At 35.7% G+C, this 72,089-nt stretch overlaps 6 protein-coding genes across 7 annotated transcripts in view; 1 reads left to right on the top strand and 5 right to left on the bottom strand.

Moving 5' to 3' along the window:
• Positions 1–212: 212 nt before the first annotated feature.
• Positions 213–3,304, top strand: LOC109154532 (adrenodoxin-like protein 2, mitochondrial). The gene is made up of 8 exons (XM_019302297.1): positions 213–419; positions 507–576; positions 769–854; positions 1,650–1,714; positions 2,169–2,275; positions 2,542–2,591; positions 2,719–2,801; positions 2,879–3,304. Exons 1-8 carry the CDS (start codon positions 342–344, stop codon positions 2,991–2,993), a joined length of 654 nt encoding a protein of 217 aa, XP_019157842.1. The 5' UTR covers positions 213–341; the 3' UTR covers positions 2,994–3,304.
• Positions 3,305–3,989: 685 nt separating this feature from the next.
• LOC109154533 lies at positions 3,990–4,734 on the bottom strand. Its single transcript, XM_019302298.1, has 2 exons — positions 4,348–4,734; positions 3,990–4,276 (listed from the first exon to the last, which is right to left on the bottom strand). The coding sequence occupies exons 1-2, from the start codon at positions 4,643–4,645 to the stop codon at positions 4,005–4,007; spliced, it is 570 nt and encodes a 189-aa protein (XP_019157843.1). The 5' UTR covers positions 4,646–4,734; the 3' UTR covers positions 3,990–4,004.
• Positions 4,735–8,360: 3,626 nt separating this feature from the next.
• Positions 8,361–10,333, bottom strand: LOC109154531 (B3 domain-containing protein At3g19184). Its single transcript, XM_019302296.1, has 6 exons — positions 9,941–10,333; positions 9,745–9,843; positions 9,424–9,458; positions 9,167–9,326; positions 8,699–8,905; positions 8,361–8,561 (listed from the first exon to the last, which is right to left on the bottom strand). Exons 1-6 carry the CDS (start codon positions 10,073–10,075, stop codon positions 8,514–8,516), a joined length of 684 nt encoding a protein of 227 aa, XP_019157841.1. The 5' UTR covers positions 10,076–10,333; the 3' UTR covers positions 8,361–8,513.
• Positions 10,334–12,324: 1,991 nt separating this feature from the next.
• On the bottom strand, positions 12,325–15,532 carry LOC109154529 (nuclear transcription factor Y subunit A-1-like). Of its 2 annotated transcripts, none has more exons than XM_019302294.1 (7): positions 15,362–15,532; positions 14,342–14,611; positions 13,753–13,868; positions 13,574–13,642; positions 12,775–12,936; positions 12,546–12,663; positions 12,325–12,509 (listed from the first exon to the last, which is right to left on the bottom strand). In XM_019302294.1, exons 2-7 carry the CDS (start codon positions 14,580–14,582, stop codon positions 12,415–12,417), a joined length of 801 nt encoding a protein of 266 aa, XP_019157839.1. In that variant the 5' UTR covers positions 14,583–14,611; positions 15,362–15,532; the 3' UTR covers positions 12,325–12,414. The 2 variants fall into 2 exon arrangements, with proteins under 2 accessions (XP_019157839.1, XP_019157840.1); XM_019302295.1 differs by having other exon boundaries at positions 14,342–14,616.
• A 42,641-nt stretch (positions 15,533–58,173) lies between these two features.
• On the bottom strand, positions 58,174–58,548 carry LOC109154386. Its single transcript, XM_019302189.1, has one exon. It carries the CDS (start codon positions 58,546–58,548, stop codon positions 58,174–58,176), a length of 375 nt encoding a protein of 124 aa, XP_019157734.1.
• Positions 58,549–71,425: 12,877 nt separating this feature from the next.
• Positions 71,426–72,089, bottom strand: part of LOC109154553 (heterogeneous nuclear ribonucleoprotein F-like) — a 3,689-nt gene continuing 3,025 nt past the window's right edge. The window contains exon 3 of the mRNA XM_019302326.1: positions 71,426–71,920. Within this exon, the coding sequence (XP_019157871.1) occupies positions 71,605–71,920 (316 nt within the window). The 3' untranslated portion in view covers positions 71,426–71,604. The remainder of the gene's footprint in view (positions 71,921–72,089) is intronic.

Below are 72,089 nucleotides of genomic sequence, written 5' to 3' on the forward strand. Positions count from 1 at the left end.
CATTTATATATATTTAAATTTTTATTTATGGCTTAAATAATTTTTTTTCTGAAGTCCAATAATTGACCCACGCCCCGCAACTTTAAACTTATTATTAATTATTATGTATTTGATTCTAATTCTAATTTCGTTTCTAACTTGAAGTAAGCCGAACGCCCCCAAAGAATTTTGGTAAACCCGGTCTGCTTTCAACCGTTAACCCACCCGATTTTGTCCGTGTCTTCTCGGCGGGTCTCCCTAATCCTCCTAATTCCTTCACACAAAAATTAGGGTTTTCCTGAGGTTTTACACTTCTACGCGATCCAACCGTGCAAAAGCCCTTTGCTTTCTCTCCGATTCAAATGGTCCTTTCGAACATTCACCGGCTTGCCCACCGCCTTTCTCTTCACTCTGTCGCCGGGAAGCTCTCACTCCTCTCTGTATGGATTCCAATCTCTCTTACACTCCCTTTCTGTGCACGTCTATTTCTCTTTCGTTGGCTGACTAAATTGCTGATCTAATTTCAGGTTTGTAGGGGTTATAGTACGGAAAAATGCTGCATACCTAATCTCCTAATTGATTCTAATTCTTCAAATGGTGTGTGAAAGTCGGCCTTCTCTCAGTTTTGGCAAAACAAATTAAAAAAAAAAATGTTTTGGCTTATACTCTGTTTCCTTTTTCTGGGGGGTTTTGTATTTGAAGAAATTTTGGGTTTGTTTAGTTTCATTGGGATTTCTTTTTCATTATTAAAAAGGTCTCATGTCTTTTTCATTTTTGTTGTGTTTATAGAATATAGGTCAGCAAGAGAGTGTTACAGACTACTTGGCTTAAGTAGGAATGCAACTAGATTGCTGACGAAGGGACCTTCTCATTGGGTATGACTATGAATGCTTAAGCCACAGAGATTATAACTCTGGTGATTTTGGTGTTTTAGATTGTGATTGTGGTTTGATCTAAGTGAATTTAGCTTGATAAGTTTATCATATTTCATGGAAGCCAAAAAAAGCTCCTATTCTCCTATTATTTTGCAATGAGGTTATTGGAAATAATTTACTACTTGAATGCATTTCTTCATTTCTGTTCAAATTCTCAGGCATTTTGAATTGCAACAACAATATAAATGAAAGCATAAGATGATAAAGACACCTCGTAATTAGGCACAAATAGTTGGATTGTATAATATTATGATCCTTATTATGTGTGATCTTATACCATTTCTACTCTCTATAATCCTACAGCCCTCCCCTTGGAATCTTGCAAATTTTCCTTTTCTTTCGTTTTCCCTTTTTTAGTTAGCACAAAGTTGGAGTTGATTCTAGGACCATACAAGATTATATATTTATATGATGATGTGACATTATGGCCCGAATGGTAATAAAAAGAACCCAGACTTTCTTTGTTGCTATTTTCCACTCTGTATGTAACTAAATTATATATTTCTGTCATGGTTGGGTGCTCTGTAGTTTTTTTTTTCCTTCTCTGATTAAATATTGTCTTCTATTCCTCCCCTTGGTTTTCTTTTCTTTGAAAGTGCCAAATGGGGTAGGTGAACATTACATTCATTCATTACTTGATGGAGTAGTTTGGTGCTAATAGTGAAATGACTGATTTCAAAGGAACAATTTCAATATTCTTGTTTTGAATAACCTATATTTCATTTTATATTCCAGAGGCATGAGCATTTTTGTACATCAGCAGGCAATAATGATCCAGGCAATGGAAGTCAGAAAGAGAAGTATGTTTACATGTTGCTTCTGTATGCGATCTGTGTTCTTACTTTTTTATTAATAAGGAGCTGTTAATATTTAGTCCTTGTACTTATTATGGCAACTTCCCTTCTTTACTTAATAATTGATTGTTAGAACTTAGTCCTTTCAGTTTATAAGTAATTGGACCAACATCATATCCTTCTTTAGGTGTTTCAACAATGGATGCATAATCATTAAAATCCTCTGTAATATACATGCACTGCACATTTAGTCAAAGAACTTGTCTATGATTGGTAACCGTACTTGTTCTCTAGAGTAACTCAATTAAGCCCATGATATCAATGCAAAGTCCTAAGGAGCCATCTCTCTTCTTCACAAAGAACATAGGAGCTCCTCAAGTTGACCCGCTTGGCTAATGAATCTTACCACCTATAATTCTTAAAGCTAGACTCAAGCTTGTATCTTGTTTGCAATTTGCAGAATTTCTGTAACATTTGTAGACAAGGATGGAGAAGAGCAGCAGATAAAGGTCCCCGTTGGGATGTCTATGTTAGAAGCTGCACATGAAAATGACATTGAACTTGAAGGTAAGCTCTTGTGCTTTCTCTTTAGTGAGTTCTTCATTTAGGATTGTATTATCCTCTTGCTTTCAAACTTGGAAAAAATGAAAAGAGAATTGTAGTTGATTTCTCTAATATACTTGAATTTGTTGGACATATTTGTTGGTTCTGAAATCTGAACATCATACCTTGTAAATTCACTGCAAAAACAGGATTCCCGATATGTTTTAAATATCTTTTTCAATCCATGGTTCTATTTCTAATATTGGAATGTCTACATTGATGTTATCCAGGAGCTTGTGAAGGGTCACTTGCCTGTTCCACATGTCATCTAATAGTTATGGTATATAGACCTCATTGTTTCCCTTTCTTCTTCAAGGGGCAGAAATTTCTCAAAATTATTTGCGGATTTCATGCAATTAGACTGTTTTTTGCATGTCTTTTATTTATCTTTTGGCCTGCTTTGATAGGATATGGAGTACTACAACAAATTAGAAGATCCAGAAGACGAGGAGAATGACATGTTGGACCTTGCTTTTGGCCTCACAGAGACGTAGGTTCTTCATCTCTATAGTGCTAAAAAAGCTTTTTAATACCAAAGCTAATCAGATTGTTTATTTTTGTTTGTAGTTCACGCCTCGGTTGTCAGATCATAGCAAAACCGGAACTCAATGGAATTCGCTTAGCTATCCCTGCAGCCACCAGAAATTTTGCTGTTGATGGATTCAAGCCAAAACCTCATTAATGTATACACATCCATGCTTAAGATGAGAGTAATTATTGGGGGTAATGGGTTCTCTTCCAAGGACCAGAATCAGCCATTTTTCTAGGACCTAACTCCTAAGTGGTTAATAGATGTTTAACCTTATAATACTTGTAGTAAATCTCATTGAGCAACATATTTCACAGTTACAGGTCTGGCAAAGTGAGTAAATTTGCCATTTTTGCTTCGATTTACTCTCAAATAATATCTGCTATTTATCAAACAATGGACAATTGTCCACCGATTTTTGTAATAATTTTCAATACCAGATTTGAATGAATGATTTTGTAATGGCATTATTTATTTCTCTTTTCCCTGTTTACTTGTATCAAATTTCACCTATACAGCCAGTTAAGCTGCACATGCAAGCCTTTAGCATAGTCAGTGTTGTAAAAATCAGCCTAGATAATCTTGGGTTGAGAGAATTTCAAGCTTAGTCGCCTTTAAGTCAGCTAGTCGACTAGGCACTCAACTCGACTAGGCATTATTTATTTCTCTTTTTCTTGATTAATTGTAACAAATTTCACATTTACAACCAGTTGAGCTGTGCACATGCGGGCCTTTAGCATAGTCAGTATTGTAAAAATCAACCTAGACAATCCTGGGCTGAGGGAATTTCAAGCCTAGGTCATTGCCTGTCCCGCCACAAGATGCTGGAAAACTACCTCTTTTAAAAAAAAAAAAAAAATATTTCTCAGCCAATTAGCGCCTAGCACCTTCTGCAACATTGAGCAATGAGCCTAGTATCCACAAAGTTAGAGTTGTTATTTAGTCTTTTTTGGGGTGCTGGCAAAGTGGCAAGGATTTCTGCCATATTCTTATTAGTTATTGATTTTCCACTTACCTATTTCACTATTTGTATTTCATCACAATCTGTGCAGAGGAATATGCAACTGAAATCTCAACAGTAACTTTGTAAAGCAGAATATGTATAACATTTGACATGGAAATGAGTGTTATGATGTTTCTATAAGACAAGACAATAGTACATTTTCAAATGGTGAAGCTTCCATATTGATATACATACCCAACCTGAAATGGCGAAGAAGCTTGTTGAGTTTCTAAAACAGAAGTGATTTCTGGAGCAATATCCTCCGGCCCATCAACGGCGGGCTTAATCACCGCCAGGAAGAAGACATTATACAAAATGGTAAACAGAAAGAGAAGAATGGCCAAATTAACCAAGTCAGACGACGTAATTTCTTTTGCTTCTGGAACTGGGACTTGCGTCATTCGACTCGGACCACCATTTATATCTGAAGCTGCTGCAATTAAATCAACTCATTTTTTTTTTTTAAATAATTGAATAAATAGCGAAACAGATAAGAGGGTTTACCTCTAATATTAGGAGGAGGGTCGGGCTTTTTCTGAGAAAGAGATTGAAGCTGTTCATCAAGCTTTCTCAGAGCCTCTCGGGCCTTATCCGGGTCAACTTCATAATCCGAATCTTTCTCCGCCGCTCTCAGCCTCCTCACTCCTTGTCCTCTTCTTCTTCTACTTTTCTTGAGTGCTTCCCATCTTCCCACCCCAAACGCAGATACTGAAGCTTTGTGGGTGTTGAAGAAGAGGAAAGGAGGAGAAAAAAAGGGGTGTTTCTTATGAGATATGCAGTGATGAAGATGGAGAAGAAGCATTTCAAGTTTCCAAGTTTCCAAGCTCAGCACAGAATGGAGTGGTGTGTCTGTCACTCTAGCAGTTATCTTCAATTCTTCATCAACACATGAAATATCCTGTGTTGGGCCGGATTTGTTATTTTACTTACTGCAAAGGTTCATTTGGGCCTATTTATAAAATCAAAGCAAAATTCAATTGTTATATATACCATGGAGTCATGGACCACTGGACCAGGATTTAAAGGTGGACACGGTTTCAAAATTGTTCATAATTATAAATATATAGTTCAAAAATTATGAACATAGAGTTGTGAACATATAGTTCTATAATTGTAAATATGAAGTTCAAAAATTATGAATATATAGCTTTATAATTATGAAATAGGGTTCTGTAATTGTGAATATAGAGTTTAATAATTATGAATATGAAGTTCAAAAATTATGAATATATAGCTTTATAATTATGAATATATAGTTTAGTAATTATGAACATTGAACTGTGTCCACCTAGCAAGGTGGACACGGTTCCACAACATAACGATTGTCATTTTGCATTATAGACCTTAATTCAAAATTTATGTATTGACAATCAACATATTATGTGATTTCAGTTAATAAATACCTTAAATTTATTTATATATATACAATTTGTTAATTGCAGACACATTATCTGAATGTCATTTTAGATCAAAGTCTACAATGGAAAGTGGATCTTGTCACCTTGGTCAGGTTAGTCGGTCAAGTCCACCCATAAATAGCGTAATAATAATAGTTCTTTTGAAAACAACCAAAGAAATATTATTGTTGTTGTTGTTGTTGTTGTTGTTGTTGTTGTTGTAACTCTTGTATAAGTCAAATTCAACACTCTCCTATTTGTTGTAATATTGTTTGTGCCCGTTGGCCTTTAGCTCTTAACGGGTGATTGCAGGATTGGATTACAATGTAAAGATAAAAGTGAAGTGAATGTAGAACAATAAACAAGGAGAACCAAGACAAAGAATTCTTATTCAACCATATGTGTATCTTACATACAACCACAACACATCTATATATAATATACAAATATAACGAAAGACATGCATAATGCAGCCATTAATCACCTAACCGTTACATAATCAATACTAATAATGACCATACTAAATATATTATTTATAACACTTGATATTTTGACAAACATTTCAGCAATCGATTTTCAATATAATATTATACCAGTTATCGCTTCAACTTGATATGATTCTATGGAGGGGGTAATATATTTGAAACCTAATTACACCAAAAAGTTAGTTAAAAGAATAAATTTGGTTTAAATCTAGCTTGTTATTGGATTTTGAATCTAAGAATCTTAGAAATTAATACTCTGTATTTATAATAACTTAATAAGTAATATAACTTAAACAAAAATAGAACACAATTATTATGTGAAAATTTAAAAGGGAAAAGATTTTATTTTTTTTTTAATTAAAATAAGTCAAATGATTTCTATATATTTTGATGTAATAGTACATGTACATAGTTAAGCTTTCTTGAAAATCATTCATGGAGGTTCTAACTTGGTGAAGAAGATAACGATAATGGGAGATAGGAGAGCTAAGGGTTGTAGTCCGTGAGAGAACGAGAGTGACATTGTTCAAGTGTAGTGATTTGTTATATAATGTAGAGATTCTCTTCTCCCTTTATCTTCTTCTCTTTTTATGGACTTGGATCTAAATAGAGTTAATTAGATTGTATTTCACTATATTAGGTCAATCTTCTTGAGCTAGTAGATTTACTTAAAACTTTGAGTTAATTGAGTTTTGATGGTCTGAAAATATTAACTCCAAGCACTTATGAATTACTTCAATACCTTCTTAGGACATCCTCATCAGCTTGATTTTTTGGTGAATTTTGTCATAGTCATGTAGGAGAAAGAGGGTAGAGGGAGGAGGAAGAAAAGGAAGGAAAAAAAAAACAAAAAAAAAAACCCAGTTTGTTCATGTGCCCAGCGGGCGCCTGCATCTCCAACACGCGAAGAAAAGAAGAATGCTTTGTTTCCATTTCTCAATCAGTGGACCCCACAAAAGTTTTGCACTTTCATGAAAAAAATACACCAAAAAAATCCACATGTCCTATTTGTGCAAAAACTGCACACTTAATTTTTACTATTCTAAAAATACAAAAAATGCATTAGTGTAGATGCTCTTAAAAACTAATATATGACACATTATGATATTCCAAAATTCTTCCTACATATACCCCATTTAGTTTCACTATTAGTATGTAAAATCTCATAAATCAAGCAACAATGCTCTCCTTAAAGCCACTTTATCATTAAGTTTGATTCACAAGACAGAAAAAATACTTGAGTATATTAAGAATAGTCTCATATTTCTAATGCAAAATGCCCTAAGAAGAGAATAATAAGGGAATTGGATCGTAGGAATGTAGGATTCATGACAAACATTAGCAAATAGAAGTATTAACGCTAGCTAAACAAAAGTGGTTGCCTATTGCAGTTGTAAAGGAGATGGGGAAGAGAGAATAAGTCACTTCTAAGAATTGATTGTAGAAATTTGTTGAGTAAGAGCTTAGAGCAATCTTAATAGACATGAATTTAGGGCTCTTAACGAACCGAACATAAATAAATGGAGGTTGTTCGTGTTTGTTTGTTAAGGTTTTTTAAAATCCTGTTCATGTTCGTTTGTTAAGTGTTCATTAGTGTTTGTTAATGTTCGCGAACACGGTGTTCACGAACGTGTTCGTTAACATTAACGAACACGGACATGTTCATTAATATTTGTGAACATATTCGTTCACGTTCATAAACATGTTTGTGAATGCTTAATAACCAAATATATAAACATGTTCATGATCACAATTCGTTCGTGAACAAAAAATAATATATGTTCACGAAAAATAACCAAACAAGTAACACAACTACAAAGAGAATACAAACAAATATTAAACGAACACAAACGAGCTTGTTCACGAACATTATTAAACGAACACTAAATGAGCTTGTTCACGAACATTATTAAATGAACACAAATGAGCTTGTTCACGATTTCTTAGCAAACGAGCTTACAACTGTTCAGACTCTGTTCGTTTATAAACCGAGCTCTAAATTTTGTTTGTTAGTGTTCGTTTACCTTAATAAACGAACATAAACGAACGCTTACCGAACACAAACACGGACACGTGTTTAAACGCTTACCGAACGCGAACACGAGTAATTTATGAAAAACTCTGTTCGCTAACACCCCTAGATATGATTTTCTGAAGTTTTTGTAATAACACAAATTACTCGTGTTCGTGTTCTATAAGCGTTCGAACACCTTATTATTTCGGTAAGCGTTCGATTATGTTCGTTTACAAAGAAATAAATATGTTGACTACCTTACAAACTTGAAACAAGATTGAATTTAGAGCATTACATCTTGAGAAGATCCTCCAAGTAGCATTTGGAGTTTCAAACTCCATAAGATTCTCCAAGATTTGCTATCATTGTTGGTTGAGGGTGAATGGATAAGTTACCTTATAAGATCTTCATTTAATCATAAGCAAGTTCATAGTCTTAAAATTTCCAACCAAAATGTAAAAAAGTTATTAAAAAAACAAACCTGTTAAAACTCATTGTGTAAGGGGGCAAAGAACTCTTATCAATCACTTTCCTTTTAATCAAACACTTCCCCATTGGTAAGGCTCCATTTCTCACCTTCCATCCTAAACCCCGAATCCCAAAACTAAAAACACACTCGCAATAAATAAATAGATTTCTTTCTACAACAAAAGGTAAAGTACATTCAAAGTTCAAGCGAGTTCCCTTGTTTCCAAAACAAACTAATATCATTACAAACGGGGATACGCTCCCTGCACTCGAGCCTTAACATTTGGTTCCTACTGCTACACAACACTACTCTGCACCATTTTCTTCTGCTTCATTTACCCTAATGATGTAAACCTGGAGATTCAAAGTGAAGTTAACCATGAAAGCCTAAATCGTCAAACTTATATGCAAAAAGTAAAAACCCACCAACTATCAATCCCAGAGAAAGATAGAAAGAAGAAAAAGATTAGGAGGGATTCAGATTTACTTACCTTAAACCTGGTTGGTTCAATCAACTGAAAAACCAGTGCATCACCATCAACCAGTTCATGGTCTAGAGCGAAACCCCTCCATCCACCACTCAGCCCCGTCTTCATAGCCAGGTATTTCGTATCACTTTCATCGCCATTTTCATCTACCAGAGTGATCATCTCATCGTGCTTTGGAAGATTAGCCTTGCAGAACTGAACAGGTAGTCCCTGTGAAGTATTTAGTGAATAAAACTCAATATCTTATTGATTCCATGCATAGGCTTTTATACAAGAATTATACTGAAATAAATGGAAACCTTGTAGTTACGGTAACAACCACAGATACTAGCTCAAATAAAAAAACAAACCAACCAACACTAACATTAATCTTTATCAGTCCCTATAACACACACAGACAAAACATTTAATAAGAGTATGATAATTTTTTGAATTATGATGATCAAAGATCATATCTTGTTAAGAATTTACCAGCCAAAAGCCACCTGTGACATGTGACTGAAGCATAGGTTTAATAAAGCTTGGGAATTGATTATCCAACCCTGCTTCCAACTCTTCTGCTCTTTGTATAGCATCTAATCTATCTCCATCAGCCGCATAAACCCGGGTTAACAAGTCTCTTCTTCCATAACTATAAACCAAAATAATCCCAAAGAAAATTAAATTAATTAAACCACAACAAAATTAAAAAGGATCATCAGATAGAACAAGACCAACTAGCCAACTACCTTCTCCTTCCAATTCGCAAAGTCTCAAGTCCAATCTGCCAACATTATTCAAGATCTCAGGCCAAAACAAATCATTAAATCAATCTTTTCTTCTTCATTTCAGTTTTAGTTTTAATCAACTAAAAACCTAATAATTGGATTGCAGATTTATGCTTATATATTATATGTTCAACACGCCATCACACGTAAAGTGACATGTGTTTGGATACCAAATTCAAACATATGCCTCATTTTAACTAAAAGTCGGGAGTTAATAGTTAGATTGCAGATTTATGTTTATATATTATATGCTCAACAACAACAAAATCAAAGAAAGCTAACTTCTTTATAATTAGGAGCAGGCTTATCGGCGACGCGGCTGGACCTTCTCACGGCGGTGAGCTCCACCGGCAGCTTAGCCCGCGGCTTCGTCTTCTTCATCTGGAAAAATGGCGAAAGACTGCAACTTTAAGAAGTGGGTACAAGTAAAAGGAAAAATTAAATGTGAATGAAAATGGATGGACACAAATACAAGTACCGGGGAGGGTTTGGGGGAGGTTCGGAGAGCTTGAGCGAGCTTGTTGAGGTTGAGTTCTTCCATCCTCTTCTTGTTTTCTTCCAGGCGTTTCTGCCGGCTTTCCTCGTACGCCAAAACCTTATTCGACATCACCATTTTGTTTTCTGGGATTCGCGGAGCGATGAAAAGCAGAGAGAATACCCGGAGGCGGATGAGAGAGCAGAACTTGGGGAAGATGAAAATGGTGGCGTCTCCACAGTCTATTGTCGGATTATAAGGTGGGCTCCACTTTTGAGGATTTGAATTTCAAAAACTTTCCATAATAAGTTTCTGGATTAGGTCACCCTTGACAGTTTACAGGATTGAAGAGAAGATAGTGGAGCAAATACTCCACTTGGCATTCATTATACATGAATCTGAACCCTATTACTATTACTATTAGATTAACTGAGAAATTTAATTAATTGTTTCAGCTATACATGAATCTGAAGTTCTCAACCCTATTAGATCAACAGAGAAAATAATTAATGTTTACGCGTTAGGAGTAGTATTAACAATAAATAAATCCACACCACTCACACTACTTAGGGATGTCAATAGACATACATGCATTCTTCCAATAAGTCATTCATATTTTCGTCGTAGTAAATACTGCCTCGATAATAAAAGAAATTTTTATACACGTGTTAGTATAGGTTATATGGTAGGTGCGGATGAAGTATCTCTACACCTACACATATATCATAATTTTATCTCACTATATTTTACAAAGTATAAAGTGATCATACCATTTATAGATTTGTAGTTACTTTACGTAATACATTAATAAAGTATTTTAATATTGTACTCCGTATATGTTTTTAAAATTTTCTTTCCTGATTGTAACAGATTCTTTAAAGACCTTTTAATTCATTAAATTATAAACAATCAGCTTATTGCAATTTTTTTTTTTTTTTTGGAAACAAATCGAAATCGTTGCATTTCTAGAATTAAAATAAATTGATTTCTTTAGACAATTAAATATAGTTTGACCTTCATGAGAGCTTTTTTAATTTGAATGTGAAGCTACCAATCTATGTAGTTGGTATCAATGAGGTTATGAGCACCTTGTGTGATTACTTTTTTTTTTTTTTTTTTTAAGTACTGCTGGTTCTATTACATGGCGTGATTACATAAATTACAAACACTTAAAAAAATAGGTATATCGTTAAAACACATCCCTCTTGGCAACTACTCCGTAATATATAAATGAGTGAATACCCAAAATGGTCCCTCGACTATAGCTAAATTCATAAATTGGTCATCGATTTTTTATTTCAACCAATTAAGTTCTTAACTTTGCAATTTTGACACGATTTGATCCTCCATCTATTTGACCATTTGTTGACCGTGACCGATGATCTCCAAAAGAACCTTCAGCTCTCGTCGAAGCACGTGGAGGCCTCCAGGATGACGTTGCACCAGTTCGGAAACACGTCGTCTTCTTCGCTCTGGTACGAACTCAACTACATTGAATCCAAAGGGAGGATGAAGAAAGGCAACCGGATTTGGTAGATTGCTTTCGGCAGTGGATTCAAATGTAACAGTGCGATCTGGAAATGCAACCGGAATCTTAAAAACCCGACGATGGACCATGAAATTACATATATATCCTCAAAAATCACAGTCAACAAACTGTCAATTATACTGAGGACCAAATTGTGTTAAAATTGCAAAGTTAAGGACTTAATTGGTTAAAATTGAAAGTCAAGGACCAATTTGTGAATTTAGCTATAGTCGAGGGACCATTTTGAGTATTTACTCTATATAAATTACAAACACTCAAAAAAACCATGTCTACCGATAAAATCTCAAATCCCTCTTGGCCACTAATATATAAATTACAAACACTCAAAAAAAAACATGTATATCGATAAAATCTCAAATCCCTTCTTAAGAAGGTAAGATCTCATGATTAGGGTGCAATTATTATTTTTTAATTCAATAAGAGCAAAACAAATCGTATCATTATATAATAGAAACATAGATCATAGTCCACCTTACATTATAGACCACTAATATAAAGTTCATTGAATTTTCATTTTGTTTATGAAGGCTCAAACTTTCAGAACAATGAACCTTCAGCATACTAAAAATGAATATTTATTGGTGGTCCACTGAAATCTTGAAAAGAAAAAGAAGAGAGAACTAACAGATCAAAATTCAGCTCCACAGTGAGGACTTTTAAGCTATGTCTATGTGAGAAAAGAAAATGCAAGCAGTAATGGTAGACGCTCTTCCTGCCTACACTTTAGATGGTCTCTCCTACCTACATAACACAACCCAATCTAAATCCTACCAATCTTTATACAGAGGGAAGAACACAGCGAAAATCGCGAGAAACTAAAAGGCCAACAACACTCCGCCCCCTTCCTAAACCATAACAAAGCCAAGAATGATTTGCCGCCCAGCTTGAAAAAGCTAAGATCGAGAACAACTCCACTTCTGTTGTCTTCCTATGCTGCGTTAGTTGCAATACTCCCCCGTCCACCTGATGAACCTCCAACGTAGTAACTGCTGCCTCCATTTATCGATGGAAGTTGGGGATCGGGCGCCTTTGCTGCTTGATGGGTTTTTGAAGCATCGGCAGCTGCACCAGAGCCTGTTTCTTTCGAAGCAGCTGTCTCAGATTTCTTTGCAAAACGCCCTCCAGTACCCCTAGCCCTCTTCAAAGCATGCTGATGTCGGGACTCGTGAAGATACGGCTTTGAAGAGAGAAAACGAGAGAGAGAGAGAGAGAGAGAGGTGTCAATTAAGAAGTTTACATGAAGCATGGACAGAAAAGGGGTACGAGGTAGGATTAGGAATAGACTAACCTTTCTAACTTTTATTAGCTTCTTTTGAGATTCTGCTTTAGCACGTGACTCTCTCCTCCGGAGGATCCCATGATACTGCTTGGCATTCACGTAAACGGGCTCTTGAGTCATTTCAAGTGGCAAAGGCATCCTAGCTTGTTGCATATCAAGAAACTGAGGAACCTGATCAATACGTATTTTGTTAGTTCCAAGATTTTTAAACAAAATAAGGCCTTTCCTTCCCCAAGGGGGCAAACAAATTAATGAACTATTATGAATCTTCTCTAAACTCCTTGAAAGCTCTTCTGCCATGAATTTAGAAAAATGAATACACAAGCTTGGTTCCTATATTTCCAAGATGACCACAGAAAAGCTGAAAAATGTGAAAGTGGACCTTAAACAGTATTTGAAACCAGAATTGAAAATCATTTTTTTTAAACGGATTTGGAAAGGATAAAACGAAGAATGAACAATCATTTCGATATTGAAAGATATATTATCATTCTTATACAATGTCTTAAGAAGTGGGGATGAAAACGAGTAAAATCATTTATAATTGTCGTGACAATCCTCAAAAGAGGCCAACTGATAACACTAACAGCATGTTTTGTTTGCCAAATGAAAATTGGTGGAAAAGGAATGCTATTCCATAACAAATAGAAAAAAGATTTGGTTTGCAGCTCTCAACCTGGGTAGCAGGTAAAAGATTTTAAGATCCATGTCAAGAAAAAAAGAAAGAAAGTAATTACCTTTAACTTGAAAAGAAGAGAGAAACGTACTCAATAATTAAAATTATTATGAATAAAGCAATTTCACATACCAATGGCTGACCATAAGAGGCCATCATCCCCATAAAATATGGGTCTGTGTACAGATTCGGAGTGCAAGCCTGAAACAGTAGCAACATTAAATCAAGTTAATCAAGATTAACTACACACAGCATCTAGATAAAGAAACGACTATCAACATTCCCCCACAGATTTTTATAAAGATGCTTACAATTGAATGTCCAACAAGTTCAAGCTGTGGTGGCTGTATAAGGCTCTCATCGGTTCTTGCAGACATTGTTGATTTGGCGTGCTGAAGACTCTGATCCACTTGCCCATAATTTCCATCTAACCTTGAAACAAGATTTCATTACGAATAACATTCATCTAAAAATAAATAGAGGAAAGCATTACATTTGAGGTAAATAAGCTCGTTGTATGCATAAAATAAGGTCGTTATATACCCACCTGAATGGGTATCTTACACAAGTTTATTCTTTCATACAACCTTGGTTTTTGAAACATTTGAAATCATGCATATCCAAATAAACAATCCAATCCAAAGGAAACTCTTATAAATTAATTAATTCATGATTGTTTCAAAAAGAAATATCCACCATGGAAGAGATTGCAATTTGCAAAACCTCCCTCTATAATTTGAGGAACTCTATGAGAGGAATAAGTGGGAGAATGAGTTCCAAAGAATACATATTAATAGATGTCAAGAATGGGGCAAAAGCAAGTTCTCACTCCCTGGGGCATATTACTTCCATATTTAGCTTAATTTTAGATCAAATGGAATTTAATCTTCGAAGACAGACCTTGATCTGAAGGTGCAGAATTTTGCGACTTTTTAGCAGTATCATCATCACCATCCGACTGTGATTGATCATCAACAGATTGCTCCAGTGACGATGAATCAGATACACTTGCCCGCTTCGAGCGAGGGTTAATTGGATTACAGCCAGCAGCTGTCCACCAGGGATCAGCATATGCTGCTGAACGTGGAAGATCGTATGAATGAGCTTCTACCCGATTTGCAGTTTCAGACTTCGATTGCATTCTTTTTAAGCACCTTGTAAACCAAAATTCTGATCTCCCACACAAAAGAAGATAAACTTAATATCAGTAAAGAGAAATCGACACAATTCAGAAGCTATGATGAAAGTGCTATTCTTCTTGTATAATTCACTTCAAAATACACGAAACTATGGAAGTATAATTGGCACAACTTATCTGTATATGTATCATTGCAGATACAAAACAAATCAATACAAAACACATTCTTCTGATGATATAACTATGAAACCTTGAAAACTATAAGGATCAGGCTCTGTTCTTCCCAATTACTGTACTAAAAATCCTATACCATATACCATTACTATAGCACAATTATCAGCTAACTCGAATTTATCCAAAACTGCAAGCATCAATCAATCCTACTATCTACCTTAAGCTCTATGATCCCACACACCAAACACCACCTTGTTTCCCATTATCCATAATAACTGAGAATGGACAGAAAAGCAAAAATCCTACCAACAATTTCTTGAATCACAACCTCACTTCACTATAAACCTTAAACCTTTTCTCCATCTCCCATTCGTCAAACATAAAAGCAAATATAGAATCCACCCATAAGGAACATAAATTCAGCCGGCAACATATAGCAATTTAAACAAACGCCGGCAAGAGAATCAAAACCAAAGAAGAAGACAGAAAGAAATAAAACGTATTTCATGCATTTGAGCATGGAGCGCACAACAAATACAGAATTGAATAAGGATAAATGGGACTAGAAAAGAAAAAGAAAAAAAAAGTGAAAATTGAGAAAGTTGCACCTTGAAGAGAGGGATAGCGGTGAGTGGATGGATTAGTGATTGGAGGAGAACATAACCCTAGAAATTTGGGAGGGAATTCCGCAGTGCGGGGAAGAGAGAGAGAGAAGAGAGAGAGAGTTCTTCACTTCTTCGTGAGCCTGGGAGTTGGGAGTGTAATGAAATGGTACGACGTTGTGATTATTATTATTGTAATTATATAATTATTATTATTAATTAATATAAGTGAAGTGAAGTAAACAACATAGGAGATGAGGATAAGAATGTTTAATTTTTTGTAATCAAAATCTTAATTTATGTTTGCACCCAGTCCTACACAACGACTTTTCTCCACTCTCCTTAGCTCTCCACCTGTCTATATGTCTTCTTCACCCTAACACACGCCTCTACCGACACCTGTACATATAACTATTCAATGAATGATGAATCCTAGTTTTGTTTCTCACAAAAACACTCAATCTCAAATTAATTTTTTTCTCTTCGGTTGCCCCCCCCCCCCCCCCCAAACAAAAAAAAAAAAAGCAAATTACTCCTTTTTTTTTTTTTTTTCTTTTCAAAATGTTGAATCCCTAACTTCGACCCGATAGAGCATCTGAGAAAATGAAAATCATGGTTTGGTTTGTACAATCCTGATGACTGCTCGGCAGGTCAACACTACCGAAAGAAAGTAAAGATCTTTTGGGAGATAGTGAAAATAAAGATGAGTTAATAGAAGGATAATAATGCAGTGTTATTTCTCTATAGTTTTGGCCCTCGAAGTGTCGACCAAAAGCCCCTACATGATGATCCTGAGGGGATATTTATACATAGATGCGGAGTTCGCATATGATAAGTAGGATTGATGTAAAGCCTAACCTAATAGGGGAATAGGGCTGACGTGCTGTCAACTTACTGTCTTTTCCGTACGAACTAAATAAGAAAGTTGTCTAATGTGCGAGAATCGTTTTCATAGAGTCCGCGCGCTCAACGCGTTACTAGGGCGTACCCGGCCAGGAATGGTCCCGACTGCGCGGAGAGCTCTCCTGGGTACTTGCCATTGGATAATGACATCTTGTCCGTAGGGCCCCGTATCTCTTCTGCGAGCCCGTCCGATGATACGCCGACTGACGGGTCGACCGATTGGGAGCGCGCCCGTCCGATGATACGCCGGCTGGCGGGTCGACCGATTGGGAGCGCTCGGCGGCCACCGTAAGGCGCTTCGCGTCAGGGCTAGGAAGTCTTTGGCGATTTTCCCCCTACTAAATAGTGAATCATCTCCACTGTCTTGTCTGACCTTTCATCTAGGCGGCAGAATTCAACTGAATCATAGAGGCTAGACCTTTGCTCCCTCACTTTGAGAGGTTGCTCCCACACTGTCGCTGGTGAGACTCGATCTCTGATCATTCTTTCTAAACATCACTCCTATGACCAGTTGAGCTGTCCATTCAGACTTTTCTTAATCTTGACCAAAGACTTTGTTTGGGAGAGCGGTTAGTGAAATTTGAAACGTTTCAGTCACTTCAATTGCATCACTATTATTGAATTTTTATCTTCACAGTTGAATTTTCTATAATTGAAATAGTGAATCGTTCTGATTGATCCAATCACAAATCAATGAAATGACTTTTTGAAAAGTGATGGGATCATTTTAGGTACACCAGTCACTCCCTCTAAATTCACTCTCAATTATATTTTAAAAGTGATGAGATCATATATATATATACTAGCATTTTGTATGCAAAAATTCATAATATGATTATATATATACTAGCATTTTGTACACAAAAATTTATGTCTAATATTAAAAAATTGATAAATATAAATAATTATAATTATAATTCGAATTATATATACACAAATAATATATGTATTTTATACACACATATATGATTTACCATTCATAAAAATTTAATTAAAATATAATCAACTATTAAATTAATTATATAATGATTTTAATAAAATGATAATTAAAGAATAGGAAAAATATTTGATAGATATAGGTGTATGGTAATCATGATGGAGTTATCAATATTAGATTTAAAAAGTAACAGTGTTATAACGGTGTAAGGGAATGTAGTAGGGATAATTTTGTCTAATAACATTGAAGTGTACAATATTTAAAGTAAAATGTATACATTTATTAGCATACAAAATGGGTGACATAAATCAATGATATAATCTTGATTGAGACTTGTAGGGAAGAGGAGTATGTTTTTAGATTAGATATATGATAAGTGCATATTTGTTCATATTTATACCACATGTCTACATCATATTTAGCCTTGTTTTGCTTATGAATTGTCACAATGGTGTTCAAAATGATCATTATTTTATTCATTTGATCAATTAGGCACAATCATTATCTTTGAGTAGAAATGAATTATTTTGGATCATTTTGGATGCATTTGGAGTCAATGGAGCCAATGAGAAGCTATGGAGATGGATGAATACTTCCAAGGAGCTAAAGAGTGGTATTTTCAATGGTTTTTATCATAGGAACAAAAAGGTAAAAGTTGAACAAGTGTCAAAAAGTCAAAATTCTCGCATGAATTGGCCACTGTGTTGTATTCGGACTATATCTCGGTCTAGAAGTATCCAAATTAAGTTATTCTTGTTCCACTGGAAAAGAAGACTCAAAGGGCTACAAACTCTTATAAAGACATCAAAGCCTAAACGACACGGCCAAGTGCATGGCCGTGTCTGTGGCCGTGTAATTTTTGTTCAATTCCAGTAGCCACTGCCCATTTTGGACACGGCCAGTGGCACGACCGTGCCACATCTGCTCTGCACTTATTTTAACCCGTTTTTACTCATTTTAGCTCGATTTTGGACATTGTTCGAACCCTAGACATTTCTTACCCATTTCTTTCATATTTTAGGGTTAGATTAGGCTTAGATTTAGGTTCCACAACATATTTCAAACTTGTAATCAAGGATTCAACACTTGAATTCTAAGATTTACCATCCATTTCTTAGTGAAGTTTTCTTTCTCTTATCTCTTTTCCTTTGTAATGTTTATGCTTTACACTTATGTTTTTGTGTTTTTATGCTATTAAATAATGTGTAGTTAGTTTATAGACTTGAGTTAGGGTTGTATTATCTATCTTGATGCTTAATTTGTGATTATTGCAAAAAAGGGGGCGAACTCTAACCTAGGGTTCATGTGTTTATGAGGGTGTTGTGTTTATATCTTGTTAATATTTGATGTACACATTCATTGGCATATATTTGGAGAATTCTTGGCTACAATGAGAATTGAGTCAAGGATTTTAGCTACCCCTTGCACAAATCCGATTTTTCCTATGAAAATGGGGGAAATTGAGGGATTTTAGATGCTTTGTGTGCTTGATGACTTGGAATTGATACACCATGAAATGGGGCAATTCCTTGTTGTAATCCTTGTTTATTAATCACGATAGTGGTTCGTAGACTAGGATACCTACGTGCATTCCCACTTGATTCCTTGGTTATTTGTTCTCTCTAATCCCATAGGTTGTTGAAACATCTAGATGATAATGCTCCATAGCTTGAGTCCTATTTATTTGTTTAGTGTTTATATCTGGTTAATATGTGTTTGTGTTACTTTGTTTAGTTACCGTAACCTTGAAACTTGTTGTTATTTCCTTAGCTTCTTGTTGACTTGTTAATGCTAGTGCCTAGTTGCTTGTGATTGCATATTACGTGTCATAACCTATAATCCCCTAAGGACAACATTAAACACCCGAGCTCACATCTTATTTTTGCAACAATATATATATATATATATATATATATATATATATATATATATATATATATATATATATATATATGTATGATTGGGAATATTCCCCAGCCTCGTTACTTGTACGTGTCACATACATGCTCGGTATCCAGGCGGACCATCGAGAGGAATCATTCTCGAGCATTTACCGATCTTAGAATTAACCAACCCGACATGCTGTAAAAGATCGAGCAAGGGTTTAATTAGTGGCAGTAGTTTCCCACCTTCGGGGTCACCCGACCATCTTAGGTCGGGACGAACCACTCGATCTTCTCCACTTAGAAAACGAAACCTCATTCCCTTAGTCAAACCCGATCGCAGCAAGAATGAGGGCGTCAGGAACCTTAGTACACGTGGAGGAATTAGCGGAGCTTCCGACCTTTCCCTAAGCATGGAAATACGTGTCGCGCATGCCGAGCCTCCATCATGTGTTCCATCTATTCTCCTAGAACAATAGTTGTGGATAAAAATTGATAAGAATCAAATAGAGTTAATCAACGATTTGGTCCCTCAATTATTAGCGAACAGTCAATGTAGTCCCTCAATTGCTTATTCATCGATTTGGTCCCTAAAAATAATTATTTTTAGTCAATTTAGTCCCTCAGGCCGTCGACGGAAGACTGCCTGAGGGACTAAATTGACTAAAAATAATTGTTTTCGGGGATCAAATCGATGAATAAGCAATTGAGAGATTACATTGACAGTTCGCTAATAATTGAGGGACCAAATTGTTCATTAACTCAATTAAATATATAGACTAAAATTATTATTTTGCTAATACTCATGGAACTAAAATTGATATTTAGTCATTTTGGAGTCTATACAATCATTCCAACTTAGTCCTATTAACTAATCATGATTTAGCAATGGTTTAAAAGGAGTTATAAATTAAATATTTATCATCAACCGACAACCAATGAGAGTTAAATATTATTAAATTAAAGAATCAATCAATAAAAATTAACAATTGAAAAAAGTACATTAATATATTATCACTTAAAACCTAGATTATTTTTGTTAGAAAGCGTAAGTATATGTGGAAATAAAATAGTGGGATGGTGCGGTGTGCGGCATATGCTTATCCATGAGTCTAATCAAGATTAGGGCCTGCTAATGGCGATAAGGTTCGCCAAGTTATAATGACTTGATTATATTAAATTAATTACAACTAATATTTTCCACACACATGAAGTAATAATAATCAATACCTAAAATGGTGAAATTCCAGGTGTTTACATTTTAATCTCTTGCATAATCGCAATAAATGACTTTACTACATTGACAAAGAGGCACTAAGATTAAGCTTTTAACATGGGTACTTCTGGTTCAGTTGTTGTACCATGGACATACACAATTTACATGCTTAATGCTTGTAATTTACATACATAATTTACATATTAAATGTTCATAATTTACATACACAATTTATATAGTTAATGTTCACAATTTACATTTTTACAAAATTATAAACATTCAGTATGTAAATTGTGTATTTTAAATTCGAATTCACCTTATAAGGTGGACTCGGGTTCATGGCATAATTTACCCTTTTTGGTTTATGTGGGTTACCGAACATAAGTCCCAAAATAAAATATAAGATAATTTTTTGAAAACAAATAAATTAGATGCGCGAAATTTGCCAAGTACTTTGTGCTCAGATGATATCTCTGTGGCTTCCCTTGAGGGGAGGTCACATGATCGAATTCTGGTGATGGAGAATTTACTCTTTGAACTGCAATAGATTGAGAAAATATAGAACATACACTTGAGTTAATAATACTTTAAAAAAAAAATGACACTTTTTCCCCCTGAGTTATATACTTATAGCACTTTTTCCCTCTGAATTATTTAAGTGGTTCTTTTTCCCCCCTGAAATGTTAAATTGACATATTTACCCTTAAAATAAATATTTAAAATAAATATTTTATTTATTTTTCTTCTCCAACAAATTATTACTATAATTTGGTTCAAACCAAACAGATACTATAGCAACCAAACCAAAATATTCCAATTACAATTTATAATTAAAACGCGACATTTAGAGTTTATTAAAATCGCGAGCCGGAATGGCCGGTTCATGTTCCAAACTGAAAAAATAAAATATATTTATTGTTGAATTTAGACTATTTTAAAATAAAAAAATAAAATTTTAAAATAAAGACGGTTCAAAATCTCGAACCGGATCCGGAACCGCCGATTCACGGGTCATGATCAAGTTTTTTTTTTTTTATTCTTAAATTTAATAAATTGAAATCCAAATATTGGGTTCTAGATCTGAATCATAACCGAAAACTTTTAATTCGATTGTTATAGTGTCTGGTTCAGTTCGAACCGAACCGTGGTAATCGCTACATATACGCAATAATTTGTTGGTGAAGTAAAATAAATAAAATGTTTACTTTAAGGGTAGAAATGTCAATTTAATATATTAGAAGGAAAAATCACCACTTTTAAAATAATTGAGGGGGCTAATGTGCTTACATAAATAATTGAGCGGAAAAAGTGATATAAAAAAAAAAAAAAGATGCGGGAAATTTCAAGTGAAAATTGAAAGATAAAAGTCACGAGTAGGTGGTGCATATGATGAGTGAATGTGTTGGTGGGATTACATGATTGGTGTGATTAAGAGATGATTCTCTTTCCATAAGTGTAGGACGATAATCACTATTAATATCTTCATTTATTCTTGACTCCAACATTTGAGAGGAAGTAAATCACAATGATTTAATGGCTCAATAAACATGACTAAATATTAATGTGCACAAAGAATCTGTTCATTTTAGACATAAAATTACTTTAACTAGATTAATTCCATAAGTAGTTATTACACTACAGTCTATCTAAACCGACATTGCCTCACGTATTATTTTTATATTATCAAATAAAACTGCAGTTATATCAAAATGATACTGTAGTTGTGGTGAAATGAAACTGCAGTATATATAAAATGAAACTGAATAACATTTCACATATTTGAGTGTATATTGTACAATGAAGCTGTAATTATATCGAAATAATCATGTACTTGTGTTTTAATGAAACTATAGTGTATATAAAATAAAATTAAATAACATTTTCACATATTTGAGTGTATAAATATTGAATGAAACTGTAGTTATATCGAAATGAAACTGTAGTTGTGTTGAACTGAAACTGTAGTTGTGTTGAACTGAAACTGCAGTGTATACAAAATGAAACTGAAGAACAAAATTATTTTTTGTGGAACGGTGCAGAACGGCGCGGAACGGATTCCATTTATTTTCATTAAATAACACGGCGTCGTTTTGATGCGCGGTGCATAATCGATTATGCACCGCGGTGCATGATATAATTTGCCTTCCGTAAGTTAGACTGGTAATTGGGCCTATGCCATTAAGTATCGCAAATTATGTCCCGGAAACGTGTTCACCATGAATGGTGAACACGGGTCCAAATGGTGTCGTTTTTTCGAGAAAAAAAATTTAGTTAATGTGCGGTTAACGACGCGCGTTTGTTCAGATTATGAATTTTCTGTTATGAGATTATGAATGTACTGTAAATTCATAATCTCATAACAGAAAATTCATAATCGCATAAAAGAAAAACATTTATTAAATTATGAATTTTCTGTTATGAGATTATGAATTTACAGTTATGTAATTATGAATTTTCTGTAAATTCATAATCTCATAACAGAAAATTCATAATTTCATAACAGAAAATTCATAATCTCATAAAAGAAAATTCATAATTTCATAACTGCTCATTCATAAATCCATGCCTGCACATTCATAATTTATGAATGTTGAAGAAACTTGCACGAAGAGGAAGTGAAACCGCGAAATGTGAAAATGAAGAAGAAAAGTCGCGCGGTTAATTAAGAAAAAAAAAAAAAAAAAAAGAGATAACCGTACACCATTACTGTTGAGACCGTGTTCACCATGAATGGTGAACACGGCTCCATGGCATAACAATTGATTAAGTATTTCGACACCTTTTTTTTTTTTGAAAGGATATTTCCACACCTTAGTAGCACCAAAACAAATAATAGGAGAAGTGGAAAACAGAACACACAAAAATGTATGATATAGAATGTGATGGAAATATATAAATATAAAAAAAATGTGTCTATTTGTAAATATTATTTCTTTAAATATTAATTGCTTACTAATTTTATTTTTTTTTTAAATTTTATTTTTGAGTTTTTTTTTTTAAATAGAAAATTAAAATCATCATAGAGTTTCCCTAAATTATTTTGGAGGAAACATTTTTGAAGCTTGAAAACGGCTCACTTAGTAAGAGAGTTCCTACACAATACACATCATAGGTAACATGCTAACAACAACATATACGGTGATAGATGATGAATAATAAGTGAGAGTTCCCTTTTGTTATATGGTGAGACTTTAAAATCGTGAGACATCATGAGATATAGTGGACAATATCATTAAGCTAAGATAGAGTTTGATCATTATATTTAATTATAATACGGTACAATACAATTAATACACAAATTAAATCATTATATATTCTCAATTACATGATTAAAACATACCGGATAACATAAATCAAAATCAATGACCTTTTTCACATACTTCCTAAGTTCCTATCAATTAAGTCAATTAAAACATTATCATTCATCGGCACAACGTTGGGATGATACTTAGGGGAGCGTTATGTTATGCAACCGTGTACATTATTGTTATAATAATATTATTATTATAATTAATTAAATCAAGTCAAATGATGTAGTAAATAAATATAGGTGTGTCATGTATGTTAACGTGAAGCATGCCTAGATTATAGCAGTAGTACGTGAAGCAGCACTCAGGACGTAGAAATGGAATTGCTATTAGTTAGCATTCATGTTGTCTTTCTTTGCTATATATATATATATATATATATATATATATATATATATTTATTGTACTGCGAAGTGTTTTAACACATCAAAGTGCAATAAACATCATCATTTCCTATTCCTCTCTCTTCTCAATTATATATATAAATACATAGATATATTATATTTAATATATCTTACATTTGCTATCAGAGTCAGTCAATCTTTCAATCCCGAGATATTTTCCGTAGTGAATTATGGCAACAAATTTCAATATTGTATGGTCGGGTTCCAAATTGGATAGGAAATTGTTGGAAAAATTAGCTTAAAATGGCATATTAAGTGGCTATTTTGTGGTACAATTATCAGTGGGATCCACTTCCGATTTGGGTCGGGTCAAAGTGGATTCGGATTCTTCGTAGTAAGACGAAGAGATTGATATATTGTACGCTCAAAACGGATAATGGGTGAATGAGATATTGATTCTCAAAGTAGACCCATTTAAGTTGGGAAATGAAGGGAAAATGTAGGACTTTGTCCCACATTGGTTTGGAAACAAGATTTGCCCCCCTTATATACATGAGCTCTTTTCAAGCTTGTAGAATTGTATAGTATAGAGGCTCTCTCGTGCGGGGGGGGGGGGGGGGTGCAAATCAAAATCCAACTAGAGGGCATCAAAAAGGCTTGAAATCAAGCCCGAGATCGCGTGCGCCGGCACCTGCGGGCACGAATGTCGTCCGGAAATGGGCTAGGTTATGCCTAACTTCGGTATCATTTTCCATCTGATATAGTCACTTGGTTAGGCCAAAACCGAATCGAGAGCACCTACTCTCGTGTGTAGCACGAGAGGTTGTGGTGCACCGAGAGCACAACTCTCGTGCACCTACTCTCGTGTGTAGCACGAGAGGTTGTGGTGCACCGAGAGCACAACTCTCGTGCAAGCACTCTCGGGTTGCACCACAGTGCACACGAGAGATGTACTCTCGTGTTGCCTGATCCGTGTGCTCTCGTGTGAACCTGCACTCCAACGGTCTGAAACCCGAAAGTGCAGAAGATTAAACTCATCTGTTACGGAATTAATACTGTTTTAATTCTAATTTTTAAATTCTGAGTTTAATCCTACTTAGTGGTGACCGTTACAGGTGTTACACAATTGGTTTTAACACCAATTTAATGGCCATGTTGAATGTTATCACTCCAACATCCCTATATAAAGAGAGGTAGAAGCAGTAGCATTTTACATAGTGAGAAACAAAGGAATTCCAGTAGCTTTTCATCTCAATACTCTGCTTCTACTCTCTTCTTTTAGCCAACCAGTGTTCCAGCTTTGCTTTGTTTGCCGGGTTCCTTGTTTAGGTGCTTAAACAAGGAATCGTAGCACATTTTATCCTGGGAAACCTAGGCTACAACGCTCCTAGCACTTGTGGGAGGTAGCAAATAAGGTTTTAAGGAAAAGAACTTCGTGTTCGAACTCGTGCTAAACCTTTACCCAAACACTCCTCTTTTTCCTTCCCATTTTTCTGTTTTCCCATATAATATTAATCTTTCCGTAGGATTATTATTATTTTTGAGAATTTTCAATCATATTACCCAACAGAAATTAAACTCAATTATAATTATTGGCAAATTATGATGTCTACACATTTGAAAGCTCAAAATCTTTGGAGCTTTGTTGATCCCGGTCTACCCGAAGGAGCTGATGCAGCCTCTACAAGGCGAGATCAATTGGCATTGGGACAGATTCACCAATGTGTTCATTACTCCATTTTTGGGCAATTAGCTCGTGCTCAAACAGCAAAGCAAGCTTGAGATATTTTAAAGGTGTCAAACAAAGGAGTCGATCAGGCACATAAGTTTAAGTTGCAGTCGTTGAGAAGGTTGTACGATAACAGTGAGATGATGTTTACAGAAACAGTAGATATGTATTTCACACGTCTTATTGATATGGTGAATAAGATGAGGTTATATGGAGATACAATTGAAGATGGTGCAGTGGTTGAAAAAGTTCTACGAACTATGCCAATGAAGTATGACCATGTTGTGGCTTCAATAATAGAGTCATACAATACCGAGCTCTTATCAATTGCAGAGCTGAAAGGTATGGTAGAAAGTCGTATTGACAGAATTGTGTCAAAATCGGAACCACTAGCAGAAGAAGCTTTGAAGAGCCAAGTCACCCTTAATGTGACTGGCCCTAATCAAAGAGGTGGAGGATCTGGTAGAGGTCGTGGAAGAGGAAGATGAGGATCTAGTGGAAGAGGTCGTGGTAATTTCAACCAAGGAGGAGGATGTGGTAACTCCAATCAAGGAAGAGGTGGAGGTAATACCAAACAAGGTAAATTTCCATTTCATTGCTACAAGTGTGGCAAGTATGGGCACAAGATTGTAGATTGCCGGTATAATGAGGACAATCGTGGAAATCAATTAAACATTGCTGAAAACACTGCTGAAAAATTTGGTGAGAGTTCTAAAACCTTACTTTTGGCCAGCGATAGTTTTTCTGCAGATAAAACATATGGTTCTTAGATATTGGGTGTAGTAACCATATGTGTGAGAAGAAAGAATTGTTTTCCGAACTAGAAGAATCAGTCTGGTCTGAAGTGACATTTGGCAATAAGTCAAAGGTGCCAATTTTGAGAAAAGGTAAAATCTCTATTCAGTTGAAGGATGGTACTCACAATTTTATATCCGATGTGTTCTATGTTCCTGAACTACACCAAAATTTGTTGAGTATGGGACAATTGTCAGAAAAAGGAGATAAGATAAATATAAGTCAGGGGTGTTGTACCATTGCAGATGCTAAATGAGTTTTGATTGCAAAGGTAAATATGTCCTAGAATCAACTGTTTCCTTTGAAAATTAAGCATACTCTCCTTGCTTGCTTTAATTCTGAAGTTTGTGATAATAATTGGTTATGGCATATGCGGTTTGGGCATTTTCATTTCTCTAGATTAAACTATCTTGCAAAAAAAGGAACTTGTTTCTGATTTACTTGTTGTGAATGTCCCTGATCGTATATGTGAGATTTGTGTGATTGGGAAGAAGCATAAAGATCCCTTTTCCGTGGGAAAGTCAAGGAGAGCCACAAAACAGTTGGAGATTGTTTACTCAGACTTATGTTCGTTGGAGGTTCCCTCACATGGAGGTTGTAAGTACTTTGTTACTTTCATTGATGATTTCAGTAGGAAAACATGGGTTTACTTTCTGAAGCAAAAGTCTGAAGCATGTGATGTTTTCAAACAATTTAAGACTTTTGTTGAAAAGCAAAGTGGTTATGAAATTAAAATCTTGAGAACTGATATAGGTATAAAATATATTACCTGTGATGATTTTCTGAAGAAGAAGGGTATCCAAAACCAGATGACAGCTAGATACACTCCACAACAAAATGGAGTGGCTGAGAGGAAGAATAGGTTTATCATGGATATGGTAAGGTGCATGTTGAAATCCAAGAATCTGCCTAAGCCTTTTTAGGCAGAAGATGTTGCTTGTGCTGTCTATGTGTTGAATAGGTGTCAAACTAAAAGTGTTCGTGATAAGACACCCGAAGAAGCTTGGAGTTGAAAAAACCCTCTATCAAATATCTCAAGGTTTTTGGTTGTTTGGCATATGCACATGTGCCAGATCCATTAAGAAAGAAGTTGGATGATAAAGGTAAGAAGTACGTATTCATTGGTTATAGTGACGCTTCCAAGACTTATAAACTATACAATCCTGAAACTAAAAAGGTTGTTATAAGCCGTGATGTCACTTTTGATGAATATGGTGCCTGGGGTTGGTTAGCTAAAGATGAAAGTTCAGTTGTTATTCCTGTTGTTTAAAATATTGTTGATGAGCAACCGATTCCAGATAATGTCCAGTCTCCTTCACAACCAGAGTCGTCAGTTCGACGATCTCAGCGCGAGCGCCACTTACCAGCTCACTTGCAAGATTATGTTTTGGGCCATGATAATGACATGTCTGATGAAGAGATTATTCAATTTGCTCTTTTTGCAGATTGTGATCCTTTATCCTTTGAGGAGACTGTTATAGAAACTCATTGGCTTAAGGCGATGGATGAGGAGATACGTGCCATTGAAAAGAATGGTACCTGGGAGTTAACAGATTTACCTCCTGGAAAGAAGCCAATTGGAGTAAAGTGGGTTTACAGAACGAAATACAAATCAAATGGTGAAATTGACCATTTTAAAGCACGGTTGGTAGCAAAAGGTTACAAGCAGAAACCAGGTATTGATTATTTTGAGGTTTTTGCTCCTGTAAGTAGACTTGATACAGTTCGAATGGTTATTTGTCTTGCTGTTCAAAATGATTGGAAATTGCATCAAATGGATGTCAAGTCTGCTTTTTTGAATGTTTTTCTTGAAGAAGAAATATATGTTGAGCAACCTGCAGGATTTCTGAAGAAAGGGGAGGAAAATAAAGTTTACAGGTTGAGAAAAGCCTTATATGGCTTAAAGCAAGCGCCTAGGGCATGGTATGGTTGCATTAACTCATATTTTGTTGAAAGTAGTTTTATGAGATGTCCTCATAAACATACTTTGTATGTCAAATGCACGGATTCTGGTGATATTGTTCTAATCTGTCTCTATGTTGATGATCTGGTTTTTACTGGAAACAATTTGAAGCTAATCTCAGAATTCAGGGAGGCACTCATTAAGAGGTTTAAAATGACTGATATGGGCCTTATGTCTTATTTTCTTGGACTTGAGGTTGTTCAGATGGATGGTGGAATCTTTATTTCACAAAAGAAGTATGTTGCTTATTTTGAAAAAGTTCAAAATGGAAAACTCCAAACCATTTTCAAATCTGTTAGCTGAAAAGTTAAAGGTGTCCAAAGATGAATGTGGTAATAATGTGAATGTTACAGCTTATAAAAGCTTATTGGGAGTTTGAGGTATCTGGTGGCAACAAAGCCGGATGTTTCTTTTGGAGTTGGAATACTTAGTAGATTCATGGAAGAACAAAAAGAATCACATTGGGCTGCAGCAAAGCGAATTCTGAGATATGTCAAAGGTACGAGTAATGATGAAATTTTTTACTCTACTAATGAAGTTGTGGAACTTGTTGGATATACAGATAGTAATTGGGCTGGAGATATTGTGACCAGAAAAAACACATCAGGGTATGCCTTCTATCTTGGTTCAACTATATTTTCTTGGTCTTCAAAGAAGCAGCAGATTGTAGCACTTTCAACCGCAGAAGTAGAATATATTGCAGCAGCAAACTGTGTTACTCAAGCAGTTTGGCTAAGGAGAAATTTGGAGTTCTTACAACACAAGCAAGAAGCACCTACAACTATTTTTTGTGTCAACAAGTCAGCAATTTCGTTGTCCAAAAATCCAGTCTTTCATGGTCGCAGCAAACACATTGATATCAAGTATCACAAAATCAGAGAATTGGTTGCTAAAAAGCAAATCAACATTGAGTATTGTTCGAGTGAATGTCAAGTTGCAGATATCTTTACTAAGCTGTTGAAGACGGAGACATTTCTTAAATTGAAGAAGGAAATTGGGATGACTAATATATCCAACTAGATTTAAAGGAGGCAATGTTATAATAATAATATTATTATAATTAATTAAACCAAGTCAAATGATGTAATAAACAAACATGGGTGTGTTATGTATGTTAAGGTGGAGCATGCCTAGATTATAGCAGTGGTACGTGGAGCAGCACTCAGGACGTGGAAATGGAATTGCTATTAGTTAGCATTCTTGTTGTCTTTCTTTGCTATATATATATATGTTGTACTGCGAAGTGTTTTAACACATCAAAGTGCAATAAACATCATCATTTCCTATTCCTCTCTCTCTCTTCTCAATTATATATATATATATATATATATATATATATATATATATATATATATATATTATATTTAATATATCTTATATCCATGCATGGTGCACACGATTGCAAAAACGACGTCGTTTTAACGTCCAACTTAAAAAATAACAAAATAAATCATTGTCGATTATCGTTAACGGCGTTATATTGTGCATAATTTGAACTACACATCCATTAACTTCATAACTATACATTCAGAATCGCATAATTACATATCCATAACTTCATAACTATACATTCAGAATTGCATGCATAACTACACATCCATAACTTCATAACTATACATTCAGAATTGCATGCATAACTACACATCCATAACTTCATAACTATACATTCAGAATTGCATAACTACACATCCATAACTTCATAACTATACATTCAGAATTACATAACTACACATCCATAACTTCATAACTATACATTCAGAATTGCATAAATACACATCCATAACTTCATAACTATACATTCAGATTTGCATGCATAACTACACATCCATAACTTCATAACTATATATTCAGAATGTGAAATTATAACTTCATAACTATACATTCAGAATTGCATGCATAACTACACATCCATAACTTCATAACTATACATTCAAATTTGCATGCATAACTACACATCTATAACTTTATAACTATACATTCAGAATGTGAAATTATAAATTTATGAACATATGTTTATTTAACTAACGACAATCGAAAATATTTTTTTTTTTATAGTAAAACGACGTCGTTTTTTCAACCGTGTGCACCATGCATGGTGCATACTATACATAGTGCACACTATGTATGGTGCACACGGTTGCCCAACATAATTTTCCATACTTAGGTATGCAGTATTTGTCCCGGGTAGATTAATTTCTGATAATTTACTCCTAGCTTATGAGTCTCACCACTACTTGAAGAGGAAAAGGCAGGGTAATTATGGTATGATGGCGCTGAAATTGGACATGAGTAAGGCGTATGACAGGGTCAATTGGAGCTTGGTTGAAGGGGTGCTAATCAAATTGGGTTTCTCTGCTGATTTTGTTGAAATGATATCTGTTTGTATTAGGTCTGTCAAGTACTCTTTATTGCAGGAGGGTCATGTGATTGGCTCTTTCATTCCCTAGAGAGGTCTCAGGCAAGGGGACCCACTTTCCCCTTACATGTTCATCCTGATGATGGAGTGTCTCAGTAGACTTATTTCCAAAGAGGTCCAACAAGGATCTTTGCATGGGATTTCTATTTCTAGAGGGGCTCCGATCATTTCACACTTGATTTTTGCAGACGATTGCCTTCTTTTTTATCGTGCAAATTCTCTTGAGGCAAGTATTACGAAAGATATCCTCAATGAGTTCTCAACAGCCTCGGGTCAGTCCATTAACTTGAGCAAATCTTCCCTTCTTTTTAGCAAAAATGTTGACAATCTTTCTAGAGAGGTGGTGGCTGAAATTCTGGGCATTTCTGAAGGAAGTGTCCAAGGGAAATATCTTGGTCTTCCCTCCTTGGTGGGGAGAAGGAAAACAGAGATTCTTGGATTTATCAAAGATAAGGTTCTCGGTAGGATTAAGAGCTGGAACAATAGATTTCTCTCTCGGGCAGGGAGGGAGATTATGATTAAGAATGTCCTCCAAGCCATTCCGACATATGCTATGAGCATCTTCTTACTTCCGCAAGATATCTGTCACAAGATTGAGTTGGCTCTTAATAAATTTTGGTGGATTGGTCAAGCTGAAAATGCAAAGGGTATTAGATGGAGAAGGTGGGACGAGCTGTGCAAACCAAAGGCAGTGGGAGGTATGGGGTTTCGAAAATTAAGGGCCTTTAACCTTGCTTTACTTGGTAAGCAGGCTTGGAGGTTCATCCACTATCCTGAGTCTTTGGTTTCTAGAGTTTTCAAAGCCAAGTACTTCAAAAATACTTCATTCATGGAGGCTAAATTAGGCAGTAACCCATCCTTTGTTTGGAGGAGTATCTTTGAGTCACAATCTCTTATCAAGGACAATTGTAGTTGGAGGGTCGGGGATGGGAGAACTATCAGTGTTTGGAAGGACCCTTGGCTACCTAACCGTTCCTCTCCTTTTATTACAACACCAATGCCGGAGTACTTGGCTGAAGCAAGGGTCCAGTCTCTGCTAGATACTAACGGTAGAAACTGGGATATTGAGCTGCTTGAGGACATCTTTGAACCTGCTGATAGAGCCCAAATTATGAGTATTCCTGTTCCTCTTGGGTGTCACACTGACAGAATTATCTGGAGGCAAGAGGATAAGGGATTGTATTCGGTCAAGAGTGCATACAGAGTATTACGTGGTGAATTCCCTTACCCACAATCTGTCAGTTGGCCTGATATTTGGAGACTGCCTATTCCACCGAAAATCAAGTCCTTTGTGTGGCAACTTTGTCATAATATTCTTCCCACTGCTGATAACCTTATCATGAAGAAAGTTGCTGCTAATCCCCTGTGTGTGTTGTGTTCCAGCCATGTCGAGACAGCTACTCATTTATTCATGCATTGTATTTTTGCCAAAGCTTGCTGGAGTGAGCTCAAAGTGGTTCCGTTTCCGGACAATCTTCTCCCACGGGATTGGCTTCAACAAACTGTGCAGAATCTTGAACCTTGCCTCTCCAGTATCATTCAGACGGTAGCGTGGCAGATATGGACTGAACGGAATAATAGGATTTGGAATGGTCTCAAAGCTTCTCATTTCACTGTTATTGTAGAGGCCAGGTCCTTCTTACTGGCGTGGCAGCAGGTCCACCATACGTCCCCATCTGTTACTAGATCTAATCTCACTCAGAAATGGGAGAAGCCTGCACATGGTTGGTTGAAGATAAATTCTGACGCAGCAGTGGACTCCAACTCTATGACTACTGGCTTTGGTTTCGTTGTAAGAGACTCGCAAGGTGCGTTCGTGGCAGCAGCAAGCTCATCATGGTCAGGAATTCTCGAACCCAGAATTGCAGAATCTATTGCCATCAGAGAAGCGCTAAGCTGGTCAAAACAGAAAGGCTTGGACACTTTTTGCGTTGAATCTGATGCTCAGCTGGTCATTCAAGGAATTAAATCTCATGGCTGCAACTCTTATTTTGATCTTGTTCTTAATGACATTTGTGATTTAGCTAGTGTTTTTTCTAACATTAGCTTTTCGTTTGTTAAGCGATCCGCGAATTCGGTTGCCCACTTGTTAGCTCGGGATGCCGTTTCTAATGCTGGTCGCAGGGAGTGGAATGTTTATCCCCCTTCCTTTGTATCTGTTGTTCTTTCGGCTGAAGCCGTTTAATGAATGATCTCTCGTTTCCTCAAAAAAAAAAAAAAAAAAAAAAAAAAAAAAAAAAAAAAAGGTATGCAGTATTTGAAAGATGTATTGTCACAAAAGGGGCCTAAACTTCGTTTAAAATTTTCTCTGGGTTTTGTCCAGTGGAACTTATTATTTCCCACGATCACATTATAGGCAGCCCAAATTGTTTTATATATTTTGCCAACTCTCTCATATTATTAATTAACTCTGAACATGCTCAAACGGGCTTAGCTCATCACTAGTTCAGTGGGTAGTATTTGGGAGAAGGGACCAAAGTTCGAACTTCGACAGCGATACTGTGGGGATTAAGATCCCTTGTGCGCACCTGCATTTGACCCTGTCTGCTCAACAATTGAGTAACTGTGATTTACATCCTCCCAAATGTATGTCGAGCCAGGGTTGGGGGATTCAACCTTTAGAGAGAAGAAGAATTAACTTTGGACACCATTTTTGTCAATGTTTACAAAGATCTGTGCTTGCTGTAAATTGATGCTAAGAAGGTCAAGTTTTTCATCATCATGAGGAAGCTGATGATGCTCAGATCAGCCCATCAGTTTATGAAAACATGATCTTCAGGAAATGTCCATAACCAGTTTACTCAATCTGTAATATTATTTTTAATATGTAAATAAGTCACAATAAAATTATATCAAGGAAAATAATAGGGTAACCATATATAATAAGCAATATTATTTGAGAAATACCATAACTTACCTATAAATTTGACTATTGTTAGAGTTATTATTCATGTCTTTTTTAGTCTGACCCAGGCTAGGTTTCATCTTATCACTCGGTTGTCATTTATGGATATATATATATATATATATATATATATATATATATATATATATATGGCATCTAATTAACCACTAAGAGAAGGGGTCATCCTAATCTTATTATTGGAATATTTGAAGGGCTTGTCCTATAATTCTTGATCGTTGCCACTAAAAAATAATGCAAGTGGTTTTCATCACTAATCTCAGAGCAATTGGTTATAATCTTTCCCTGTTCACTTTTCAACAATTGTTATATCGTGTACCAGGGCGCACATAGCAATGTGCGCCCCGCACCTCTCAAAACGACGTCGTTTTTTATTCTGTTATAAAATTATGTGTTTTAGGTATAAAATTCTGTATATTTGAAAGAGTGCATTTTTATCCTTTTTAAAAAAAATTATGTGTTTTCAGGTATAAAATTTTGTGTTTTCTATTATATAATTCTGTACATTCGAAACATGGAAATTTTCAGTTATAAAATTCTATGTTTTTAGTATAAAATTCTGTGTTTACTATTATATAATTCAGTACATTCGAAACATGAGAATTTTCAGTTATAAAAATTATGTGTTTTCAGGTATAAAAATCTGTGTTTTCTATTATACAATTCTGTACATTCAAAACATATTTTTTTTAAAGGATTAACAGTAGACACGCAAAAAAGTATATAATGACGTCGTTTTGGATCAAGGCGCACAATGTATTGTGAGTCATGGTGGACGGTATAATTTGCCTGCCACTAACAAGTGCGGCGCCTAATAGCATTTAATGCTAGTTATAACCAAGCCCAGCCAGAGTCACCATTATTGCTTGGGCTTGGAGTCACCACTATTGCATAGGATATGAGACATCACTTTCATACCATTAATTTAATGATCATGTTTGATAACTCTTTATATTTTGGGATGACACTAATATAAATAGTAGTTTGTCATATTATGCCTAGTGTAGTTATATATGCTTAAAGATTTTATATAGCATAAACTTTCATATAGATTGAGTTTAATTTACAAGATATTTTTAATTAACTAGACCAGATAGAGAATGGTGGAAAGAGCTCACAACCACTTGGGATGACCAGCAATAACTAATGTTTGTATATGTGAAAGTACATTCTAGTCGTTATTCTAAGTGTACAAAATTGAAGATCATTATACTCAAACTGATCATATCCTAAGGGAAACATTATATCATCTTGTATCCGTGACAATAAAATCGCTTTGAAAGCAATGACCAACATACCATAACAAAACCTTATTATTGTTAGAGTTAATTCCAGCAATGATCCTCCGACTATGTTGACTTTTCACAATTGGTGCCCGACTTTTAATTTAGATAATTTAGACACTTGACTTTCGAATTTTTTTTCAATGTTGGTCCTTCTGTCAGATGAAGGTTAATAAGTGGATGTCAATTTGAGGGGTAAATGCGTCCTTTCAAGCTAAGTACTGAGTGTATATTTACTCTTCGTTCTCCCTTCCTTTCACCACCAATTGCCCATCTCCACCGTCAGCGCCGGCTCAGGCTCCCAAGCTCCAACCACACTATTGAGTTCAGCCAAATCGTTCCTAAAGAAGCCTCACGCTTTCCCATTCCTGCTCTCGTTTTTCCTTTTTTCTGATATGAGTCTCCCTCCGATTACAATGACCCTCTAGTCATTTTCCACACGGAGGAGAATCGAAATATGGATCTGAGTTGGGGCAACATGCGAACTGGACACCCGATGATGACCATTTTGCTAACTTGGTACAATTCTCTGCTTCTTCTTCACCTATTGCCAAAGAGAAGTGTGGATGGCTGCTGAATCCCATCTTGCTTGACCTAGATGCTCATATTTCACGTCTATGATTCTTCTTCTTTGTCATATTCAGCCTACTTAGTTACCAAATTAAATAAGATTTCATTTTGAAGATGTATCAGAATTCAGAAGAAAGGTGCTTTCGTTTATATATGATGTTGTTCTTTCTAATGATTTCTCACTCCCGTGTAGTGACTTTGGATTTAATTTCTTAAAGTGGTTGAGCACTTGAGCTTAAAGAACTATCTTGAATTCTATGTTCAAAATGGAGTATAGGTTGATTTTATTGTCAAGTTAACTAGTTGAGTTATATCTGTTAAGTGCTCTATAACTTGTTATTTTATACAATGGGAGCAACAAGTTGTGCTTCAGTTCATTTGGGTGAGATCAAACCTGGTGGCACAAGGGGAAACCATAGGCACCATACATGTAATGAGACATTTGTCATTTAGGGGTCTAAAATGATATTTAGGGTATGCTTTTTCTTCCTATCTATAATTGTTCAGACCCCCATGTATTGTACTTTGCAATTTATAATTTTCTGAAGTGATTAGCTACATTTATTCGGGTATACAAGGAAGGAAAAATGAAGATGAAATATACACTCAGTACTTGAAAGGACGCTTTTACCCTTCAAATTGACGTCCACTTAACCTTTATCTGATGAAAGAACCAACATTGGAAAGAATTCGAAAGTCAAGTGTCTAAATTATCCAAAGAGAATTTCAATTTTGATCACACGATTATAGGGGCTTTGTTAATTTCAGCACCTAACTTTCAAAAGAGTCAATTTAGTACCTTGAGTATGTAATTTTTGTCAATTTTGGCCACTCCGGCCAAATTGGGCCGGAAAAATTTAATCCAATATTTAGTCTAAAATCTGAAGGGTAAAATGGTCTTTTCTATCCTTTCTCCTAATTGGTGTTGACCAAATTAAATTATTGACCCGGTTCAGACTAAAGTAACAATGGAAAAAAGAAATCAATAAACAATTTGTTGAAGCATCTTTTGCACATTTTTAGTTTCAAACTTAGGATTTACAGCAAAATTTTGAGTTTCAAACTTGTCGTCAAAACAAAATTATAGATGAAGTTATAGCGAAATCCGTACTGTTAGGATTCCGATTAAAGGTAACCTGCTCATAAAATCAAAGAATTAAGCCTAATAATGTGATTATAACTCCCTTCAGATCAGCTACCAGCATTGATCAGTTTCCCAAGTCCGGCGACTGTTAACGCCAGAAAAATCGGCCTGCGGCCTGCTTTGACCCGGCCGGAACAGAGTCCGGTCGTAATTCGTGCGCTTTCGTGGATCGGAGGGAGTGGCATACGCCGTGTGCACTCTGATTAAGTCTTCATCCGAATATTCCTAGCAAAAGCTAGACGCGACGTCCGGATGCAAAAACCCTAGCCAGTCTCCTGTACGCAACCTGATTTCCTGTCAACACCAATTAGGAGAAAGGATCTAAAAGACTATTTTGCCCCTCAGATTTTAGACTAAATGTTGGATTAATTTTTTCCGGTCAAATTTGGCCGGCAATTTGACCGGAGTGATCAAAATTGACAAAAATTACATACTCAAGGTACTAAATTGACATTTTTGAAAGTTAGGTGCTGAAATTAACAAAGCACATATAGTCGTGTGACCAAAATTAAAATTTAAAGTAGGGGACTAATTGTGGAAAATCAACATAGTCAAAGAACTATTACTGGAATTAACTCTTATTATTATTATTTAAAAAAAAAAATTAACAGCCCTATTTTACTAACAATTTTGAAATGATTTCTGATAACAGTTGATAATCGATATCTCCGTTGAATTGTTGAATAATGATGTCATAACTCATATCAACGATATATACACATTGTCCTTGGAGTTGTACCTTTCTTGTATTGTACAATTTAATTTTATACTCTTGGGAATCAATTTTGTTCATAAAAGACAAGAAATTAAATAGTGGATGCACTCACTTTTGCCTTTGTGACTCTCATCCGTAATATGTCTTCGTGACAAGTGTCAAATACTAACTGAGCTTTAGGTAACACTTCGTACTAATCAATAGAATTGGCGGAATAATACTAAAAAGTGAAAAATAAAAAATTTATCCAATTAATAAACTTATTTATAAAATGGAAAGAGATTATGAAATTGGTCCACTAACGAGTAAACGTCCAACTGAATACATCATTATATTAATTGATTTATTTGTACATATGTTTATGGAACAAAAGTTAAGGGTTAACTTAGATGATCGAGTTTAACATCTTCTCATTAAAATGTGGTGATGACTGTTATTGATGGTTTTATTGGAATTGAGTCCACCATAAACCGGGTACATAAATATAAAATGGGGTAGGCAAAGAATATCTTTATTATCCGGGGCACTAGGTCCAAAATAGTACGTACAAAGTCCGAGGTACAGGCCCAGAATGACGGCCTAAAATAATAACTAAACAAGTTAATGGAACTAATAAATGAAATAAAACTAAATATGTTACCGATATGACTCAAACCCTGATGTCCCAGCAGGGGATTGAAGACTCAGACCAATGTATCAGGATGGGTTTGGTGAGCCAAGGGGTGCCCTTAAAAGGGAGGAAAGGGTGCCTATTTTTACTGTTGAGGGATTCACGGATGGTTGACAAATGGACTGCATCTAGCAGCCTTCATTCTGGACTGCACACGTGTCCCCCACTACCTTGCTTCCAACGCACTCCCATGCATAAGTGTAGCTTCCTACCCTTTAGTACACAAGATCTTGATTGGCTTAGTGGTTTAGGACTTGTGTTGTTATTATGATGGAGGTTGTGGGTTCAATATCCCTTAGTAATAATTCTAATAATATTCTTGCTCCAAGCTTCCTTCTTTCCTTAGCCTGACAGAATTCCATTATTCTTGTTGGGCCAACACATCACCCATAAAGATGGACACCTTGTTTGGGCCAACTTTCCCAATAAAATGGACCCTTCGGGTCCCATATCAATCATTATTGTGTGGACCATAATTTGTATACTGTAAAATAATGTACATTGTATTCAGGGGATGTATATTATTTTTGTACTGAACGTACATTATACATTCAGTATATTAAAAATGTACTTTTTGTTATGATCCATATAACATTGTGTGGACCATGATCCATACAATAATTTCCCGTCCCATATCGCCATCAGTTATGTAAATACAAAATAAATAAAGTTACGTCTTCGCTATTAGTTATAATTTTGATGTAGTGATAAACACTTGACCGTAACTATTGATATTAGAGCATGTAGCGTGACATTGAGACGTAATGAATATATCGACATGAGATGTTCCACTTTTGATTCCTAAGATATAAGTGCGGGACGAAAATAGCTTCTTTAAAAAAAAAAAAAATCAAAAAGAGGGAAAAAAATGAAAAATCCAAATAGTAACCTCATTGACATCTCTCAAGAATTCTCCTCGATTTATGGATACCAAATGATTTTCAAGAATTACTCTTATTATTCTCGGTGGGAAATCAACCAATTCTAACCACTTCTTGCTTTGTTGGGTCGACATGTTGAGACGAAAATAGCTACTTTAGCGACTAATTAAGTAACACATTTGCACCAACATTTAAATTAGGAATTGAAATTATACTTGAGAGTTAAACCCACCCAAAAGAGGTATCTAAAATTCAGCGAGGGGATTAATCACTATGTTCGACGGTGAAAACTTACCCAAAAAAAAAAAAATACTTTGAGAGTTAAAAAAAAATATATTTTTTTATTAAAAAAAATGACTAATTGGGCCTAAGGATTAGAAGCCTAGCTAGTTTTTATTCCATCATTATTGTGTATGTAAATTCAGTACACAAATAATATATTTTTAAATATTAAAAATGTACATTATATTTAGAGAAAGTACATTATTTAAATACTGAAAGTACATTATTTTGTATAATGTACATTCAGTACACAAATAATGTATTTTTAATATATAAAAAATGTAATTTTTGTTATAATCCACACAACACTGTGTGGACCAATAATTTGTCGTTCTTATTGTTAAAAAAAATAACAATTAAAAAAGTCGATAGAAGGAAAATAAAATCCATAAAATTTATTGAAGAAAAAAGATAAAGCATGGACGTAGGCACGAAATAAACAGTTAATTGTCTAGTAATGTTTGACCCAAAAGTGAAGGATCCTCTTCAATTCCTTAGCTTTGTGAAAGAGATGAGGCAACCTCGGATTCTAGAAAAGATGCATCGCGGAAATTCTTGTTAAATCAAATAAAAAGGGCAGATGTATATAAGTTTGAATTTCCCTGTGTGTTACCTGGGATTATTGGAAAGTGTTTTGCATTAAAAACATCAAACTTTAAATTAAAACACTATCATTTTTTTAGTCCATGCTTGTGGGGCTCTCATGTTCTTAGGTGCTAAATAAATAATATTCCCTCTTACAACCAAGGATTAGCATTAATATTTGGGTAGCCAAATACAACTTAATTACTACTCCACAAATGGTTCACACTCCGAACTCTTCTAAGCATCACGTAGTCGGCTAGCCAGTACCGGATGAGTGGACAGTTTCACTTTAGATAGCTTTCACCCCAGCACTAAATGATACGACACTCAAGTCAAGACTCTAATTCCACCATAAAAACTAACTTATGAGTGAAGATTTAGCTCAAACTTAAGTACCACTCCGCAATCTCTTGTGGAACCGATGTGGAATCGTATCACCTAGCTACTAGCACCCTAAGTCACATAATTGGACAATTTCATAAATTAGTTTTGATCGTCATATTTGAATGCATTTCTATTTGTTATGCAAAATAAAAATCATCATGTTATAGGGACTAAATATTTCACCATTTATTTATTTTTAACGAAAAAATATTTTATTTTTTGATTAAATTTTGTTAGTGTAATAATCTATAAACCGCACAAGAAAGACTATGTGCGTAACGGACTCAATCGTAAAGGTATTGACAAAAATTAAATTTGTGACTTTTTAATACAAGAATCAGGTGTCACCTACATAATCATTCCTTTTGTTGCAAAAAAAAAAAAAAGATTTATTACTACATAACAATAAGGAGAATAAGTCTAAAAATGGGAATAGAAGTGTGTGTAAACTTTAGGAGAAATCAAGGCATCAATCCATATGCACTTGCACTATTCAACCCAATGCACCAATCCTCATTTCAAGGCATACACCTTATTTATTCTCACCTACAATTTATTTTTAGTTATTAATTATATTAAGAATATACAGTTCTAAAATAACAAAGATTGCATAATTCTACAACGATTGTATATAATATTAATTAGTAGTTTTACGCAATGTTGAAAAAATTGCTAGGCGCCCTCTAGGCGCTTGGGGCCCACTTAGGGCGCCTAGAGCGCCTAAGCCGCCTAGGAGGCCGGGTGCCTAGCGCCTAGGCGCCGATTATTGCAACAGTGGTTTTACGTAAATTAACCATCTATAAGTACATGTTCAATAATAATATTTTCGAAAGTAATAGATAATGTTTTTAACAGGAAATTATATTGTGGACTATGCACAACATTGCAATGTGGACTTGACAGGATAATAGGGCTGGCACCTGACCCGGATCATAAGTGGGCATCTGACCCGGTGCCATATTTGACACGTCACCACATGAAAACCCAACGGACAGAACTCCAACAGACAGAATTCCAACAGGTGTCACCTTTATTGCCATTGAAGCCACCATTGGTGCCATCATTGATGAGAGAGAGTTAAAGGCTTAGCTCCCCATTTATGTCCCATGTTGTTACCGTTAGCACCCTTGTATAAGTAGATGCTCCCCTCAGCTTGGGAGGACACGTTCAATATACTGTACTGAAACACAAAGCAAATACTATTGTCACTTATTAGTCTCATAACAATATTCCCGGTAATATATTTACCGTCATTGGTGCTTTCATTGAGAGCCTGAGTCCCACAATCAAGCAGGCGATGACACACACAACTCATTCCTCTTTCAACAGCAAGCTTGAAAGAATGGTGTCCCGCAGCTCCCACGGTTCCCGCAACGTAAACAATGGCAATGCCTCAGGTGACCTCCAGGACCAACTCACCAACAATCGCGGAGGGGACATCCGAGAACAGCTCAACAACGGGAGGCCTGGGGATCTTCGAAACCAACTCAACAATGGAGGGGACCTTCGAGACCAACTCAACAACGGAGGGGACCTTCGAGACCAACTCAACAATGGAGGGGCGAACCAAGCCGCGAACCTCCATGCGACCATTCAGCAAGCAGTGACGGCGGCGCTAAATCAGGTGGCAATGGGACTGCAAGGCCAAGTGCCCCCGCCGCGGCCCTAGGAAATAGGGGTAGAGACCCAAAGAAGTGGATCGGCCAGACGGCAACCAGGCCCTTCCCAATCTGCACCAGAACGATTGGGACAGAGGGCGCCAGTGCGGCAAAGATTAGGATCACGGGCTGAGGGGTCCTCTACCAGAGGCCCTCGCCAACACGAAAACAGAGAAGCCGAGAGATCACCCACAGAAGAGGTGGGCGAGTCTCGGGAGCCGACCCCACGCTGACGCGTTGATGAGTCGGCCCTACGTCGACACTTGGAGGAGCGACGCGCTGATGAGCGGGTTCCACACCGACACTTGGATGAACGGAATGTGGAGGAACCAGCTCTATGTCGACACTCAGATGGACGGCACGTCGATGAACTAGCTCCATGTCGACACATGGAGGAGCGGCAGCCGGCACCCTGGCGAGTCGGCCCTGATCGAGAGGCTGCAGAGAAGAATCGAGGAGTTAGCAAGAAGGGTGGAGGCACGGGAGCCGTCGCCGGAACCCGAGGTACGGATGGCAGCACCATTCTCCCCAAGCATCATGGACGTACCTTTGCCGAGGGACTTTAGGTTGCCCGCCATCAAGGAGTACACGGGGGCCACTGACCCATGTGTCCACATGACGAGGTACAAGGCTGCTATAGTAATGATCGTGGCAGATGACGCCATCATGTGTCGAGCGTTCATGTCCACCCTGGATGGAGCGGCCCAAGACTGGTTCAACACCATCCCGGATGGGTCGATCCAAAACTTTGGGGAGTTGTCCAAGAGCTTCCTGACATACTTCTCCGGTAGCATACAGCGTAAGAAACCCTTCTCTCACCTCTGTGTAGTGAAGCAAGATAGAGGCGAGAGCCTCAAAGACTTCCTGATCAAATGGAAAAAGAAATTCAATAATGTCTACGACTTCGACTCCAAAGCGGCGATCCCGATATTTATCCATGCCTTAAGATCAGGGTATTTCCACAAGAGGCTGAACGCCCACCACCCCCGCTCTTACGAAGATCTGATGAGGACGGCTAGCCGCTATGCCGAAGCAGAGGACGTCGACAGGAAGAAAAAAGACGAAGAGGATGGTAGGAAAGGTGGGAAGTCTGGGAAAGCTGATCCGCCCAGCCAGGCACCACTCTCGAACCACCCGACCGCAGGGAAAGGCCGAGACCACGAACGACCTCGCATGGTCCCCTTGCGTAATTTAACTCCTCTTATCCATCCCGTCAGTGTCATTCTAAAGCAAGCTGAGGAGATGGGAATGGTAGAATTCCCCGACAGTGCATGAAGGTCTCCCCAAAGGCAGACCAAACAAAGTACTGCAGGTTTCATAGGCAAGCCGACCACGATACGGATGAGTGTCACGTTTTGAAGAGACAAATAGAAGAACTCATCCAGCAAGGCTACTTCCGACATTTCGTCAAGCCATCCAAGCAGCAGTAACAGCCGCAACACAATCCACCAAAAAATGTCCGGAGGAATGAGGATGGCACCGAGTCGTCCACCTCGAACGCCAAAAAAAAGAGAACACGACCAAATATCTGAGCAGAATGATAGCGAGAAAGAAACCGAGGTGGCGCCCAGACGACAAAAGAAGCACACCATACACTTTATCTATAGTGGACCTGCAGGGGGCGACACGCCCGCGGAAAGAAAGAAGTGGAGCCGGCAGCTATACGTGGGAGAAGTGGTGAGTCTTCCCAGAGAAAAGAAACGGAGACAGGAGGCCATCACCTTCTCTGGTGATGACCTCCTAGAGGGCCCGTTACCCCATCGTGACGCCCTGGTGATTAAGATGGACGTCAACGATATCATGGACCGCCGCATCTTAGTCGACACGGGAAGCTCAGTCAATGTGATGTATTACAATGCCTTCACCAAGTTAGGGATGCCTAGGAACCAGCTCAAAGAAGTACGTACCCCACTCTCTGGATTTACGGGTGATTCAGTGGAGACGGAGGGGTCAGTGATCTTACCAGTGGAGATAGGCACAAGCCCTAACATTCGCAAACTTGACGTGAAATTCATCATGGTAAGACTCACTTGTGCGCACAACATCATATTGGGGAGGCCGGCACTGGAGGACCTCAAGGCCATAGTGTCGGTGGAACACTTGTGTATGAAGTTCCCTACTCCGAATGGGATCGGAGTCGTCAGAGGAGACCAGCGAGCAGCCCGCAGTTGTTACGTAAAAGCATGCAAAAAGATTGGCAGAAAGGATCTACAAGTCCACAGCATCTGCAAGGATGATCGATCGGGTATGGAGCTCAAAACATTTAGTTAGATATTATCAGTAATACTTTGTAGTCGTGGTCCGCCCAGACCTGTAAACAGTATTTAGTAATCATGGTCCGCCCAGGTTACTTCGCTCAAAGTTATTTTCTTAAAGTCACAATATTTTGTAATCATGGTCTGCCCAGATTACTTTGCTCAAATAAAGGGGTCTCAATACCACCATCGATCAACCACGGTCGTCACTACACTCTACAGGAGATTTTTTTTTAAAAAAAAAAACGGGCAGAGGCACGCACCTCGGTTGGGCTAAGGCGGCGCCTCAACCAAAAGCCGACCGACGCAGCATTGTAAAAAATAAAAAAGTAAAAAAAAAAAAAAAAAAAGATGGGTCGAGGCCACGCTCGTCGGCCAATCGCCTCGGCCGGGCTGAGGCGGCACCCCAGCCCGAAGCCGGCCCACGCCGCAAAAAAAAAAAAAAAAAAAAGGGTCGCCGGGCCGAGGCGCATGCCTCGGTTGTGGCCGAAGCCCGGTGCCTCGGCCGGTTGAGGGGACGCCTCGGCCGCAAAAAAAAAAAAAAAAAAAAAAAAAAAAAAAAAAAAAAGTCGAGGCGCTGTTCCTCGTCCCGATGGCTAAGGCAACGCCTCGGTTGTGGCCGAAGCGCGGTGCCTCGGCCGCAAAAAAAAAAACATGTGTATATATACATATATATTAATAAAAAAAAATGGTAACGATAAACCGCAGAAACTGACAAAGGGTGACAGGAGCTGATAGAGAGGTGCTCAAACTGCTCAGGCAGGAAAGGATTTGGAAAGCACAAATCATGAGGGATTTGGAAAACAAAATCACATATCCTAAATCACTCAGGATTCTGCTTTTACTCCCAAGTCAACTCAAACACATCCGTAGACTCAGGAGTAGGGGGGACTGGTGACAGGATAATAGGGCTTGCACCCGACCCGGATCATAAGTGGGCATTTGACCCAGTGCCATATTTGACACGGCACCACTTGAAAACCCAACGGACAGAACTCCAACGGACAGAATTCCAACAGGTGTCACCTTTATTGCCATTGAAGCCACCATTGATGAGAGAGAGAGTTAAATGCTTAGCTCCCCATTTATGTCTCATGTTGTTACCGTTAGTACCCTTGTATAAGTAGATGCTCCCCTCAGCTTGGGAGGACACGTTCAATATACTGTACTGAAACACAAAGCAAATACTATTATCACTTATTAGTCTCATAACAATATTCTCGGTAACATATTTACCGTCAGGACTATTGATAAATATTTATTTTTATTATACTGAACAGTCAATTTTAATGTACAGAAGATTCATTTTTAGGTAGTATATTAAGAATGAACCTACGGTCCACTAAAAATGAATCATCAATATACTAAAAAGAACATTTATATAATTGGTGTGATGTACGGAAGATTCATTTTTAGGTAGTATATTAAGAATGAACCTACGGTCCATTAAAAATGAATTTTCAATATACTAAAAAGAACATTTATATAATTGGTGTGAACCATGGTTTGCAGTATAATGATTGGTGTTTAACTCATAAGTAATAAAACTAAACAACTTATGTGTGTGTCCATAATAATTGTATTTTAGATATAACTTATAATTAGTATGTAACTATAGAATTGGCCATTTATTATATGTTATTAATAAATAGAAAATTGTTATGATATCATATGTAACAATGCATGTGATATACTAGTCTTTAATAAAGTTGTATTTTATGTTATTTCTAAATTTAAAAATTATATAAAAACTAATAATGGCGGGGTTTTACATCAATAAAAAATGTTTTTATTTAATGAATTGCAAATGATAGTTTACGCATTTACTCTGTTTTTTTTTTTTTTTTTTTTTTTTTGTACGCTTTATAAATTCTTTTTTATTTTACTCTTCTGTTTTCTTTTGCATAAAAGTTGTTACCAATATTGAATAACATTGTTAAATATTATAATTTATAAAGTATTAATCTTTTGTATACAACAATAGGGAAATACCAATCTATAAGAACTTGAAAGTTGAACCTAACAACCCTTATTGCATCCCACTAATCATAAGGGTTGCAAATCACTAGGAGGTGTGACTCAAAAACTTAGAACAAATCAAACTCCTTAAATTCAGAGATGTTGATATTCAACAAGTACATGTATTAGCTTCTCTATGTTTAATTGAGCACACTCAATCTTTTCGAGTCAACATTGTTATCGCTTATATTAAATATAAATGAAGGTCAACTTATAAATTATTTTTACTTAATTTCTCTATTTAATCATCCTTCATTAAATTAATGTTTAATTGAGCACACCTAATTTTTGATGTATTGACTATTTTTATTTCTTTATCTTCTTATAATTTAATATTTCTTATCTAATATTTATTTATTTTTGTAATGTATACTATTTGACTGGTTAATAATATAAAGAAAAAACTTGGAGGGTGTGATTGAATGCAAAGGTCAAAGATTTGATCTTGTGAAAATCCCCAGAAAAAGTAATATAAAAAAAAAAATATAACACAATGTATAATTATGTCGAATGTGTAAAATATCTCAAAATATCATCTACTCGTGCATGGATAAATAGTAAAAACCGGCAAAGGCACGTGTAGGGGGAAGCAAAGGCACGTGCGGGCACCATTTCATATTTGTTAATTGGTTTGGTTTTTGTCTTCATGTGATAGAGGAAGGAAACACCAATGCTACATTATTTTCCTGAATTTGTACTAAATGTCTATATGTCCGGTACCCGTTCACTCCCATTTTTCATTTTTTTTTAAATTTATTTAGAAAAACATAATTGCCAAAACTCATTTTCCAACTTCAATCTTTTTTTGATAGATATGTAAGTTGAAAAGGGTAAGAGTGAGATAGGTAGGTGGTAGTAAAAATATATAGATAGGGAGGTGTAAAATTGAAAAACTAGAAAACTGTATTTTTGAAATAAAAAATTGTATTTAAGGGTCAAATAGACCGTTGAACTTTAGGTAAAAGTGTAATTAGGTCCTTCAACTTTTAAAAAGTGCCATTAGATTCTTCAGTTTGTTATTTTGGTGCGTCTAAGGCCAATAACAACTTATTCACCTGGAATAACCGGTCAAAAAGATTCCGGTGATATTTTCGGTAATAATTCCACCTTCTCCAGTGGAGAAGGCGATCAGATCGGTTGCCTCATCCACTGGAGAGGGGGACCAATCTGATCTGATCGCCTTCTCCACCGGAGAAGACGACCGAACCGTTGTCTTCTTTGGTAGGCCATCTTTTTTTTTTTTTTTTTTTTTTTTGGTCGGCGGAATTTTTTTGACTGGTTATTTCAAGTGAATAACCTATTATTGGGCTTAGACGCACCAAAATAACAAATTTGAAGGGTCTAATTGCACCTTTGCCTAAAATTCAAGAGTTTATTTGACCCTTTTCCATTTCAAATATATATGCTTTCTGTTTTTTTAGTTCTCCAATTCTTTAGAAAATTGGTGAATTTTTTACTTAGTAAATGGGCTATTCTTCCTCAACCATCGTTTCTATTATCAATTAGTTGTTATACAGTGGACCATGGTCAGATCTTGCCTATTGTGTTGTGACTTGTGATGACAATTTTGGATGGACAATAAATATCATTAATGATGTTAGATATGCATATCTAACATAACTCTTAACATATATTCACTCAAAACTCATCAATTAAAAGTTGTAACACCTGGCCTATGATATAAGACTTGTGATTACTTTATAACTCAATGATTAAAAAAATACAATTTTTCCTATAAATGACAATACCCTCTACCAAAACATGACCACGTACCAGTGTAGCAAAGGACAACCTAACCAATGAATAAGAAATCAGCCTATCTAAGCTACACAAAACTGCATAAACCAAAAAGCAAAGAATCTCTGTTCACAAGTAACAGAAAGCCAAAAAAAAAAAAAAAAAAAAAAAAAAAATCTGCAGAATGATGCCAAAGTATGATCACTGGTTATTCTCCCAACCAGCTGAGGTTCCAAACAACTCAACAAACGTACCAACTAATATTTGGGTCCCAGTTCAGTAGTCAAAATTTTGAAAATACAGAAAATAAAATTTTTATTAATAAATTGCTATATTAAAAAAAAAAAAATCATTTGGAGAATGAAAATAAATACAATAAAATAAAATAAATTTCCACACTAAACAGGCTAGGTTCTAGACAGTTCATGTACACCTACCTGCATTATTGGGGTCCCAAGTGGCTGAGGTTCTCATTTAAAGAGTTACAATCGTTCAAGAAAAATTATGGTTAAAATTTGAGACAATTTAATGTCATCATTAAAGGCATAATTAAAGTTGAAATTCAACATTAAAAAATGGGTTAATTGATAATAAAATCCGTACACACATACATACTTATATTAGATCAACTTAAAAATTTACAATAAAAAACAGTAATAAAGTTTTCTAAGTAATATAATGATCAAACCTTTACCAAAGTGAATTATTTAGCTAAAATTTAGGAAATTTAATAATCATAACCACGCGTAAGAAAGGATCAAACTTTGTCCCACCAATTGCTCTTAAACATTGGCGGTCAAGTGGGGAAGAAGCCAAAGATGTACATGGAAAGAATTGAACCAAAACAAAAGCGTGTCATGGTACGTAGAAAATACTTAATTAAGATTACTGCGTGTAGGGTTTTATATGAAGAGGAGACATAAAAAAAAAAAAAAGGAAAGAGAAAATAAGAGTGCATGGAGAGAAATATTTGAAAAAATAAAAGAATGTGTGTGTGTGAAGAATCCTAGATTCACATATAATAAGGGATTAGATTCGATTTCTAAGTTACATAGGAATCTACCGTTGTTACAATTGTTACTCCAAGCCAGCTCAAAGACCTTCGCAGACTCGGGAGTAGGGGCTGTTGACAGGATAATTAGATAGGCATCCGACCCGAAACCACCCGAAGAAGACCAACGGTCACATAGCGGAAACTTTTACTCCAACACCGACCTATTCAACAGGGGACAATTATGGTGAATACCACACTTAATGCAGACTCGGTTCCCCATTACTATGGGGACCGTTACTTGAGCAAAAAAATGTTGGAGACACTAGTATAAGTAAGAGACTTTTTATTAGGCAATGACGCTCAATACTTTGTACGAAAACTGTTAACCAATTCAAGTCTGATTACTTTCTAGAGTTATTCCGGTAACCTTATTTACCGTGTCACTTGAAACTAGTGGTCGATATATCTCATACTGTCATACATACTTATTAAATTATTACTTTAAAATTCTCAATACATACATTCACAAATAGTGAATAATATATACCTATCAACACACTAAAGTGGTCTAAAATCTTTTTATATATACAAATTAACTTTATATATTAAAAATGTCACTTCAATTCACACTAAAAACCTCATCTAAATTGTAATTATAAAACAAATGAAAAGCAAAGAGGAATATAAACATAAGATGGTCCACAACAATAATAAAAGGCTTCTCATCTATCCCATGGCCTGTGGTCTACAATTATAAGAATTGTAAAAGCCACTTCTCATACAGAGTAGATGGTAAAAGCTAAAGCTTTACCAATCCACTACTTGTGCTTCTTCTTTTATACTACACTCATCAATCATGTAATTTATGGCAATGATTGCCCCTTTGCCCATCTCAGACATGCACAAAACAACAACTTTGACATTTTTTGCATTGCCCTCTATCTACTTTAACAGTCTCATAATGTTCAATTCTGTTAATTCTCAGTATATTTATCTGTTGTGCATGTTGGAATGATTCCTATCCTGCAGGATATTCCATCACAACGTTAAAATAAAGCAAATAGCTAAAGAGTTGAATGTAAAGAGTTGTTGGCCAAAGATTGGGACATCACCGTTAGACATGTTTTTAGGTAGCAAAAATGTGTTGTGGATGTCCTTGTGAAGAAGGCACTATGTAAATCTCTTTGTCTTAAACAACAAATATGGTTATGTATTACCTATCTGGTAATAATTTTTTTAATTTTTTTTTTTGAAAGATCCCGGTTATAAATTAAACAAGAAAAAAATACATTTTTAATCCCTCAATTGTTTCTTACTAGCTGTTTTAGATCCTAACTGTTTACCGTTGCAATATTTACCCCTAATAACTCTTTAAGAAAAGTTATAGTGTTAACTTAGCTCTGTAGCGACAAAACTATTACACTGTATTAAAATTTTACTTAGTACATGTATGAGTATTTTAGTACTTTTTAATGTTTCTTTTTTAATTAATTATAATCTTTTTTAGTTTCGATATTTCATTTGTGAAATACAATTTTTTTATTTTAACATGTTCGGTTAGGAAAAATAGGGACGATGTACCATACTTGAAGAGTAAAAATTTTAGGGAAGAAGGTTGCCAATTCACTATTTTTCCATGAAATACCAAAACTGAAAAGGTTATAAAGAATAAAGATAATAAATTTTAAAATACTCATGTACTAAATAAAATTTTAATAGAGTTTAATAGTTTTGTTGCTCCAGGGGTTAAAACTGCTACTTTTAAAGCAATTAGATGTGTATGTTGCAACAGTAAACAGTTAGGGACTTAACGGCTAGTAAGGAACAGTTGAGGGATTCATTTTTCCAATTAATCAACAAAATTTGTTATTTGTTCCTAGTTATAAATTAATTTATACACAACACAACTTGGTACAATGCTATTGTCTCGTTCAAGAGCAAGTGGTTGTGAGCGGTTATGAAAGACGAGGTCAAGAAACAACATGGGCGGCTGCTAAATCATGTTCCACGTTACCATATATGGTGGAACATGTTCTTTGCCACGCGAGACAATATCTGAAATTAAAATTTATATTCGCCAAAATAAATTGTATGACTATGACGAGGGAGGTAGGAGAAGTTTTTCGAAGTGCATTATCATCTCGCTGTGTCATCTTGTTCCTTTTATTATTCTGCTCTATATTATTTCTCCCATAATCTATTTCATACTATGTGGCTATAATTCGATCAGACGACTTAATTGATTAAAATTGAGTAGGAACAATCCCTCCTGTCTTTACAAAAAAAAAAAAAAAAAAAAAAAAAAAAAAAGAGTAAGAACAAGTTAGGATTCTTGCATTCAAGACTCATGACATATCATTTACCATTCTTACATTATTCCTTGCACGTTAATGACTAACTACACAGTTCAGTAGTGAGCTAGAAATTTTAAAAAACCATCAAATTCCAATGTCATTGTGGTGATGAGTTGTCCAGGATATGGAGCAAGTATTATTAGATTTTCCAAACTTCTCTATAAGTTTGTTTTGAGAAAATTGCGATTTTGGTTCTATGACTATAGGGGTTTTGTTAATTTTAGCACCAGACTTTTAAAAGTGTCAATTTAGTACCTTGACTATACAATTTTTATCAATTTTGGTTACTTCGGTCAAATTTTCGGCCAATTTCACCGGAAAATTTTAACAGTTAAAATAATGAAGGTATTTTAGTCATTTCACATCTCTTTCCTTCTTCTCCGGCGAATTCATCTTTTCTGGCGAATCCGAGGATGAGGTGCGCTGCGATGCTTTCAACATTATCCAAAAAGAGAAGTATTTATTCAACATTATCCAAATAAGAGAAGTATTTATTCAACATTATCCAAATAAGAGAAGTATTTATTCAATATCAATTTTAGCATAATGTTGATATAGAGAAGTTTTAGAATAAATAGGCACCAACATCAGTATTAGCATTTCGCTTTCTTCTTCGAGCAAGTTTTTTTTTTTGCCGGAAAAGCTTTCAACCGGAATTTTGGAAGGAGGTGCGCTGGACGAGCACAAAGAGAAGTGCAGTTCGGAGATTTCTAGGTCCACCGATATCTCAAGCTCCCCTTACACAAACGGTCAAATGTTTTCATCCGGAATTTTGGCCATCTGAACCCTAATAAATCGCCGGCGGCGGCTTGGACGAATGAGTTTAAGTATGCTTTGGAAGGTGTGCTGTTGCGACGGATTCGTCGGAAAAAATGAATTTGCTGGAGAAGAAGGAAGAGATGTGAAATGACTAAAACACCCTCATTATTTTAACTGCTCAATTTTCAGCGAAATTTGGCCGGCAATTTGACTGGAGTGACCAAAATTTATAAAAATTGCATAGTTAAGGTATTAAATTGATACTTTTGAAAGTCATGTGCTGAAATTAACAAAGCCCCTATAGTCATATGACCAAAATTGAAATTTTCTCGTTTGTTTTTTCCATCTTAACTTTGGTTAGCTAATTCAAAAATAAAATTTTGATTTTTTACGAAAATGATATGTGGAGTGTATAGAGGAAAGTGATGATAACGATGTGTGATAATGGAAAATAAAAAATTAGGTGTGGAGTATTTAGCTAATTTTTCCTTGTAGAAGGAATTTAATTTGCCGTTAATTTGGTTGCACCAATTTTGCCGCAGTTTAAGTAGGTTTGTGTGTGAGATTTCCGGTACGTACAGTAATTCTGTAGTTTATGTTAGATGACAGGAAAAACTTGGAACTATGTACTATTTCTGTGTAATAACTTATAAATTATACAGGCATTTGTGTAATAAACTCAACCTAAAAAGTATCAATAAGAATCAAATTCATAAGAGTATTTGGTAAATAATTGTTAATCGATTGGGCTAGTGGGATTGAGTAATTGATAAAATTAGCTGATTGTAGAAAAGTGTTTGGTAAATTAGCTGATAGATGATAGCTGATTACATGCAAAATTATTTTTTCAAAAAGTTGATCAAAAAAGCTACTTTGAGCAACTTTTTAAATTTTAACATTTTGGAACAATAAGTTGTACATTACAAAAAGCTAATTAATCGAACACTCATATTGATTGTTTAACCAAATCAAACAGCTAATAATGATTAAATAAGCTAAAATTGACTGATAACTATGTTACCAAACATAGTCATAATCTTTCATACAAGAATCATGTTTTACTCATTGGTGCTTTCCGCGTAATTCTTACTTTGGTAAAGTGGGTTTAGTGCATGTAAACCTTATCCTCTGACAAATTAAATATGAATGATTTATAATAAATGTGGTTAGGTGAGACTCAACCATATTCAGAAGGAAATCTATATGTCAACTGTCAAGGTTATATGAATGTTGATTGTATTGTATTAGGTGAACCGTGAGCGATACCATTACAATAAAATATATAACCCACCTTTTCTATACCTGTTAATATAGATTGATATTTTGATAATAATGCTTGTGTCACTCCCTTATTTAATAATCAAAATTGATATTAATAATATTAATTCAAAATTTAAAAAGTAGTTAACAATCATTTGATTAATTAATAATAAAAATAATATTTTATATTTTACCATTATAGATGTAAATGTCATTTTATTGTTTATTTACTCCAAAATCGTTATTGGTTAAATTTTAGCACTCAACAATTATTAGTTATATTTGGAGTAGATACAAATAGTTATTATTTATTTTGGGTGATAAGAGATACTTATCGTCACTAACTGAGGGTGTGCATTGAATAAACTCCACTAATTTATAATAATTCTAAAAAGGGTGACCTAGTGGGTAATAGTAATAGTAAATAAAATACATTATGTAATAATAATCACTTGATTCTGACAATCATTTCTTCAATTGCATGTAAATATGGCCCTTTCACTTATAGTGCAAATAAATTTCTATTTCAGGTGAAGGAAAGAAATTTGTGTGCTCTACTATTGGTTGAATGATAATGATGGAGAAAGAAGAAATAATATTGACTTAAATGAGATTTGTTTTTGAGTACGACTTAAATGAGATTTATTTGCTCCATAAGTAGGAACATACCAACGACTAGCGCAAAAGATAATTAAAAAACCAAATGTGTTCACCTTCGTTGCCATTTTCCACACACATTAATTTCATTATAGTAATTTTAAGATGTCATTTTAATTACATTTCATGTTCATTTGGCAATAAACATATTTGTATGAGCTTTGTTATACAATTTCATTTTATACATAGAATAGATTCATTATAGCAATACTAAAGTATCATTTAAATTTCACTACAAGTTCGTTTGAAAATATACATATTTTTATGAGCTTTTTTACATATTATAAGTTCATTATAGCAGCACTAAAATATTATTTTAATTCTATTACATGTTCATTTAAACATATACATATATGTAGAGGTGTCAAAGCGGAACGTTATGCTGTGCAACCGTGTGCACGCAAAAACGACGTCGTTTTGACGTCCAACTTAAATAAATAAATAAAAAATCAGTTTCGATTGCCGTTAACGGCGTTATGTTGTGCACTTGTGCATAATTTGAACTATACATCCATAACTTCATAACTATACATTCAGAATTGTATGCATAACTACACATCCATAACTTTAAAACTATACATTCAGAATTGTATGCATAATTACACATCCATAACTTCATAACTATACATTCAGAATTTGAAATTATAAAATTATGAACATATGTTTACGTAACTAACGACAATCGAAAATGATTTTTTTAAAAGTAAAACGACGTCGTTTTTATAACGTGCACACGATTGCACAACATAATATAATTTGCCTGTCAAAGCGGGATGGGCCACCCCATCATGAGTTTTAATTTTTGTCGGCAAGCCCGGGAAGCCCACGGGCTAGCCCGCAGGCCAACTTCAAGAATAGAAAAACATATTATACACACGCACACAGTAATAATCAAGTGATACCAAATCTTCCTGTGAGTCCCGTGAAACCCTTCATAAGTGCACAAAAGTTATTACATGAATGCACAGAGACTAGATTGTGTGCAATTCGCCCAGCATGAATGCACACAATTTATCATGTGTGCATTCGTGTAGTAGCGTTTGTGCATTTACGAAGGATCTTACGGAACTCATGGGAACATGTGGATGCACTTGAACATTAGCCTATATATATTAGTGATCACATGAGAACCACCATCTCCATGAGTATATGATAACCAATATGGTGCATTAAAAATAAATCTATGGATGAGATTAGTTGAGGGAATTCGATATTTATGTGTGCATATTGAGCATGTTCTGTGTGCATATCTTATGTTTGGACACAACACATGCTTAATATGCACACATCACATTATCCATATGCACACACAAATGTTGATTTCCTCCAATTAATCTGATTCATAGATCTATTTTTTAATGCACCATACTAGTTACTCATGGGAGGGTGCTTCTCATAAGATCACACACACACACACACACATAATATGGTTGGCTCGCGGCCCGCACAGACTAATCCGCATTTTTTCAGGTTAAAAATTGTAGGTCCTAACCTGCCCCGCCGCATGTCGGTTTAGGGTTGGCTCGCAGGCTTTGGCTCACTTTAACACTGATACAAATATGTATAAGCTCTGCTATTCAGTTTCATTTTATATACACAATAGGTTCATTATAGTAACACTAAAGTATCATTTTAATTCTATTACCGGTTTATTTGACAATATAAATATATTCTATAACGTGATATGACATTGGTTCACAATAACATGCAACAACCATTTCTTTTAATTAAAAAAAAATGCATAGTATTGAATCATGATCCATACAGCTATGTGGAACATGGTCCAACGTATAACGATCGGTTATTTACATATTGTATGTTTTATTTTATGAATTTATATGTGTATGTATCTCGTAGTAAAATAGAAAATATGTGCATGTATCTCGTGTTATGGATTTCTGTACATCATGTTATGCAATTTTGTACATTAAGCGTAATGACTCTGTACAAAGAGGTAAATCAGTCTAGGTTGTCCATACTTGACATGCTCAAACCAAGAAATTAAAGTCAATAAACAACTTCCACGGTACACAGGGACGGAGCCAAAGGGGGGCAGGGGGGTGGCTGCCCCCCCTTCGCCCCACCCCCACCCCATATATAGTCTTTGTATATGTATATATAGTACATGTTTTAGTATTAGTATTAAAAAAACTATATAATGTTTACAAAAAGTGAGTTAGATTAGGTGGTAGAACACATATTTGGTAATATAATAATGAGGTCAAGTGTTTTAATCTTGGCCTCAACATAGTTTTACAATCCTTTTTTAATATTTAACACACACACACACACACATACACACACACACACACACACACACACACACACACACACATATATATATAAAACGTTCTTTTATATTAATAATAAGATGTGTAATTTATAATGTGTTTTCTATTTAAATTATTTTATTAATTATGTTTCATATTTTGTTATGAATATTTTTATAAAGTTTCAATGTGTTTTATTTTTCGTCCATATCTAACAATATTTACAACTATATTTCTTAGGTAATTTATTTATTTATTTTTAAATTATCTCTTTTGTTTTAATGTTTCGCCTTTACTGGAAAAATTTTCTGAATTCGTCTGTACTGTTTCCCCCCCCCCCCCCCATCGAATTTCTGGCTCCGTCCCTGACGGCACAACAAGGTGAAGCCAAAACCTTGTGTTTTTCAAGCTAAATCAATTGTCTGATCAATTTGGCTGAAATTAAAGTTGCCCCGAGTATAACTTGACCATTCAAGAAACTATCATGAACAATTATTTGGTATTTATATATTCATGTGCACTCATGTATTATATATCTTCAATCATCATGAAAGATGAATTGATATGATGAATCAAATAAGCATCCAACAGCTTGGGTTCATAATCATTTTTCCAGAATTAAGAAGTTACTAAGTACATGCAGGTGATTGAAAAATCAAAAATATATTAAAGAAGAATAGGCTAGGCTAGAAAAATAAAGATAAAAATGATTGAAATGTATAGAAAGATTCTCACATACAATAGTAATGATCGCAAGCCGCACGAGCCCTTTCATTGGATTCCCCTAAATAATGTTGGGTATGGTCAGACACACAATCTGACACAATCATCTCACCTTTCAATATTAAAAACAACAACAAACAAAGCTATACTATATGGTCAGACACTCAGACTCACCCCTCTCCTATGTATACTTCCCCCCTAAACAAACATCATCGGAGTGAAAGTGAAGTACTTACTTTCATCTCATAGCTTTTTGATTATCTAGTACTTGTTCACCTGTTGTCCCAGTGATAATCGAGTTCCGTAACAATTTTTTAACCACTGTAAATATAATGTTTAGAAAAAATGTGTGCTTCATATTTTCCCAAGTATATCTATCTTCCTGGGTAAAAATAGATATATAACATAGATTTATCTTTCAATCAAATCTCATCTCTCTCACCTAAAACTATATTTTTCTTGAAATGGAATATGGGGAGAAACCCCTTTCAGGAAGCCTTTTAACATGGTCAAAGAACAACAGAGATGTATGTATTTCTATGATTGAATAACTTCATTAATTTGGAGTATATTTAACATTACCTTTTACCTAAAGTTTTATTTTAAACTACTAACTCAAAGCCAAATATTACTGAAAAATTTTAAGTGTCAATCAAGATGATTATGATGCCCCAGCATCCTACCATCAAAGCGCGGCATTCTGTTTAACGGTTTAACAGTTTAACGGATTATCGTTCTGTTTAATGGATTATTTTATTAGATTATACAGGACAATCGTAGAGCTAGATGGCAACTGCTAATTAGAGTTGGTAAGTCCAAAATGAAGATAAAATTAGGCACACAAAACCAAATATACCCAATGGATACTGCACTCTTCAAGAACCAAGACACCCAAAAGTCAGCACTACATTAAGATATTTAAAATGCCCTTAGTATCTCCTACACACAAATTAAACAAGCAAGAAAGAGAAACAAATAATCTAAACAAACAAATTAGCACAAGGAAAAAAGGGGTAGCAGCTAAAACTTGCTTCAATTCTATTCTATTCTCACTCAATAATCATCATCAAAAGCTCATTCTCACACAACTAGTCAAGGATCAAACAAAGTGATGATCAAAAAGAAAAAGATTGTTATTCCATTAAAGCTAATTAACATGAGTACTGCTTTTCTTTCTTTGGAGTAGTACTTAGCATTGAATTCAAACTGAAACGCCGCCGCGAAGCGCAAAGTAAAAGAAGAGCTCAATATCCGGCGGAGCAAAGAACGCGATGGGGGGCGGAGTACTACTACTACTACTCCTCCGCAACGACGGCGACGACCAATTCGTCGTCATCACCCTCCTCTTCTTCGGCGCCGGAGGGCACGTCTCCATCGCCGGAATCCGAAACCTCTCCGCTTTCGGCGTCGAGCACACGTCATCCGCCGCTCCTATGTCCCCTTCATGATCGCCGCCGCCGTTCTTCTTCACCGAATCCTGAGAGGCCGCCGCCTTGGACGGCGGCGAAGATTTAAACGCCGTGGATTTTCTTGACCCTGCTTTGGGCTTTCTTCGTCGTCTACAAGAAGGACCCATTTTGGAGGGGGAGGAAAGAGACAGAAAACAGAAAGCTTTAGTTGTGTGGATTCACTACTGTACAGTCATCCCCAGTTCTAGAAAAGATTAGAAGACTAGGAAAAGCAAAGCTGCTTCTTCTTGTTGGGTTATATAGAAGAAGAAGAAGAAGAAGCATGAAAAAAGAAGGTGAAAAAGATAGTGGGATTCGTTTCGTTTGATGCGAGTAGTGGGCAGTGGGGGACGGTGAGTAGGGTTTATATGTATCTATAATCTATGAATGACGGGATGAGTTGCGATTCGGGCAGCCTGCCCGTTGCCCGTTTAGGGGTTAACTACTTAACTTCGCTTAAATTAAGGAAGGTTATTTATGGTTAGCACAATAATTGGAATTTTCTTCTCCCATACTAATTTAGACCCGCTTGTTGTTAAATATTTTACTAAATCATCCAAACTATATGTATTAAGTGTCTCAATTTTTAAATTTATTAATTATTAAGAGAAAAAAATAACATGTTTGATCCTTCAAATATTTGCGACTAACCGTTTTGAACCATGATGGAATACGAACCCGAGCTCGGAAGGTTGACGTTGGGGGGCGGCATAATGAAGATGTTGGACGAAGGAACTGATCGGAGCATTGTAAAGGGAAGACAACCAAGACGGTAGAAGGGCCAACCATATCACTACTCGACTAGAAGTACATAAGAGACACCCGGACGAGTGCCGAATGATAGTGTTAACTAATCTACTTGAAGGAGTTGAACGACTCAGGTAGTGAGGTAGTCGGATAGAAGGGCAGAACGACTAGAGAGGTCAGTCGAGTATATATGTAGAAGGTCAGAGCTGTTGGAGAGGTTAGTCGAATAGAAGGGTAGAATTGCTGGAGGGGTCAATCGAATAGAAGGTCGGGCAGAAGGAGTGGAGAGGTCAGTTGGATGGAAGGGTAGAGCGATTGGAGAGGTCAGCTAACTAGAAGAGCATAGCGGATGCATTAACCAGCCTAGCAATGCTTAAGGAAGACCAACCGAGTGACGGAAGAAGTTACTTGGAAGGGATAATAGGAAAGAGTAATTTGAGAACTCGGCGAGAGGGCAATAATGAGATCGACAATCAGTGTGGAGTTAATAGTAATGATGAGATCGGTCGTTGTGGGAGACGGTTCGTCGCGAAGAAAGCAAGAAACCGACATAACTTCTCATGATTAAAGGCATTTATGACATTAATGATAGGCGCTGAACGTTGCAGTCTTCCTAGCGTATATAAAAACCTAAGAAAGTTCTGTAAAAAGGGTTAATCAATTCGAGCATACACGAGTATTTTGAGAGCAGGCAAAGCCTTTTTCCGGCAAATTTTTAGTACTTTTTCAGTAATGTTGACACGCCGCCTGACTGCTTTGGTGGTCACAAAACCAACAAACCATATTATTAAAAGTTACAAAATATACCCTTAACTTTGTAATTGATTGTGACAATTTGGTCATCCAATGGATAAATAAGTAAGTATCATTTACTTTAGACTTAATCATTTTATCTGAATTAATTTAAACATATATGTAAAGTATTAAAATGTTTATGAAATTAAAACATAGACTTGATAGTGTATGTCAGGGCGATGCTAGTTAAAGTACCTATGAGGTCCCTGTAGTATAATGTTTTGTTCAATTTAATCCTTATACCTTTATTTTGTTCAATTTAGTCTCTGTACTTTCAAAAGTGGTGCAATTGAGGACAATAGTTAACGATGTTAATATTATCGTTAACTCAGGTTACGTGGCGGTGAAGATATTTATATTCCTACTCATATATTACTTTATAAATATTTAAAAAAATAATTATTTTTACCACCAATATATTAAATTAATATGTCCAAAATAAATAATTACAACCATGTTCCAAATGAGATTTGGACAATTATTCTTAGTTTCATCACTTTTTAAGTAAAGGGACTAAATTGAATAGAATAAATGTACAAGGACTAAATTGAACAAAACACTATAGCACAGAGACTTTATATGTGCTTTGACCGGCGATGCCTGAAGTTTTTTTTAATTGCTAAGAAAAAATATATTTTATAATAATTATTTTTTAAATATAAGAATTGAAACATATTATATATGGTGATGTTGATTGATTGAATTATTCGTATATTTAGTCAAAATATAATTAAAAATACTAATCCCCTATCTGATCTGTTAAAAGTATATATATTTTTTTGGATAAATGAATTATTTGTAAATTAAGTTAATTCAAACATATTAAAATGTTTACACATCAAAATAATAATTAAGCATCTTACTATTAATTGGTATAAACTTTCATTAATTTCATTTTCGTAATGGAAAACAAAAAGAAAAATAATCATAACTCCATCGAATGGGGTGAGGGGAGAATTGTCCTACATTGTAGTATCTGTTCATATACTTTATAAGAATTACTTTTACCTCCTACTGAAACACAAAGAACCAATAATGCCTCAACTGAGGCTTGAACTCGCAACCTTCCAAATGGAAGTCCAACCCGGGTACCATTAGAACGCATAGTCCTGATAAATTATTACAATTTATTTAGATCTTATTATATTTAGGATAAAAATATGAATGACTTTTGAGAAGTTTGAATAGGCAACTATTACATGAGACTATTTGTCGTTATTTGAAAAGATTTAGCTTTAATAAAATTTTGAATTATGAATATAATCAATATACACTTATCATTATCATTATGAAATTTTAATTCATTTCTACGTAAGTTCAAATATTTCATATTATTATATTATCATTTAATTGAAGAATTTTTTTTTTCCAGTTTAAAATGCTAATGGAACTTATACCTATATATTAAATGGCCAGGGATACTATTAAAATCCCTAACAATCAACCATAGAAATATAATTGTAATGCTATTGTATAATTAATTTAAATTTTATTATGATTACTATTTTAAAAAATATTAGATGAGATAATGATTAGTTTAGATAAAATATTCAATTTAATAACAACATTTTTTTTTTGTAAATAAAACATTAGTTGGGTTAATATATAGTTTTTTAAGAATTATTATAAAGTATTAGCTGAGAATCTGAGATAATGATTAGTTCATATATTATTTTCGTTTTGAATTTTTTTAAGAATTTTTTTTTTTTAAAAAAAAGTTGACCAATGAATACATGATGCAAAGGCCTTTCTAAATCAACTTTACTATATAAAGAGTTAATACCTTTAATAGTCATTCGTGTATTTGAGTATTACTACCAAACGTCCTCTAGGTATAAAATGACCATTAAACGTTATCCAAGTATCAAAAAATGACCACCTATAATTTTTCGTTAGCAAATGCGTTAAATTGAAGAGTAAGCATGGCATTCATACACATCTTCCCCCTTCTAACCCTAAGACATATATGCAAGTAGCAAACTAATTGCAAAATTTTGAAAAAAGGAACAAGCTAGAGTCAAATAGGCCATCAAACTACACACAAAACTGTAATTGGACCTAAAATGAGATCTTTATCCGGTCTTTACTAGTGTGGCATTTACCTTACTAGCTAAAAGATTAATTTTTAAAATTTATTTTAATAATTTTAAATAAAATAAAAAATCAAACCCCCTCCCGGCCTTCATCTCTACCGAAGATTAAGACCTTATCTTTGTCTCCAACCGGAGATGAAGACATGTTCTTCGTCTTCGGTGAAGATGAAGGCGTGAAAGGGGTTGCATTTTTTTTTTTTTAAATTTTATTTTATTTAAAATTATTAAAATAAATGTAAAAAAGAAAATAATAAGGTAGTTGTCACGTCAGTGAACTCAAAGTAAACGGGTCATTTTAAGTTCAATTACATGCTTTTGTATTGTTCAGGGATTTAATTGTATTTTTTTTTAGTTAGATAGCCTAATTATAGTTTCGCGTGTAATTCAATGACATATTTGTCTCTTATTCTAAATTATTAAAATTAATTTAAAAAAAAAAAATTAATAAGGTAACCGTCACGTCAACATACATTTTTCAAATAAACAGGTCATTTTAAGTTCAATTGTAATTTTGTATGTTGTTCGATGGTCTATTTGATCATTATTCTTTTTTTTTTTTTTAAAGGTTTTCAATTAATTTGCTACTGGCATATATGGCTTAAGGTTAAAAGGAAAAAGTTATATATGAAATGACATGTTCACCCTTCAATTTAATGTCAATTTAACGCCTTTGTTAACAGAAAATCATAAGTGGTCATCTTTTGATACTCAAAAGATATTTGCTAGTTATTTTATATTCGAATTGAAGTATGTTTGGTGGTAATACCTAAATACTTGAAGAATCATTGAAGTTATTGACTCTATAAAATAATACATACTAACAGTAACAGTTTCTTGCACTAACATTTAGGGCTATTTATGAACGGTTTTTAGTTATTATACACGAAGAATATAATATTTACTATATTTTAATTTGTGATTATCTAAATTAAAAAATAATATTTTTTAAAGTCATTACGGGTAAGTGTGTTTAACCCTTCTTCTACGGGTAAATGTTTATATAGTGTATAAGGATTAAAGTAAATATATTATTCACCAATATAATATGGTCTAATGGTACCCGAGTTGAGCTTTTGTTTGGAAGGTTGTAAGTTCGAACCTCAATGAAAGTTGAATGTATATACGAGTTTAGCTTTTTTAATGGGCGACCATAATAAAAAGTATACTTTTAATTTAGTGTACTCCCATTTTAAACTTTCAACTTGTACACTCTCTCACATGCTTTTGATGTATACATTTTTCTGTGGACCCACATGAAGAAAATAACCAATCCTGATTTGCCACCTCATGGAGTATAAATGAGGGAGTAGAATTTTAGGAGTCTATGTAGTAGAACTCTATACTAAATGTACATTATTCATGTACTGAATGTACATAATTCATGTACTGAATGTACATTATACAAAATAATGTACTTTCAGTACTCAAATAATGTACATTCTTTGAATACAATGTACATTTTGTTGGGCGTCGGCCGGGTTGGCCGAGTTCAGCTCCTGCTCGATTCGGGACGTGACGTTGTGACTTACCATGGAGAGATGTAGTTAAATGGTTAATGCCCACCTACCTATCACCAATTGGTTTTAAGTAGGATATGGCAACCAGGTACCATAGAACTCTGTGGTTAAGCGTGATTGACTTCTGGCAATCCTGGGATGGGTGACCCCCTGAGAAGTAAGCATAGTGTAGTGCTGAGATCAACAATTGGTATTAGAGCCGAGGGCTAGGCGAAAGTCGAGTCCAGTCCCAGGTGGGATGTGGGCGTAGGTCGGGCCAAGTCCAATCCCAGGAGGGGAATGATGGATTAGAGCCGAGGGCCCAGTCCCAGGTGGGATGTGGGCGTAGGTCGGGCCAAGTCCAATCCCAGGAGGGGAATGATGGGCGCGTAGGCTAAGGATCGAGTCAGGCATGCTGGGCAACTGGGCTTGGTGATCAAAGGTTACGTCGGTCGGGAGCGCTGAGATCAACACATTTTTAATGTACTAAATGTATACGGAGTATTATTTTTGTATTGTATGTACATTATTTTACAATATACAAAATATGGTCCATACAGCTTGTATGGATCATGGTCCACACAATAATGATTGGTATTCGGGAGAAGAGATTAAGGTTTGAACTTTGGTGACGACAGTGTGAGAATTATGTCCAAAGTGGACAAATCTCTTGTGCGCACCCTATGACCATTTAGTCACCGTGATTTGCATATTCTCAAATGCTTTATTAAGCAAAGTGTGAGGGGCTCTTAAAATTGGAGATTCAACCTTTTGGGAGAAAGAATTGACTCCAATAATTGATTTAATTTTTAAATTTCTGACCCTCATAATCTCTCATGCCAAAATATAATAATTATTTTTTTTTTCTAAACAGGAGAAATTAAATAGGAATGGAGAGGTGGCGGTAACTATCTATGTCGGTCCAATTCAGAGCCAATATTTTAGCAAATGGAATCATCTGGTCAGCTGTTTTGCCTAACAGAATAATAATAAAATTGTTATTATAGAATATTTTGGGCTTAGGATACTTGACAGGGTGCAGGTTAACCTTCATTCATAGATGTCAGCTGCATGGCTTTCAGCCACACCACACGTGCATTTCACTCACTTCTTTGAGCTTTGGTTTCCATAAACTACTATTTGAGTTCACATTAATTAGATCCCACTCTGATCTATATATGAGCTTTGCTTTTGCTGCATCTCTTGTCCATTGCCATCAAACTCCCAACATTTTTTGACGTATTATGTTTTGTTTTTTTTGCATCTATTGTCACCATGGAAATAAGGTATGTATGATCATATCGTTCTCTGAATCCAACGAGAATATAGTACTCTTTAATTCGCTAATCACTTTTTAACTTAATTAGATGATTATAGCAAAGTATTAACTCAGGTTCGACGGTCAGACACAGCTAATCCCTCGCTAAAAAGTGGGGAGCTGGTCTGGAGATTTTGGCTTGGAGATTTAAGCCAAGGATTGACCCATCTAGATGATATTAGCTCAGAGTTTCTACTATCATACACAACTAATTTCCGCGCTCAATTATAGGCACCTAGGTCTGGTCCTATCATTTTATAAGTCCAGGACTCCAGGGTATGACAAAAAAAGATAGGCCCTGATTAATATATATTTTATACCTAAAATTTATATAAAATAAGGAAAAAATTACAACATTTGCACTTAGTATTTAGTTATTCGATAGTTTGGAGCAACGATTTGCTCTAAACCGCTAAAAATACAAACCTGCAATTTGTAACGTTTGCATTTAGCATTTTGAGGAAATGTTTTCATTTCTCCAAAACACCCATGTATATATATATATATATATATATATATATATATATATATATATATATATATATATATATATATAGGCGGGTTCAGGTGCGGCAGTGTCTTACGGTGCGGTTATTTCTTACGGTGCGGCAACACCAATAGTTCACCAAATATGCACCATCAACGTTAGGAAATACACCACACAAAACAGAGTAAATAGAGCCCTGCATCACCAAACACACACCATTAGGTGTTAGTAAAAACACCATACACTGTTCGGAAATACACCATTGGGGGTGGTGAGTTATATGGTGTGTTTTTTTTGAGTTTGTGGTGTATTTTGTGATGTTTTATTACATTTCATTGGGGTGTGTTTTTATTACACTGTTGGTGCATATTGTTAACACTGTTGGTGTATTCTGGAATTTGACCGCACCGCCGCACCGTAAGACCCCGCCGCATATGAGCGCTCTTATATATATATATATATATATATATGGAAGGGATTAGGTGCGGGAAGAGATTTCCGTGCGGTTGTGCGAAGGAATGCACCTTAAGCATTAAACTGACACAGTTTAAGTAAGCAACACACGCACATTAAGCATAGAAACAAAACACCTTAAGAACACTAATCTCACGCACATTAAGCACAAAACTCACGCACCTTAAACACAAAACTCATGCACCTTAAGTTTCAATACTACTCACATTAAGTACACACCCACTCACCTTAAGCACAAGACGACTCACGCACCTTAAATACAAAACTCACGCACATTAATTACCGCACAACCGCACGGGAGACATTCAATTACACAGGAACTTAATTATATATATATATATATATATATATATATATATATATATATATATATATATATATATATATAGAGGGTCGCGTTCAGGTGCAAATAGGTGCCCATGAGAGAAATGCGAACCAATCAGCGCGCGCCACGTGTCAGCATTCATTGATCGGGTGCACCTACTTTCACCTACAAGTGCACCTGCTTTCGCTTGCAAGTGCATGTAGTTTTTGCCTACATTCATTGATCGGGTGCATCTACTTTCACCTACAAGTTCACATACTTTCGCCTGCAAGTGCATGTAATTTGCCTTGTTAACATTCATTGATCTGAGTTCATTCTGTTTGGCATCGTTTTTGTTCTTGCGGGAGTTCAGCGGGTAGTAGTACCCGTGAAAACGACCCGCAAATTTTCATGCACCTAGGTGCAACTACTTATAACTATAGGTGCACTTAGTATTGATGCTCAGTGTAAATTTTACTTGCACCTATAACACATTTTACATGCACTTGTAATACATTTTACTTGCACTTCGATGTTCAATTATTTACGAAAATGCCACCGCATTTTTATTCAAATCATTGTTTCTCATCCATTAGATCTAGACACGTGGACGGATATGATATCAGACATTCACATATTCGCACCTGGGCGCTCCATTCGCACCACAGTGCAATTATATATATATATATATATATATATATATATATATATATATATATATATATATAGATTTTGGATCAGGTGCACACCCCCTTGGCAGATGAGCTCCTCTTTTCTGACCATTAATTAGTTTAGATGAATGGTCCAGATCATTTGGAAAATTTCACACGTGTAGCAGCTCTTTTGTTAACATTAGGGCTTTTTTTGTAAATTTGCAATAGCTTTTATTATAGGATGTATTTAATTTTGCCTGGGAATCTGCGATAGTATTTCAACCTTTTGTATTCCATGTCTGTCTGTCTCTTCCAGCCATTCTCTTACTCCTCATCAATAGCTGACCTCCATCATCTCTCCCTCTCCATCAAAAATCTCGGCGGGTGAAGTTCATCATGGTGGCGCCTACTGTACGCCGATCGAAGAGGCAACGGCGGGCTAACGGTGGTTCCATCGAAGGTAATCGCAATCCCCATTATTGTTGTTCTGAAGTCAAGTTTGGGAGTGTCTTGCATGTGTATGGTTGTCTTCTCGTTTTTTATCGCCGGCTTGTGCTCCAATGGCGGTCAAATTGTGTCGTCAGGGTTTTGTCTGGGTTGTGGGTTCTTTTTGTGGGTGCGGGGCTCTGGGGCGGTCGCTGCATGGGCGGCGTCTTGTCGCCGGGGGACTAGGGAGCCGGTCTGGGAAACATCTTTCCGGCGGTAGAGACATATCCGGCGAGCATTTTTTTTTTTAATATTTTTTGTTTGTTATCCTGTTTCCTTTTTTTTTTTTTTTTTTTTGTTTTTTTCTCTGTATATTTGCTTGGGCTTTGTTTGTAATTGTTTTGGGGAGATAGGTGTAATTGCCTGCGATTGAAATGAAGGAAAATGCATCTTAGGGATATAGTATGTGCCTTCCAATATAAATTTGTGGGATATAGTATGTGCATTTTTTTTGTTATTAGTATGTCGCTATATGTTTTTTATATGTTTTAATTTGGTTAGGTATAAGTGTTTGTTTGCAGTGTTAACTATCTTGATTTTGCATTTATAAAGTTTGTTTTAGGGTGATGCAGTGTGTTGAAACATCTTTTTCATTTAATTATACAATGGGTATTATGTGGTTTTTAGTTCTTTTTGTTTTTTAAGTCTGTGCATACGTATACATTGTAGGTGTATAGTGTGTGCGTTACAGTGTAGAATGCGCTGGTATGCACATTTTTTATGCTAATTAGTTTGATGTAAACATCTTTTTCATTTAATTATATCATGGGGAATATATAGTATGTGCACCAGAGATAGTATAGGTGCCTAACGCAGTGGAAAATCCTGTTTTTTTTTTGTCTATTTAAGTCTGTGCAAATGTATGGTATGGTAGGTGCATTTTTGTGCTGATTACAATGTCGAGTATGTTTTTTGTGGGGAGTGTATGTGGTTTGTGCTTGGGATGTAGTTAAATGCAGTGTTATCTATTTTTATGATGGTGTTATTTTCGATTTTTGCAGGTCAAGGTGACCCACACACCCCAGTTGGTGTAACCGATCCGGTTGCAACTTTACAGCCTGATCCCCCCCCCCCCCCCCCGTCGAAGAACACCACCCCTCGCCGACCTCGGCACCACATGAAGATAACGAGGTGGCTCAAGCCCCATCTGACCCGGTGCCAGATAGTGTTCCGGACGAGGATGAGATTAAGAATCTGAATTGGTGCAAATTTGTGATCGATTGTTTGGTTGACAGGCATGCAAAGTGGTCTATGGATACAAAACAGTCATTTATTGTGCATTTACATAATATCTATTGCATGGGTTTAGTAGGTGAAATATGCAGTAGTTTTTTATATTGTTTGTGCTTTATTTCTGTTTTTTTAAGAGTGTACTTTTAAGTTTGTGTGTTTTAAGTGAAATATAAGGGTATTCTTTGCTTTTTTTTTTTAGCATGCACCTTGGGCGTTTTTTTTTTATGATTATATATATATATATATATATATATATATATATATATATATGTAGTTTGTGCATTAAGGGTTATATTGTTATAACATGCACATGGAGGTTTATTTTTGGGACTGTAGGGTATGGTATGTGCCTGTATATATATATAGTGTGTGCTTTTTGAGGTGTTGGTCTTTGCGTTGCATATTTAGTATGTATATTATGTATTTTGTAGCTGTAACATGCAATGCACCTAGGGCTTTAATTTTCTGACTGTAGGTTACGGTACGTGCGCATATATATATATATACTGTGTGCATTAAGGGTTCTATTGGTATACATCATGTGTTGTGCATTTTGTATGCATTTTACTCTATAGTCCGTGCAATACGAGGTATATGCAATAGCATGGGTTTATTAGATGAAATATGCAGTAGATAAGCATTATACAAAAACCAGCATATGCACAGACACGAAGTGTTCATGCACTTAATGGTCCAAACAAAAAAAAAAAACCACAAAACACGGTCACAGTCTATTTTGTTTATTAGGTAGTACGACATACATTTTATCAGCATTCTACGAAAACCAGCATATGCACAGACACGAACCGTTCATGCACTTACTGGTACAAACCAAAAAAAAAAAAAAAAAAAAAAAAAAAAAAAAAAACACGGCCACAGTGTAGGTTGTTTGTTAGGTAGTACGGCGTATATTTTATAAGCATTATACAAAAACTAGCATATGCACAGACACGAAGTATGCAAGGACGAAAAAAAAAACCACCGAATATGCACAGACACAAAAGTATATATGCACTGACCGGTACAACCAGGGTTGCAAAAATCCCGCCTAGGCACCGAGTAATCGACGCCTAGGCGCTAGGCGCCCCTAGGCCGTGGAGATTTCCCCCCTAGGCTCCCGCCTAGGAGACCGGCCGCCTAGGCTCCCGCCTAGCGCCTAATTCGGCCACCTAGCGCCTAACTCGACCGGTTACACCGAGTTAACTAGTCAATTTCTGTCGAGTTAGCCGAGTTAACCCGCCGATTCGACCTTGGTTATTTTTTTTCATTTATATATATATATATATATATATATATATATATATATATATATATATATGTGTGTGTGTGTGTGTGTGTGTGTGTGTGTGTGTGTGTGTGTGTGTGTGTGTGTGTGTGTGTGTGTGATATGACATATATGCACCTACACACGTGCACTGTTTTCCATTTTTTCAGTTAGCCGCCTAGGCGACCGCCTAGGCCGTCTAGGCGCTAGGCGCTACTCAACCGCCCGACTAGCGCCTAGCGCCTATTGCAACCATGTGTACAACGCAAAACAAAAACAACACAGACACAGACTACCTTCACTACAGCGTAGTACGGTGTACGCACAGGCAGGTGTACCCGTACGCACACGATTTGTGAACGCCTGCTATCGACCACCCCCAAACCCGTTTCACACCTCAACCATTTCGGGAAAAACCATGGTAGCACACAGACTTAGAGGTGAATATGCACTTACCGTTACTGCCAATATCCATTTGCTGAAAGTCCTAAATTGTTGCTCCTACTATCACCAGCGACGTCATCACACATCTCCCATTGTTAACGCTAATTATGTCCTCTAATCTTTTTATTAATAGAATCTTTTAATTTCCATCATCAAAAGCAGCAAAAGATGATTCATATTCCATTTAATTTAAGTCCTTAATTAAATTAGCCTTACAATTACAAATTTAACCCTACCATAGATAATAATGGACATTATTTCTTTTAATCTCAACCATAGATGGGAATTCAATCAATGGGTATAATTAGGCCTCATGGGCTCATCTATTAGAGGGGTGCACCAGATCCAAAGCCTATATATATATATATATATATATATATATATATATATATATATAAGATCATAAGAGAACACTTGCTTAGGTGAGAACGTGAGAACAAATCATGTGTATTCATCTAATTTTTTTAATGGTCTAGATTAGATTAAGTGTGTGCGAACGCGTATTAAATGTGTGCAAACGCGATTAAGTGTGTTTGCACTCATTTAATGCACGTTCGCACACACTTAATCTAATCTATACCATTAAAAAATATTAGATGGATGCACATGATGTGTTCTCACTGGAACCCTACCCTATATATATCAGGGTTGTAAAAATCGGTCTCGGCGCCCGCCTAGGCGCTAGGCGCTATCCGGGCGCCCGACTATCGCCTAGCGCCTACTGCAACCATGATATATATATGTTTACTGTGGAGGAGCTGTTTCGATTCACTGTGGAGGAGCTGTTTCGATTCCTTGAATGCCAAGAACCAGTTTGGCTGGCTCACTGCGGTTAAAATTCGAGCCTTGAGGCTCAAAGGAGCCTCAAGGGTAAGGCACCTTAAAGCGGATTTAAGTTTACTATGTAGCCAAGGATTGACATTGTTTGGTTAAGAATAGATGAGTCTCTTCCACTCAACCACACTCCCTATGTTCGCATTAACTCAAACTTTAAACATAAATGATTATAGGAAAGCATTAACTTTGAATTTCCACAGTCAAACACAATGATTAATTCCCTCACTGGATTATAGGCACCTCTAAAAGTGGAACAACTTGCCTGGGAGCCAAGGCCAAGGCATTGGTGCCGTTTCCAAAATATAATACTCCATATTCTATAGTTTGGTGAGTGAGGCATGGAATGGTACAAATGAAATAGTAAGAAATGCTGAAATGGTACCAAAACTGAGTGATATGACCAAAGTGCCATAACACTAAAATACATTAACCTCTAAAACAGCCATATATCTCTGCTATTAAGGTCTATAACTTCATATTGGTTTCAAGAGAAATACTGAAACAAAATTAAGGTTCTTAAATTACATCACAAGTAGGGGGCTGAGCTAAAGTCTCATCTTCCCCTTGAGAGCGACTCGTTCAATTCCTCAGGCGACGAAGGGAAAAGCTCAATATAACGACTGCCTAGTGTCATCCTATCCTTTGCTTGCGCCGCTTTTGCATCCTCAGGATTGGCGAACTCCACAAAAGCTTCCCCGGTTGGCCTCCCTTCGAAATTTAGAGTGATATGAACCGATTCCTCGGACAAAACAAAATCTTTGAAGAATTCAATAATGTCATCCTTCCCTGCTGAATATGGTAGTCCCCTCATTCGCAGAACAGGGGTCACTTCAGTCAGGTCCTTCCCGTCTGAAGGCTTCTGCAATATTCTGGTTTCAAAACACGTAAAGTTAAAGCCATTCCATTCAAATAGGGTATTGACAAACTATAATGAACGATTTTTCAAACAAGTCATCTATAACCTAATGCTGCAGTGCAATAAATGACGGTAAAATGGATATGAAGCTACTCTACTCTACCGATTCTAAGGACCCAGCC

This window comes from Ipomoea nil, unplaced genomic scaffold, assembly GCF_001879475.1.
Source record: "Ipomoea nil cultivar Tokyo-kokei standard unplaced genomic scaffold, Asagao_1.1 scaffold2647, whole genome shotgun sequence".
NCBI classification, from domain to species: domain Eukaryota; kingdom Viridiplantae; phylum Streptophyta; class Magnoliopsida; order Solanales; family Convolvulaceae; genus Ipomoea; species Ipomoea nil.

What these genes read in the sequence shown, in the direction of transcription:
- LOC109154531 (XM_019302296.1), bottom strand. Translation starts at nt 10,075, where the DNA reads ATGGTGATGTCGAATAAGGTTTTGGCGTACGAGGAAAGCCGGCAGAAA. An exon ending in CCTCCCCCAAACCCTCCCCG is followed by an intron (nt 9,844 to 9,940) that starts GTACTTGTATTT and finishes CCATTTTTCCAG; the next exon opens with ATGAAGAAGACGAAGCCGCG. An exon ending in TTGCGAATTGGAAGGAGAAG is followed by an intron (nt 9,327 to 9,423) that starts GTAGTTGGCTAG and finishes TTTGGTTTATAG; the next exon opens with TTATGGAAGAAGAGACTTGT.
- LOC109154533 (XM_019302298.1), bottom strand. Translation starts at nt 4,645, where the DNA reads ATGCTTCTTCTCCATCTTCATCACTGCATATCTCATAAGAAACACCCC. An exon ending in CCCTCCTCCTAATATTAGAG is followed by an intron (nt 4,277 to 4,347) that starts GTAAACCCTCTT and finishes ATTTAATTGCAG; the next exon opens with CAGCTTCAGATATAAATGGT.
- LOC109154529 (XM_019302294.1), bottom strand. Translation starts at nt 14,582, where the DNA reads ATGCAATCGAAGTCTGAAACTGCAAATCGGGTAGAAGCTCATTCATAC. An exon ending in CCTCTTATGGTCAGCCATTG is followed by an intron (nt 12,937 to 13,573) that starts GTATGTGAAATT and finishes CGTATTGATCAG; the next exon opens with GTTCCTCAGTTTCTTGATAT. An exon ending in AGCTAATAAAAGTTAGAAAG is followed by an intron (nt 12,664 to 12,774) that starts GTTAGTCTATTC and finishes CTCTCTTCAAAG; the next exon opens with CCGTATCTTCACGAGTCCCG.
- LOC109154532 (XM_019302297.1), top strand. Translation starts at nt 342, where the DNA reads ATGGTCCTTTCGAACATTCACCGGCTTGCCCACCGCCTTTCTCTTCAC. An exon ending in CGAAGGGACCTTCTCATTGG is followed by an intron (nt 855 to 1,649) that starts GTATGACTATGA and finishes TTTATATTCCAG; the next exon opens with AGGCATGAGCATTTTTGTAC. An exon ending in AAATGACATTGAACTTGAAG is followed by an intron (nt 2,276 to 2,541) that starts GTAAGCTCTTGT and finishes GATGTTATCCAG; the next exon opens with GAGCTTGTGAAGGGTCACTT.
- LOC109154386 (XM_019302189.1), bottom strand. Translation starts at nt 58,548, where the DNA reads ATGGGTCCTTCTTGTAGACGACGAAGAAAGCCCAAAGCAGGGTCAAGA.